General features: G+C 44.3%; 1 protein-coding gene across 4 annotated transcripts; it reads left to right on the plus strand.

Annotated features, from left to right (window-relative positions):
* Positions 1–6,408: 6,408 nt before the first annotated feature.
* Positions 6,409–57,498, plus strand: UBXN7 (UBX domain protein 7). 4 transcript variants are annotated; one of them, XR_004001879.1, is made up of 12 exons: positions 6,409–6,595; positions 14,147–14,294; positions 17,259–17,326; positions 21,367–21,432; positions 23,916–24,028; positions 30,223–30,369; positions 30,734–30,824; positions 31,337–31,464; positions 33,368–33,761; positions 34,639–34,718; positions 45,015–45,218; positions 55,565–55,650. XR_004001879.1 is itself a non-coding variant. In XM_030574441.1 (11 exons), exons 1-11 carry the CDS (start codon positions 6,457–6,459, stop codon positions 44,926–44,928), a joined length of 1,404 nt encoding a protein of 467 aa, XP_030430301.1. In that variant the 5' UTR covers positions 6,410–6,456; the 3' UTR covers positions 44,929–45,003. The 4 variants fall into 4 exon arrangements, 3 of the variants coding, with proteins under 3 accessions (XP_030430301.1, XP_030430300.1, XP_030430302.1); XM_030574441.1 differs by lacking the exons at positions 45,015–45,218; positions 55,565–55,650 and adding an exon at positions 44,899–45,003 and having other exon boundaries at positions 6,410–6,595; XM_030574440.1 differs by lacking the exon at positions 45,015–45,218 and having other exon boundaries at positions 6,412–6,595; positions 55,565–57,498.
* Positions 57,499–72,089: the final 14,591 nt, after the last annotated feature.

Here is a 72,089-nt window from a genome sequence, read left to right on the forward strand (position 1 = left end):
CTCTTAAAAATCTCCAATGATGGAGATTCCATAACCTCCCTAGGCAATTTATTCCAGTGCTTAACCACTCTGACAGGAAGTTTTTCCTAATGTCCAACCTAAACCCGTCCTTGCTGCAGTTTAAGCCAATTGCTTCTTGTCTATCCTCAGAGGTTAAGAACAGCAATTTTTCTCCCTCTTGTAACAACTTTTATGTACTTGAAAACTGGCATGTCCCCTCTCAGTTTTCTGTTCTCTGGACTAAACAAACCCAACTTTTTTCAATCTTCCCTCATAGGTCATTTTCTAGACCTTTAATAATTTTTGTTGCTCTTCTCTGGATTTTCTGCAGTTTGTCCTCATCTTTCCTGAAATGTGACACCCAGAACTGGACACAATACTCCAGCTGAGGCCTAATTAGTGCAGAGTAGAGTACAATAATTACTACTTGTGTCTCACTTCCAATACTCCTGCTAATACATCCCATAATGTTTGCTTTTTTTTTTTTTTTGCAACAGCGTTACGCTGTTGACTCATATTTAGCTTGTGATCCACTATGACGCCGACATCCCTTTCCGCAATACTCCTTCCTAGGCAGTCATTTCCCATTTTGTACGTATGCAATTGATTGTTCCTTCCTAAATGGAGTACTTTGCATTTGTCCTTATTGAATTTCATCCTATTTACTTCAGACAATTTCTCCAGTTTGTTCAGATCATTTTGAATTTTAATCCTATCCTCCAAAGCATTTGCATCCCATCCCAGTCTCAATGCATGGATGAGACGATGGTGTAGAGAGGAGGGATTTAGATTTATTAGGAACTGGGGAAACTTTTGGGATAGAGGGAGCCTATACAGAAAGGATGGGCTCCACCTAAACCAAAGTGGATCCAGACTGCTGGCACTTAACATTAAAAAGATTGCAGAGCAGTTTTTAAACTAAGAGATGGGGGAAGGCCGATTGCTGCAGAGGAGCACATGGATCAGACAGAGACTTCTCTTAGAGGAGTGTCTGTTGATAGAGAATTCTCTAGGTTTTAGTCAGGAGGAGAGGATAGAAGAGGATAAAGTATGGGCCAGATCAGACAAGAAACATTCACATAAACAAGAATCTGACACATCAGAAAAGGGCAGACAAACAGTGACAAGTTTTTAAAGTGCTTGTACATAAATGCTAGAAGTCTATATAATAAGATGGGTGAACTAGAGTGCCTCATGTTAAAGGAGGATATTGATATTATAGGCATCACAGAAACCTGGTGGAGTGGGGACAATCAATGGGAAACAATAATTCCGGTGTACAAAATATATCAGAAGGACAGAACAGGTCGTGCGGGTGTGGGAGGGATGATTGAGATACAAAAAAAGCACTTAAAGATGATCAAGTCATTGCAGAGAGACTAAATGAATTCTTTGCTTCAGGCTTCACGGCTGAGGATGTTAGGGAGATTACCAAACCTGAGCCATCCTTTGTGGGTGACAAATCTGAGGAATTGTCACAGATTGAAGTGTCACCAGAGGAGGTTTTGGAATTAATTGATAAACTTAACAGTAATAAGTCACCGGGACCAGATGGCATTCACCCAAGAGTGCTGAAAGAACTCAAATGTGAAACTATGGTTTGTAACCTGTCCTTTAAATCAGCTTCTGGACCCAATGACTGGAAGTTAGCTAATGTAACACCAAGATTTAAAAAGGGCTCTAGAGGTGATCCTGGCAATTACAGACCAGTAAGTTTAACATCAGTACCATGCAAATTAGTTGAAACAATAGTAAAGAATAAAGTTGTCAGACACCTAGAAGAACATAAATTATTGGGCAAAAGTCAACATGGTTTCTGTAAAGGGAAATCATGTCTTATTAATCTATTAGAGTTCTCTGAATGGGGTCAACAAACATGTGGACAAGGGGGATCCAGTGGACATAGTGTACTTAGATTTCCAGAAAGCCTTTGACAAAGTCCCTCACCAAAGGCTCTTACTTAAATTAAGCTGTCACGGGATAAGAGGGAAGATCCTTTTATAAATCTGAAAACTGGTTAAAAGACAGAGATCAAACGGTAGGAATAAATGGTAAATTTTCAGAATAGAGAGGGGTAACTAGTGGTGTTCCCCAAGGGTCAGTCCTAGGACCAATCCTATTCAACTTATCCATAAATGATCTGGAGAAAGGGGTAAATAGTGAGGTGGCAACGTTTGCAAATGATACTAACCTGCTCAAGATAGTTAAGACCAAAGCAGTCTTTGAAGAACTTCAAAAAGATCTCACAAAACTAAGTGATTGGGCAACAAAATGGCAAATGAAATTTAATGTGGATAAATGTAAAGGAATATACATTGGAAAAAATAACCCCAACTATACATACAATATGATGAGGGCTAATTTAGCTACAACTAATCAAGAAAGAGATCTTGGAGTCATCGTTCTCTGAAGACGTTCAAGCAGTGTGCAGCAGCAGTCAAAAAAGCAAACAGAATGTTAGGAATCATTAAAAAAGGGATAGAGAATAAGACGAATATGTTATTGCCTTTACATAAATCCATGGTACACCCATATCTTGAATACTGTGTACAGATGTGGTCTCATCTCAAAAAAGATACACTGGCATTGTAATAGGTTCAGAGAAGGACAACTAAAATGATTAGGGGTTTGGAACGGGTCCCATATGAGGAGAGATTAAAGAGAGTAGGCCTTTTCAGCTTGGAAAAGAGGAGACTAAGGAGGGATATGATAGAGGTATATAAAATCATGAGTGGTGTGGAGAAAGTGAATAAGGAAAAGTTATTTACTTGTTTCAATAATATAAGAACTAGGGGCCACCAAATGAAATTAATGGGCAGCAGGTTTAAAACAAAAGGAAGTCATCTTCACACAGCACACAGTCAACCTGTGGAACTCCTTGCCTGAGGAGGTTGTGAAGGCTAGGACTATAACAGGATTTAAGAGAGAACTAGATAAATTAATGGAGGTTAAGTCCATTAATGGCTGTTAGCCAGGATAGATAAGGAATGGTGACCCTAGCCTTTGTCAGAGGGTGGAGAGGGATGGCAGGAGAGAGATCACTTGAGCATTATCTGTTTGGTTCACTTCCTCTGGGACACCTGACATTGGTCACTGCTGGTAGACAGGATACTGGGCTGGATGGACCTTTGGTCTGACCCAGTATGGGTGTTCTTATGTGGGATAGTTTGCTCTTGTGCCCTTAATAATGTTTCTTCGAAAAACTGCCAACTGTCTTCAATTGTTTTTCCCCTTAGACTTGCTTCCCATGTGATTTTACCTACCAACTCCCTGAGTTTGCTAAAGTCTGCCTTCTTGAAATCCATTGTCTTTATTGCGCTGTTCTCTCTCCTACCATTTATTAGAATCATGAACTCTACCATTTCATAATCACTTTCACCCAAGTTGCCTTCCACTTTCAAATTCTCAACCAGTTCTTCCCTATTTCTCAAAATCAAATCTAGAATATCCCCTGACAATGAATTCCACAGGCTGACTGTGCATTGTGTGCAGAAGTACTTCCTTATGTTTGTTTTAAACCTGCTGCCTAGTAATTTCATAGGGTATCCTGGGGTTCTTGTGTTATGCAAAGGAATAGATAACACTCCTTTCTTCACTTTCTCCAACCCATTCATGATTTTATAGACCTCTTTCATATTCTCCCTTAATAATTTCATTTCGAAGATGATCAATCCTAGTCTTTTAAGTCTCTCTTCGTATGAAAGTTGTTCTAAATCCCTAATCATTTTGTTGCCTTCTGTACTTTTTCCAATTCTAATATCTTTTTTTGAGATGGGGCAAGCAGAACTGTGGGTGGTACTATGGATTTATATAGTGGCATTATATGTATCTGTTTCCTAATGGTTCTTAACATTATTAGCTTTTTTTTGACAGCCGCTGCACATTTTGAGTGGATGTTTTCAGAGAGCTATCCGTAATGACTCCAAGATCTTTTTCTTGAGTGTTAACAGCTAATTTTGATACCATCATTTTGCTCGAATATTGGGACTATGTTTTCAATATGCGTTACTTTGCATTTATCAACATTTAATTTCCTCTGCCATTTTTTTGCTTACTCACCCCATTTTGTGAGATCCCTTTGTAACTCATTGCAATCAGCTTTAGACTTTACTATCTTGAATATTTTTTATCATCTGCAAACTTTGCCACCTCAGTGCTTATTCCCTTTTCCTGATAATTTTTTAATATGTTGAACAGCACAGGTCCCACTACAAATCCCTGGGAAACCCCACTATTTACTTGTTCACTGTGTAAACTGACCATTTAATTCCTATCTTTTTGTTTCCTATCTTTTAACCAATTACTGATCATGAGGGGACCTTCCCTCTTATCCCATGACTACTTACTTTGCTTAAGAGCGTTTGGTGTGGGATCATGACAAAGGCTTTCTCAAAGTCTAAGTACACTATATCAACTGGATCACCTTTGTCTACATGCTTTTAGACCCCCTCAAAGAATTCTAATAGATTGGTGAGGTATAATTTCCCTTTACAACACCCATGTTGACTCTTCCTCATCAGTGCTAGGAAAATTGTGGAATCTCCATCCTTTGAAATTTTTAAGAACAAGTTAGACAAGCATCTGTCAGGGATGGTCTAGGTAAACTTTGTCCTTCCTCATCGCAGGGACATGTACTAGATGACCTCTTGAGGTCCCTTCCATCTGTCTCTATAATATTATGTTCATCTATGTGTCTGACAATTCTGTTCTTTACTATAGCTTAAACCAGTTTGCCTGGTACTGAATTCAGGTTTACTGGCCTGTCACTGCCAGGATTGCCTCTGGAGCCTTCTTTAAAAATCAGTGTTACGTTAGCTATCCTTGAGTCATCTGGTACAGAGGCTGATTTAAGCAATAGGTTACATACTATAGTGAGTAATTCTGCATTTCATTTTTGAGTTCCTTCAGAACTCTTGGGTGAATACTATGTGGTCCTGCTTTTTCTCAATTTGTTACAAAACCTCCTCTATTGACACCTCAATCTAAGACAGTTCCTCAGATTTGTCACCTAAAAAGAATGACTTAGGTGTGGGAATCTCCCTTACATCCTCTACAGTGAAGACTCATGCAAAGAATTCATTTAGCTTCTCTGCAACAATATTGTCTTCCTTGAGTAGTCCTTGAGTACCTTGATCATCCAGTGGACCCAGATTAGTTGGTAGGCTTCCCCACTTTTGATGTACTTATTATTTTATTTGTTGCTGTTTTTTAGTGTCTTTTGCTATTTGCTCTTCACATTCTTTTTTGATCTGCCTAATTACTCTTTTACACTTGCCAAAGTTTATGCTCCTTTCTAATTTCCACAGCAGGATTTGACTTCCAATTTTTAAAGGATGCCTGTTTGCCTTTAACCACCTCTTTAGTCTGCTGATTAGCCAGGGAGCAATTTTTTTGGTCCTTTTTTTTTTATTATTATTTGGAGTATACCATTAGGTTAAACCTCCACTGTGGCATCTAAGTCTGTTCCATGCAGCTTGCAGGCATTTCATTCTTGTGCCTGTTCCTTTTAATTTCCGTTTAACTTGCTTCCTCATTTTTGTGTAGTTCCTCTCTTTGAAGGTAAAAAATGCTACTGGTGTGGGTTTCTTTGGTATTTTTTTTCCCTCCAGCGATGCTAAAATTTAATCACAGTGCGGTCTCTGTGACATCTACTTGTAGCTACAAGAAGCATCTGAGAAGTCTGAATTACCCCATTCATCTGCCTGGTGTGTTGACAGAATGCTCACTGGCACTGAACTCTTGCCGCTGTCACTGCAGCTAGAGGGGAGGGAGAGGGTGATAGAAGCCTAACTGCTGCCTTCCTAGCAACAGACTCAACATGGGCATGGCGTGAGTGACCAGTTCACAGAAGGGTGATGATGGACTCCCCCATGGGTTGCTCTAGTGTTGCTGGCCAGCCTACAGCGACCATGCCACCACTTCTTATTAATATACAGTGTGGTGCATGATACATGCTGGTTTTCATAAAGGCCCAGCTCTTGGAGTCATGTGAATAGAAGAGGGGGAAAAAAAAGCATTTTCTAGCCTGCCTGGTTGCATGAAGAACATGCCTCCACCAGTTAGGGGCCCCTAGGGCATCAGCCCCTGTTGGCACACTTAAAGAACTAGATCTTATTTCTTTTAAAAAAACACCACCTGATTTTCTAGCTAATCTTACGAGGGCAGCAGCCTGACTCCTGAGTTTTCATTGCCTGGCCCAAGGAAGCACATGACAGCAGCAGGGGCTCTCAGTGCCTGGGCCTTGGGGGAGGGGGCGGGGCTAGGGCCCTCACTTTAGCCCTGAGCACCGCCCAGCGCTGAGGGGAGGGGACAGTAGCGTCCTGCCCTTGAGGGGGCGGGGAAGTGGGCGGAGCAGCAGCAGCGGCCCCCAATAAAGCTTGACATTGAAATTGAAAGCGCCTCCCTGGTGGCGAGCTAGGGGAAGGGGCGCTCGCGCGGGCGGCTGGCTGGCCGGCTATGCGCCTGCGCACAGCAGCCGGGCAGGTGGCTGGTGTGTTGTTGTTCGGTGGTGGCGGCGGGAAGATGGCGGCGCACGGGGGCTCTGCGGCCTCCTCGGCGCTCAAAGGGTTAATCCAGCAGTTCACCGCCATCACGGGTGAGACGCACGGAAGCCGGGGGTGTGGGCCGCCGGGGCCCCGCGGGGGGCTGTGCACATCCTGTAGCCCTAATATCGGGGGGCGGTACAGGGGCAGCACCGGTGGGCTGGGCCCCGCAGCTCTGGTCCAGCTCCGGGCAGAACCGGCCTGAGGCAGCGGCGGCTTCCGGCCGGGGGGCGCGCGCTGTGCCCGGCGGATCGGCGCGGCACAGAGGCTCCTAGCAGAGGGGATGTGGGGTTCTCCCTCCTCCCCAAGGCAGGCCAGGCCAGGGGCTGCCCCGTTTCTCTGTGACCTTCGGGGTGCGGCCCTGGCCCTGCTCACCCGGCAAAGTCCCGGGTCCAGGAAAGCGGGCTTAGGCAGCCGAGCAGCCGCCCGGCCTGTGTCTGCGGCACAGAGCCCCAGAGCCGGGTGGGCGGGCGGACATTCGTGAGGGGACAGGCTGCCGGGGAGCTGGGGGTCTGGCAGGGAATCACTGTCTGCTGTACGGGTGACACTCCAGTGCTGTCAGATGCTCTTCTCCTCTTTCCTTCATCGCCAGGACAGGTGCTCCTTGCACTCAACAGAGACCACAAGATGCATCAGTCTTCCTCCTCCTGCTTCCGCCAGTGTAACTGAAGTTCTGTTTGCTTGAGTAATTAGTGGGCAGATTTGGTGTAATATGATCTGTGGATGTAATCTATTAGTGCATTGAAATGATGATCAGGTTTGTCGGCATATATTTCCCCACCGTTCTTACAAATGGCCTTGGATTGCTCCCAATGAAAATTCTTTGTTTGGTTTATCATGAGCACGTGATACAACTTGTGCATAATCTGTTTCATTATAGCTTCCTCTATTTGTGTGTCTTCACACCACAACAGAGGAGGGAAGGGTTTTAAAAGATAGGAAAATATGGCTGTCAAACTACTAAAATTGACTTAATAGTTCCGTCTATTCCACTCACCAAGTTTCTTGTTATAGCTAATTAAATTCAAGCTTGTATCACTTCTAATAGTCAGGTGTGATTGGCTCAAAATCTGGGTTAACGATACTGGAGATGTTAAGTAGCTAGTAAACTGACAGGGATACAGGTTAGCCTGTACCCTGGGAAATTCTTAGTAGGTCAGTTCTTTGTGAATCACAAACAGTCCTTTTTAATCCTCTCAGAGAAAGTACAATATTTTATGGCTCTGCTGGACCCCACTGATGAAGAATGAGGAGAAAGTCATTTAGTATATTTCTGCTGTAGGAAACGGGACTGACTTTTTGTTGTTGCTCACCAAGAAACTGGAAAAAATACACGCAAGAGCTACAGTGAAACTAGATGAGTTTTGGTTCACATTTCAGGGTTTGCAGTGCTCATTTAAAAGCAGATGCAACCTTAAATATTTTGTAAAGAAAGTAAAGCTGGTTTTAGAGCATTTATTAATTGTAGAACATTAGTGCAGACACACTGGTTCTAGACCAGAGGTTCTCAGGACAAGTTTTTTGGTGGCATCAAAGTGCGGCCACCAACTCTTGCTGTTGGCCACTCTCACACTTTTTCTTAAAATACTTAACTATCTTTAGGAAAAACAAATAAATATGCACATATACAGGTCCAAATCATTGTAATTTATTTATTGCTAGCTAGTAAGTCTGCTGTGAAAAGTGATACTTGTATGTTTATTAACATCACTTTTCACAGCAGCCGTACTTAGCCCTCCTAAGCCTAGGGACAAATTAATCCCTGGATTGGGGATCGGGGGAGTCAGTGGGGGGCTGGAGCCCGAAGCCCCGTGGCCAGAGCCCGAAGCCCCGCATCCAGAGTCTCGGGCCTGCCGCCGCACAGCTGGAGCCTGCGGATGGAGCCTGAAGCCCCTTGGCTGGAGCCTGCTGCCCCGCCACCCCAGGGCTGAAGCCCAAAGCCTAAGCCCCATCGCCCCTGGGAAGGTGGGGAACTCACCGGCTGCCTGATCCTCCCACCTTGTTACCCAGGTGTCTCCAGAAGGGTGAGGACCCAACCCTGCTGGCAGCCGGCCCCCAGCAACCAACACCAAGGCGATGCATCCAGGAGCAACAAGGAGAGGGAAGGGGCTGCTACGTTGCCTCTTCCCCCCCTGATCACAGCCCAGGAGGCTGTGACCGCAAGAAAAGCCCCTGGTGGCCTTGTTCAGCTACGGTGGCCACATTTGAGAAATGCTGTTCTAGACAACTTTTGTCTTCTACATGTAGTGATAGATTTTGAATAGCAGAGACCTGAAAGTGGCAATGTCTTTGCACATAACTCTCTATGGGAGTTGTAGGGTGATGTGGTCATTTCGAAGTGTAAAAATGTTTGAGCATTGCTGATATAATGGCAATAAAATGTAATGGGCATTTTTATAACAAATTGTGATTACAGTTTAAAGAAATTAGATGTCATTTCCATGCTTTTACCTTGTTATCTCTGATATCTAGTTTGCTTTTGTATTTATTCACCATTTTAATTAAGGCCTCAAAATAGAGTTGACTTCTATCAAGATTGTTGCTACTTCTTTTGGCAAATTGTCTTTGGAAAGTTGCTCTGTCAGACAAGTTGACATTATCTGTGACTTAATGTAATAGCATAGGTCATTCAAAGTCACTTTATCCCAGTGGTTCTCAAACTTTTGTATTGATGACCCTTTCATACGGCAAACCTCTGAGTGCACCTCCTTTATAAATTTAAAACACTTTTAAAATACATTTAACACCATTATAAATATTAGAAGCAAAGCAGGGTTTGGGCTGGAAGCTGACAGCTCGTGACCTCCTGTGGAATAACCTCGTGGCCCCCTGAGGGGTCCCAAGCTCCAGTCTGAGAACCCCTGCTTTATCTAGACATTTTCCAGTCATTGAAGTGTTTCATTTGCTGACTGGGCTGTTCTGACTAGAACTTCCCAGGAAATCTAGTGTTGCCAAATACAGGTTGAGTGACTAAGATAACATGGGTTTAAGCCAAGGTGGCTTAATTTACTACAACTCTAACTTTATACAATATAATCTTGTTTTCTTCTTTGCTATGGTATTTGGACACTTAAACTAATGAAAATTAAACTTATCATGAGTACAAAAGCTGCCCCCAAGGCTAACTCCATTGAATTTCTGCCTCTGTAACTCACTAACTACCTTCACCTACTGTGACCTGAAGAAGAGCTCTGTGTAATCTTGAAAGCTTCTCTCTTTCACCAACAGAAGTTGGTCCAATAAAAGCTACTACCTCACTCAGTTTGTCTCTCTAATATCCTGGGACTAACATGACTATGACAACACAGTCCCTCTGTGGGATGGAGAACTCACACTTGTGCTCTGATAGGTAGACTGTTAGGGAAAATAAATTCCCCAGTTGAGAATGGCATGACTAACTTTGGGATACTGGTCCTGGAGGGGAAAGGTCTTTTGATGTAGAGAAGGAGGTGGTACTGCGAGTTAATGTTGTTACTCGTATCCATGAACAGTAATGGATACGGTAAGACACTGAGACTGGGAACTGTTTTAATAGATGGACATGTATCAACATGTAAACAAACCTTCCTTCTTTCTGCCAGTTATGCTCGTCTTCTCTGGAGTGAGCATCTGCTAGTTCTCTTTTGCTCACTCTGTATCTTGGTCAGATGATAAATAAAGTAGGGAACATAGTCTTTCTGCTATAAATATCCATCATACACTGGCTGAAACCGTTATACCCTGGGTGGATAAAAATCAATGATTTTTTCTTTTTAAATCCAAAAAAATCGAATTTTTTTGATAAAATGCTTTTTGAGGAAAAATCCAATCTAAAGATGGATACATTATAGCTAAAAAATATCTCATCATAGTATAGGGATTATAAATTCTAATTCTATAGTATGAGACAATAGATTCATGTAATGTTTAAGAAGTTTTGGAATTGATTTCCAATAGTTCATGGATTAGGGACCCAATCTTATGAGGTTCCAAGGGCTTCTGTATAGATTATTTAGGTTAATCTTTCTATCTACCCAATGGGACTCAGTGCTCAGTCTAGAAGATACCGTCAGAGATGCTTAGTTTTGTGGTTCTCAGACTGGATTTGTGTCTCCAGAGATAACATGCTTGTTAACAGCAAAAATATTTGAAAATAAATAAATAGAGGTGAGAAATAACAGACCTCGGCCCTATTGTCCCTCTACAAATTTGTGTACAGAGAGTTAATCCCTTACCGCTCTCTCTAAAAATGCAAAATTTCAAAAAGTTCAATGAATAGAAAATTATTAGGGGGCGGAATAGATCTGGACAAGGAGAAGAAGTCTGGAGATAAATGTGAGGAAGGAGGGACAGTCAGTAGAAACAAAAGTGAAACTGTCTGAGTAGCATATTCCAGAATTCTTGAGGTCTTTCTGAGCCTAGCCTTCATTGATTTGAGATCTACCATAACATTCTGTCACTAGAAGGGAAAACCCATAATGGCAGCAGGCTGTAAAAGAGACCCAGTTTGGGAATATTTTAATGAAGTTCCTGTACCTGTGGGTAAGTCAGGCATGCATGCAAAATGCAAACAGTGCAACAAAGAAATGCAAGGCCTGGTAGCCCGAGTGAAACAACATCACGAGAAGTGTTCCTTCCCAGGAGGAAGCTGCGTTGAAGATGATGAAAGGAACATGTCTGAACGTGCAGGATCTTCAGGTTGGTCAACTTTTTTATTTCATACTTTTTTCTTAATGACTACCTGTCTTCCTTCTGGACTATTCTTGAATTTTCATGTTTGAGCAAAAATATAGAGTAACAACTGTGGTACTATCATTTTAGATGCAGTTGTGATTAAAAAAATAAACAGCTGAAATAAACAGATCTTCCTTTTACAATTTCACCTTTAAAGTAGTACTAAGTGTCAGTGAATTCAATGAATAATACTAAATTAGCAGTATGGTAATAATTAACTTCATTGACTTATTTTCTTTAGGAGAATCCATCCTCAACATACAGGATTCTGAAGACTATCCACCTTCAAGATAACTCTGAAACTATAGAAAATAATGGTGATCTACCAATGATAGCATTTCAGTCCACACCATATATGTCACATAGTCATAGTATATCACCTGTAGCAAAGAAGAAATTTTTTTTTCCATCATCCAGAAACAACCATAGATAAGTTTGTGGTAAGAACCAGCAGATTACAAAAAAAGGTAATTGATTAAAACCTTGCCTGGTTTGTTTATGCAACAAACTCTCCTTTCCGTATGATTGAGAATCCACATTTCATTAACATGGTTCAGTCATTAAGACCAGGATAGAGTCCACCCAATGGAGCAGATGTTGCAGGCAAATTGCTGGATAAAGTGTACGAGGAAAAAATTGAGCAGTGTGCAAAAGGTCTAGAGGGTGAAATTGTTAGCCTGAGTCTTGGTGGGTGGAGCAATGTCCACGATGATCCTGTTATGTGTGCTTGTGTGACAACAGAAGAAGGGAATGTCTTCCTTACAGAAACTATTGATACATCAGGAAATACACACACAGAAGAATACTTACTAGAAGTAGCAGTAAAAGCTATAACTGTAGAAAAAAAATTCAAATGTCTAGTACGCAGCTTGGTCACGAACAATGCTGCAAATGTATCCAAGATGAGAAGAAATTATTTAGAAGAGAGTGAAGAGAGTCCCAAGCTAATAACATATGGTAGCAGTGCTCATTTGATGCATCTCCTAGCCAAAGACTTCAGTGTTCCAGAAATAAAGGCTAATGTTGAAATTGCAAAATACTTCTGTAACAACCACTTCGCAGCAGCTGCTCTGAAAAAGTGGGAGGAACCAAGTTAATTCTCCCACAAGATGTGGGATGGAACTCAGTAGTGGACTATTTTGAGCACTATATCAAGAACTGGCCTAATCTGATGACAGTTTGTGAACAAAATCATGAAAAGTTAGGTGACACAGTTGCAAACAAAGTTCTCAACATTGGCTTAAGAGAAATGTTGAACACATGCTGAGTACCCTGAAGCCTATTTCTGTAGCCTTCAACAAAATGCAGAGAAATAGCTGTTCCATTGCTGACGCTGTTGAAATTGGGAAAGAACTGAGTGAGATCTTGAAGAGAAATATGCAATGACAGAGTTAAATCACAAGCCTTAAAAAAATAAATGGGACAAGCACTATCTACAGCTCATTTTCTTGCAGATATTCTCAGTACTCGGTACCAGGGTCAAGCCTTAACTGTTGAAGAAGAGGAGTTGGCTATGACATGGCATTGTGGAGGGATGATTGTTGGATGTACAACTATAATAAACTTCAGAACTAAGGGTGAACCATTCAAGAAATATGTTTGCTGATGATGTGAACTGGTGGAATTCACTTAAGCACTTGGATTCAGAGACTGCTGAAGTGTTAATCTCACTTTTATCAGCATTAGCTGCTTCTGCTGGTGTAGGAGAATATTTTCTTCCTTTGAACTAATTCATTCCAAATTGATAAATCGTTGGGACCTGAAAAAGCAAGAAAGCTTGTTTTTCATTTCCAGATTATGAAGAAACAGGAAAATGAAGATGAAGATGACTGAGTTCGCTGCAGAAGCCAATATTTTAAGTTTCTCATGTTGAGGTGGCTGACATAGTTGATTTAATTTTTTTTTAAATTTCATTAACTATTTTAGTTAAAAACAATTTTAACAAAAACAAACCTGACTTTAAAAAACTTCAATGTTTAACTACATTCAAAAATTTATATGCTTGTTTTGTTAAAAATATTATATATTTGCTGTTGAAGAAAAAATCCAGAATACATAACTTTATTTTAGTTAAATAAAACAATGTAAATGTCTGCCTGGTGATGTTCTCCTAATACAGCATGCAAGAAAATCCTCCAAATATTAATGATTAACATGTTGAATTGGAGATAGTTCACCTCCCAATGACTTCATAAATGTCTGCTTCAGTTACCTTTGGTAAATGAAATAACCAAACAAGCGTTCATTTTCTGATATAACTGTAAAACTAATCTGAAAAGTTTTCAAAAGAAATCACTTTAAAAATGTGTAGTGTAGGTTTCATTTTTAGACGGTACACATCTATCTCTGAGTTGTGAAGAATATGTTTTAAGGTTATACCAACCAAAGAATGCACTTTTATATAGAAATCCATGATTAACGCAGGGTGGACTCGATTTATACTCATTGCTGATTTAATATTGAGTTTTTCATAGAGTGATGAGAAGTTGGTAGTTAGTTTTGTGTATAACCCAGCATCTTTCTGGATCATTGCATCTTCTTCATGTTTTGAATTTTGTGTTGGGCAAAAGTCTGAGACCTGTTTAAAAAAAAAAAAAAAATAAATAGCTACTGCTAAACTTTTTTCTTTTTTAAGGAAGGAGATAGGATTGAAGTAGAGCCACATTTCCATGTCCTTTTTCCCCTCTCCCAGGCAAGATGTGTATATTAGTGTTTCTTCTAATGGTTTCTAAACTATAAATGCAAAGCAAGTGACAGCCATATATGTTGTGCATTCTTACTAATTACTAATTCTCTGAAAGAACAATCTTGTCCGTCAGCTATTCCCAGGACCTCTTTGATCAGGGTCTTGATACTATTTTCTGAGACTTTTTTTGTCTTTTGCATTATAGGTGCCAGTGAAAGTGTGGGGAAACATATGCTTGAAGCATGCAACAATAATCTAGAGATGGCTGTCACTATGTTTCTGGATAGTGGAGGCATAGCAGAGGAGCCCAGCACCAGTTCAGCAGCGGTGTCGACTGTCCGACCGGATACAGAGTATGTGCCTGTATGAATGTATCCATATGAATGAATAATGTGTGTTGAATAATGGTAGGATGGAAAGGTGGGAAAGTTTTATGGTATCAAGGCATTTTGCTGTTGCATTGTTCATTTCTCTCAAACCTGCTGTCACTTCACTGTTACTATGTAGTCGTTTAATGATCTTGTCCACTTTTCCCTGCTCTGGTAGGGCCATTCTAGCAAAACTTTTATCTGGTAGTAATGGTCTTGTGGCTAAAACACAGGACTGAGTTTTAACATAAGAACGGCCGTACCAGGTCAGACTAAAGGTCCATCTAGCCCAATATCCTGTCTACCGACAGTGGCCAATGCCAGGTGCCCCAGAGGGAGTGAACCTAACAGGCAATGATCAAGTGCCTCTGCGCACTGTGTGGACATCTTCAGAGAACTATCCATGATGACTCCAAGATCTTTTTCCTGACTCGTTGTAGCTAAATTAGCCCTCATGTATAGTTGGGGTTATTTTTTCCAATGTGCATTCCTTTACATTTATCCACATTAAATTTCATTTGCCATTTTGTTGCCCAATCACTTAGTTTTGTGAGATCTTTTTGAAGTTCTTCACAGTCTGTTTTGGTCTTAACTATCTTGAGTAGTTTAGTATTATTGCAAACTTTTCCACCTCACTGTTTACCCCTTTCTCAAGATCATTTATGAATAAATTGAGTAGGATTGGTCCTAGGACTGACCCTTGGGGAACACCACTAGTTACACCTCTCCATTCTGAGATTTTCCATTAATTCCTACCCTTTGTTCCCTGTCTTTTAACCAGTTCTCAATCCATGACAGCTTAATTTATGTAAGAGCCTTTGGTCAGGGACCTTGTCAAAGGCTTTCTGGAAATCTAAGTACACTATGTCCACTGGATCCCCCTTGTCCACATGTTTGTTGACCCCTTCGAAGAACTCTAATAGATGAGTAAGACACGATTTCCCTTTACAGAAACCATGTTGACTATTGCTCAACAGTTTGTTTTTCTATGTGTCTGACAATTTTATTCTTAACTATTGTTTCGACTAATTTGCCCGGTACCGACGTTAGACTTACTGGTCTGTAATTGCCGAGATTACCTCTAGAGCCCTTTTTAAATATTGGCGTTGCATTAGCTAGCTTTCAGTCATTGGGTACGAAAGCCGATTTAAAGGACTGGTTACAAACCTTAGTTAATAGTTCCACAACTTCACATTTGAGTTCTTTCAGAACTCTTGGGTGAATGCCATCGGGTCCAGGTGACTTATTAATGTTGAGTTTATCAATTATTTCCAAAACCTCTTCTAGTGACACTTCAATCTGTGATAGTTCCTCAGATTTGTCACCTACAAAAGCCAGCTCAGGTTTAGTAATCTCCCTAACATCCTCAGCCGTGAAAACTGAAGCAAAGAATCCATTTAGTTTCTCCGCAATGACTTTATTGTCTTTAAGCGCTCCTTTTGTATTTCGATCATCAAGGGGCCCCACTGGTTGTTTAGCAGGCTACCTGCTTCTGATGTACTTTAAAAAACATTTTGTTATTACCCTTGGAGTTTTTGGCTAGCCGTTCTTCAAACTCCTCTTTGGCTTTTCTTATTACACTCTTGCACTTAAGTTTTAAGAGACTTGGGGTTTGTTTCTTGTTTTGACTTGGGAATATTACCTGTTCTCACTGCTGGTGTTAAAATAGTGCCTAGAGGCCAGCCCTTGTTTGTGTTGTACAAACATATAGCAAAGACATGGTCCCCTGGCCTGAAAATTGTACTATGACTCAATTTCGTCACCTGTACGTTTTGGATAAAATTTGCGTACTTAACAGGGATATTGGTTACAAACCATGCTAGCTAAATTCTGCTTTCAGGGGACACAGAAGCTACGTCTTGCATGGTAGATGTGTATGTGATGGTAATGACAGTTACTTTCACCTCCCTGTCACTGCTTTGAACTTGGTCTAAATTGAATTAGTTGTGGCTGAAAGGTAATTAAGTTTTTGGTCTTCAAGAGGTGGGTTTTGGTCTCTGTCCGGTTCCTAGGGGGCTTGTGTCCTACCATAAACTCCATAGCAACATTTGGCATTTATTGGCACCCATGTTGTGCATGAAAGGCCAGAGTGTGAATAATTATGAGGAGCATACTACCCGCTCATATGTAGAGTTGGTCACTGAAAGGCATGAGTGAGTTGCATTTGGGCATGTAGGGAAGTTTGCAGTTCTGCTTCCTTTGCTTTACCAGTTCTGTGGATAAATAGATAACTTTGACCCTGGAAACAGTCTTACTAAACTTTCTGTCTAAATTCAGGTTAATTATAGAGGTGAAAGTGCCAGAAAAGGATGTACTTGAGGTTAAAACAGCTGGAGTGGTGCCAACAGTCCTAGCTGATGCTAAATTCTGTACCTTTTTGCCATTTGCTTTTGACAGGTACTGAAGCTAAACATTTATATTTGTCAGTATGGAGGCCTTGTTTCTGTGCAGGTTCTTTGTGAATCAGTGACTTTTATACCACTATAAGTTAAACCCAATAAGTGTTTTATTGGAATAAATTTGATACCTTGGCTCCATTCAGGAGTCAGCAGTCCATCTCCTAAACTTCAGACACAGTGCCTAGAAGACTGTGAAGAAACTGGGTAAAACAAATAAGCATTTCTCTCTGCGTTATGTAGGGTTGTAGGCTCTAGTCTGTGACCCCTTCTGTACCACTCTTTATGCACGGAACCTGTATGAGTCAAAGAACCTCTCTCAATTCAGATCTTTTAAACATTCACTTCCTGCGTGGAGCCTTTGAGCCACCTGAAATGATGAAATAATTAAAAATTTGTACAACATCCTTACTTCACCTAGATATTATGCATCTGTACTTTTATCTATATCATTTAAACTGCAAGATCCTTGGGCAGGAACTGGTATTCTTTGTTTATAGAGTGCCCAGCACATCCCTCAGTAAATAACAAGTTATTTTCCTTACTCTGGTAGGGATGAAGTACGAGCACCAATTCCACAAAAGCAGGAAATTTTGGTAGAGCCGGAGCCCTTGTTTGGAGGTAAGATTTGTTTGTGTTTTTGTTTTATGTTGCTACTGGCCTGGGTGAATGACAAAAGAAAAATCGTAACTGACTGAGGGATTGTCTACACATACCTACATGGTGCAACTGCACCACTCTAGGTACTCCACCTACTCGAGAGGCAGTGGCTATGTTGATGTGAGAAGCTCTCCCCCCGACCCCCAGTCAGCACAGCGCCGTTTATATCAGGAGTTCGGTCAGTATAAATGCATTGCTCAGAGGATATGGATTTTCTATACCCCTGAGCGGTGTAGTTATACCAACATAAGTCTAGAGTTTAAACCAAGCCTGAGAAATTGATTCCCATCGCTACTACTTTCTGCTGTTCTCTGCAATAACTCTACAGCCATAGGATGTGATTGCACACCTTGAAATACCTCTGTGCAGTTGGAAGTACGGTTTTTCAAATGAGACTTAAGTAATAAATCATGCACCACTGGAAGTGCAGTTTGCTTCATGTGCCATTTAAAGTGGGTGCTGCCTCATAAGCTATGCCAAAATACTCCTGTTTTCTGGCTGAGTACAGTGGTCCAGGAACAGAACTGGAAGATACTTCTCCCACATTAGAGATGCTCAAAGTGCTGGTATTGCAGGACAGAGTGATTAGTGATGAAGAGAAGAATAGGTGAAGATTCAAGAGAGCTATAGCTACAAAGGAGTTAGGATTAGAAATGAAGTCAGAAGTATATGAAGGGTAAAGACAAACTATTAATGAAATGTTAAAGAAAAATATTTGATTATTTTAGTTCTGCTTTGTGTTGAATTTCTTGAATCATCTGAACCTACCTACCTGCTGAAGAAATATTATTGAGGAAGCTTAGAAAGTAGGAAGTTTCTGAGAACGGGGGTGGTTCCTGGGCGTTCTGCAGTCAATATGCAATGGGCATTGCTATGTAATACACTAAGGTCCTAGTAATTGGACACTTGGCACAGTGCAAAGGATACCGTGTGAATTTGTTTTAGATGGTAATAGTAGCTTTTCCCATTTGTTGTTGCAGTTTGTAGTTTACTCTCATTTTCTCCTTATGGAGAATAAACTGAAGTTTTGAAATGCACCTTGTAGTTTTTATTTACTGTTTGCTTTAAATATAAGATTGCTTTATTATCTTTTCGCTTTTGAAATGTTGCCTCCGCCCCCCCTTTATTTTGAAGTGAAGGGCTAATGAGAAGATGACTTTCCTGCTAGTTAAAATATTGATCTTCTTAGAAGTGGCTATTTATGATCATCCCTGGCAACCCCACTAAAGGTTCAGGGTCCCATTGTGCTAGGCACTGTACAGACATGTAAGAAAGGACAGTCTTTGCCCTAAAGAACTCAGTCTAGGTATACGGATATTTGGATTTGAATGTTGTCTAGTTGTGTTTTTGCATGGAACTGCCGTGAGAATGAGATACTTAAATTGTCTGAAACAGAAGATAACAGCAGTTCATAGCCAACTATTAAATTACATTCCAAAGAAACACTCAAATATAGGACAGTGTTTTCAGACTTGCATGCCTAATCTCAGGTTCCTAAAGCCATACATAAATACCTAATTACAGGCAGGTGATTTTCACAAATGCTGAGAACTTGTAGCACCTGTTAATTTGTGTGAGATTTATGGGTGCTCAGTACTTAACTCTGAAGCCTGAAAAAATTTTATTATAATGTACAAAGCAGATTACTTGGGGTAAAAAATATTATACCTTTTTTAATAGTTATTAGAGATGGAAATTACTCCTGGGGGAATTGTGCGCTACTGCATGTGTGCAGAATTCATGTCCCCCGCAGATTTCTTTGCTTCCCCGCAGAAAATGACGGGGAAGCAAAGGGAAGCCACACGAGCTGTCATGCGCCCCTTCCCAGCAGTGCGGGCACATCGTTTCGAGCGCCCGGAGCAGCCAGCAGAGAGGTAAATCACTGTGGAGGAGACTCCACAGCCAGTGGCTCTTACCCTGCGCCGGTCTTAGCTGCTCATCCCGGGTGGGTGTGGGGGAGGATGATGGGACCTCTTTCCTTGCTTGGAGTGGCCTGGTCCAGATCAGACCCACCCCTAGAAACCTCCCTGGCTCTAGGGAGCTCCGCACTCTCCCAGGCCCACCCTGCTTCCTCCTCCATTGCTGCTCAGCCACAGGGCGAGGGGGTCACTGTATGGGGAACTGCTCCTCCACACCTTTCCCAACCCCGTGCATCCAGATCTCCACCAAGCCCTTCTCCCCTGCACCCAGGCCACCCTCCACACCTGAACCCCACCCCATCATGCCTTTTCCCCCATTCATTCAGAGCCCCCAGCCACTTAGTCCCTCACCAAGGACCCCCACCCCATACTTAGACTAACCTCTACTGAGGCCCCTTTCACCTGGACCACCCCGAGAAGCCCCCGCACCTAGACCTCCACTCCACTGAGCCCCAGCCAGCTGCACCTGGACCTCCACCTCATCAAGCCCCCCAGCACCTAGCCCCCTCCGCCAAGCACCATCCCTCCCAAATCCAGACCCCCCTATGCCCCAGTTATCTGCACCTGAACCCCTTGCAGAGTCCCATTCCCTTGCAACTGGAACCCCCCAACTAGCCCCTGAGCATTCAAAATCTCACCTTCCTGTGCCCCCCACAATATACCTGCACCCAGATTGCCCAACACAGAACCATCTCACCCAACATGTGGATCCCCCCACACTAAGCACCTCTATTCTTGGATCCTGCTGGGCTGAGCCTGCTTACCCCACACCTAGACTGAGGGCTAGGGCTGGGTGTTTGAGACTCTGTCCCTTTCACTTACTGTCTTGGTGCACTGGGGTGAAAGGGTAGGGCCCCAGGGTGTTTCTGGGGCAGGCCTGGCCCTCATGGTGTGTCAGGGTCAGGTGCAGCTTCACCGCCAAGTTCTTGTTGGGGGGTGGGTAGAGCTGCAGGGTGATCTCGCACCTCCATGCAGCCAGTGGCCTGTGCTCCCCACTGCCGTGCTGGAACTGTCATGTTTGTTTATTGACAAAATATGCAGAATTTTGCAGAATTTTTAATTTTTTGGTGCAGAATTCCCTCAGGAGTAGGCAATGCCCATTAATTCAACCAGTCAGTCCCCTTGCAAATTGATTTTTTTAAAATCAGGTTTTATGGTGTATGGTGGCCTCTTTCCATGTACTTTGTGTATTGAACATCTCCTGTAACTGAATTACTTTGAAAATAATGTCTTAATTGTTTAAAAATGACCATTCCTAGGCAGACAAAGATTTTAATAAATTGCTCTATGGTGTCTTGTCTTACTGGCCCATCAGGAGTACTTTGGAGCTGTAGCTATAGATAGTAATGCCAGGTGACTTCAGCCCAGCCCTTTATCCTGGTATTACAGAAGTCTTTGTGAGTTAATTGCCTAGCAGAGAATTGGAACGATATCCCTTCCCCCTCCTTTTGTGCTCAGAGGCAACTGCATAGAGCTCCTTGAGGGGGGGTTTACTTGGGGATAGGGTAATAGCAAAATTCCTCCTTTTGAATCCAAGTATTGCCCACCCTGCCCAACAGCCAAGAAGATAATGTGAGCGAGAGGCCTGACAAAACTAAATTGGAGAACTCTGGGAGTAGCTGCCTTCCTAGAGGATTTTCCATTATTACTCCTCCAGGACATATAGTTATTTTCTAAAGTGAGTCCCTGTTTTATGTTTTGGGTTCAGTGTGGTAAGACTTATTTAATTTGAATACTGTATAGGACAGCATGGCAGAAAAGCAATCAGCATGGGTATGTACAAACATATCAGAAATGGGAGGCCCAGTATTTTACCTGCTTTCATCAGCAACCTGGATTTGCTTTGAGGAAAGACTTGTTCTTGGGGGGATATCCTAAAGTAAAATGTGGTGGTACTTGGATCTGTTGTTCTGATTTCCCCCCACCCTTACCCAGTGACCTTACTCCTCTTTATATGTATGCTTTGGGTCTTCAATCTTTTTGCATCACAACTTTATGGTATGCCATCATTTAAAAGCTATATTGTCAACGAATTACTTTTAAATTACATCTGAGATCTTTTTTATTTTAATATTTTTAAAGCTCCTAAACGACGCAGACCTGCCCGTTCAATATTTGATGGTTTTCGGGATTTTCAAACAGAAACCAGTAAGTATCTGTGGTTCATTATGGTAGGGTTTCTAGTTTGTTGTGTAACTTTGTGGTGTGGAATGAACAGAGTTATCTTTCCATGATCATTGGCTGCAGTCATCAAACAGTTTTTAATGTTAAATGAGATTGGAATTTCCTATGCAGTGGGCAATATTCTATTCTAAAACTACTTTATTAATCTTTAATTGTAGTGGTACCATTACTACTTTTATAATTAAAGATGTGTCTATTTATTAACTACAGCTGTCTCCCCACAGATACTAGTTTCACAGTGAGGACTGCTTTTATAATCATGGCAATTTTAAATAGCTGTGAGGTGATTATAATTAAAATGCCAAGTCATGGAAATATGAATCTTGGCAGATACTATTGGATCTTGTTGTGACCTTGATGCATACTTCCAATCTTATAAAACAAAATAAAACACACAAACTTGTGTGTGCTCTGTGGCAGTACTGGACACATGAGTAAAGTACTTGCCATACCGGAATGGACTTTGATAACCCAGTTTAATTCTTCAAAAGCATCTTTTTCCCTTGGTGGTGGGGGATGGAAAGGTGGGGAGAGAACTCAAGAATCCTGGAGAAATTAAAGCTCTCATTCACTAATCTGGTCTCTTGTGTGGCCACTGTTGCTGTGCGCGCACTCTTGTTAGTCTTCACATTAGTCCTGGGTTTTGCTCGGCAGCACAGAAAGTTCTCAGTGAATCTGTTTAGCCATTTACCATTACATCTGCCCACCTATGTGCAAAATCTACAAATGACAAAAGTAATAGAGAAACTCTTCTAAATCATAAAATTTCAAAAAATGACTCCTTTGGCAGGTGGGACAAATGCAGCCTTAATTTTTTTATTGTTAATCATTTGTATTACCATAGTGCCTAAGAGCCCTAGTCATGGACCAGGACCCTTTTGTGCAAGGCACTGTACAAAAACTGAGCAAAAGCTGACAGTCTTCTACTGGCATCACTCAGAGTCCCAGTCAGACTCTCCAGTAGTAATCAACCTATTTAAAGGTAGTGTCATTGGCTTCTCTGTGAATAACCTATACTTTACTGCACATTTTTTGACTCCAACGCATGGTCTCAGACAGCGTGCTTTAAATTATTTGAACAAAAGACATACAGACTGAGGAGTCTGTTAAAGTTTAGTAATGTACTGGGAAGTAGTAGATTTAAACAATACAATAGAATGTAGGGTTCCATTACTCTATTTACTCCGTTTCCACAAAGGAAGACGTTCCAGACTGTGTTTTGACACATCCTTATAATAATCCAAAGTGGAATGGCCCACGTTGGTGCATAAAAAGTGGACTCTACAGCTCCATGGTCACCAGCATGGGTCAGATAGATAGAACACGTGACCTTTTGTCTGTTACTATGGTGTGTGTTACTAAAAGTGATTAATACTGCGGGCATTGTTTTATTCTTTCATATCACTATACTAAATGTCTGACAATCTGGAAGCATTCCACCATGTCAGCTGTAGCTCTTGAAGGTATATGATCCAGTTACACATTCATCTTTCATCTAACTTAATAACATTCAATAAAAATATACAAATACACCAAAAGCTTTTTTCACCTAAATGAAAGCTGGAAACTTTATAGTTTAAGTCTGACACTAATCTGGCCTTTAATGTTTGCAGACATGTTTCCAGGGGCTGCAAAATAGTGATATTTACAGGTACAGGAGGCTTCTATATTCTGGTCCACTGCACACTTGCTTGTGTCCAGTGGAGAGTTGGCGGACCATATGGCCCTCGCTCCCCATTTCCAACTGCTAAACTGCATAAAAAAGCAAATGCAGAGAGTATTTTAGGTAAGCAATTGCTGTAATGCCCCCAAAGGTTTCCTATGATCACAGATGAGCATTCAAGGTGGCCTCATGGCCATGAATGGGAGAGGTGGTATCCGCAGGACACTGTTTTTCAAGGTGTGGTATAGACTGTAGAAAGAGTTTGAGAACTTCTGACCTATAAGAGGTTGCAATAACTAAGTCTATCTATGAAAAGGATGTGAAGAAATACCTGATTCTGTCAAAGGGGGCCTTTGATGTTTGTGAAGGTGAGGGAACAGGTGAAAGATCAAACTAGAAATATTTTTGGATGTAGGTCAGTATTTGAAAAACAGGAGCCTAAGTTTAGACTACTAAATCCATATTTGGGCACCAGAATAAGTTGCCTGATTTTTTTTTCACAATCAGATCCCACTAATGTGTACATTTTACAAATATATTTAAATGAGAGTTCAGTGTTCAGCACTTCAGAAAATCAGAGCACTTAGTTGCCTTGTTATGGATTTAGAACCTCGACTTTAGGATCTTGTCTTCAAAATAAATCATGGCCTGTGCACTTTGTAACCTTTGTAAAATGATTTCAGCCAGGTGAATTTGTATGTAGGGAATAGGGATGAAGACAGCATAATGCACTGTTGTGAGTATTTTGTCTAATTCAACTCCTGTTCCTCCCCGGGCTGTATAGTTCGACAGGAGCAGGAGCTGCGGAATGGAGGTGCAATAGATAAGAAACTCACTACTCTTGCAGACCTCTTCAGGCCTCCCATTGATCTGATGCACAAAGGCAGCTTTGAAACGGTAAGTTTCTGTCTTTCAGTAAGACTACCTATGTGTTCATTGGGCATAACTTGTAAGCCCTACATCAACATGCATGTCCAAATTGATTTGTAGCATGATCGTACAATACATTACAAGAAAACAAATAGCTGCCAATATTTAGAAGCAGACTAGCACTTGCATGGGGTAGTAATTTTATCCGTTGTATAGGACTGATCTTAGCAAATAGTGACTGATTTCTAAAAAGGGTATGCTTGTTATCCTCTGTTCTCTTCCCTGGCCCACTCTTTCCCTTTTTTTTTTCTTTTTCAAATGTGACCCTGATGAGCAATTGTCACTGGTGAAAGATTTCAGTGCATGAATGAAGCTAACTAGGATGGAAGAATCCTAGTTATTTAAATTCAGGAAAGGTGCTGTGGCTAAAGATTTTCTGTACAGGTGCTCTGAGTACAGGATTTCTGTGCAGAAGCACGATCTTTCTGCACAGAAACATGATGGTGATGGCAATACTATTCCACAGATCAAGTAGTATGATCATCATCATCAATATTGTCCTCGCTCTTCCCTCTCTGAGGAATTCCAGAGCATTGTAATTGCCTGGTTCTCTTGTCTCACAGATCACTATTTCATCACCAATGTTCCTCAGTGCTCTTCTCTTCTCCCTTGATGCACTGAACCCTTGAGAGGGGATGAGGTAGCACAAGGACAGGTCTCTAACTGCTTCCAAGTCTACACGTCCACTCATTTGTGACCTCTGCCTCTTTGTTCAGTTTTACAATTGTGACTGCATCTGGCATCTCCCCCTGATGTCCCAACAACTCAATTGTAATGTGGCAAAGACTAGATGGTAAGCTTATTGGGGCAGGGACCATCTTTTTTGTTCTGTTTGTACAGCTGATCCATGACTAGGGGCTCGCAGAGGAATTTATTTTTCCACCATCCCCAAAACACTCTCCTGTCCATCAGTTAACTGCTATCCTCATTCCATGTTCTTTTGTCATCTTTGCTCTTTTATGCTACTCCTATGCCTGGGACAACTTCCTTCCTCTTGTATACCTGGTAACCACACATTTTTCTAGACCATCCTCAAAATCACTTCTAGCTAACTACAGCTCAGGCTCAACTAGCTAACCCCCCTCTACGTACCTAACTAGATGATACATGTATGAAATTTAGTAAACCTAATGTGACTTTTAATGGTCATAAGCTAAAGTTTTTGCCTCCAGAAATATCGAAGAACAAATGTTTCATACTGCCTACCCCCTCAGATCTTGGTATTATCTTATTTAAATAAATATTTAGATCATTTGTTCCTGTATTAGATTCTGAATTCCTCAGGGGAGGGGCCACAGCTTATTTTATAGATAGGGCTACTCACATCTGTGATATTTAGATGGCAGGAGTGGCAGTATCCATTCTAGTTAAGGTTGCATGAGCATTTCTATTCAATCCCTTATTGTCAATCATTCAGATTTTTGTAGCTCATCTCTTTGGGCTGAAATTTTCTAGTTTTCATCTGCAACTTAAGTTAACTTACGCACTTGTTAATGTTTTGGGTTTTTTTTGAGGTTTTCTGTCATGACCAGTTGTCATTTTTAAATAGGGGTGAGGGGGGAGTAAGCTTTTCCAACTATTATAAATAAATAAATACAATTTAAAAAAATTGCAACTTTTTGCACCAGCTATTCCCCACCCTTGATCTAAACGGTTATGGATAGAAAATTCAATTTTGGCATTGGCAGTAGCTTTTGTTGAGGGGAAAAATGCCCTTGAATGTTTCAGTGAGTATTGATTTGTCTTTGGTCAAGTTATGACCCATTCTTCTTGTGATCAGTACGCTTTACGTAGGGTTTATTGCTATCTGCATGTGGCTAACTTGGCTGTATTGTGAAGGTGTACACAGGTTGAGGCAAGGATTCTGTAAGAGCCCTGATTTAGTCCTGTAGACCAATGGTTCTCAGTCAGTGGTATGCATACCTCTGGGGGTATGCAGAGGTCTTCCAGGGGGTAATTAACTCATCTAGATTTTTGTTTAATTTTACCACAGCCTATATAAAAAGCACTAGAGAAGTTAGTGCAAACTAAAATTTCATGCACACAATAACTTGTTCATACTGTTCTGTATACTATACATTAAAACATAAGTACAATATTTATATTCCAATTGATTTATTTTATAATTATATAAAAATGAGACGGTAAACAATTTTTCAGTAATAGTGTGCTATGACACTTTTGTATTTTAGTCTGCTTGTGTAAGGAAATCGTTTTAAAGTGAGGTGAAACTTGGGGTATGTAAGACCAGTCAGATTCCTGAAAAGTAGTCTGGAAAGATTGAGAACCATTGTTGTAGACAAAGTAATAGGGGGAGCTGCTGTACACTTACACCTAAAGGTTTGCAGGAGAGGGCTCTCTGCAACTCCTCATGTTTGTGGAAAAGAGCTCCTCAGTAAATGGGAGGGGAATTCATTCTTGCAGATCTCCAGAGGTCCGTGGCACAGAAGGTACTACTAACAACAATATGTTAGTCTTAAACAGCTTGAAACTACCCCCACCTTTCTTTTTAAATAACTAGGAAATTCCACACACACCATAAGCCTGTATTGAAATCATTAAGATTGCATGTTTAAACACTGAAGTGTCTTTGAAACTGTAGAAAGTGTGTTGTGTTTTGAGAAACAGTATGTGAGCAAGTAATTAGTCTGTCATTGCATGCCATATGCACAAGGAGGCAGAATTGATATTGCTCATACATTCTCACTGGCATTGGCTCATACATTCTCTACCATATTCAGCCTTGCAACTAATCATTTTCCTTAATGTAGACTTCAGTATGGAACAAAAAGTTAAAATGGAGTTGAGCCCATACACTAAACCATTGCGACACTAAATATTGTCTTTGTACACAGATCTGATTAGGGTAATAAAATAGAGGAGAGGTGAAATGAGGCACTTTATGATAGGAGTTACTGTAGAGTACTTGAAGATGAGGGAAATATGCATGAAGAGTGTGAAGATGGGAATTGGATGCGATTCAGGGTTGGAAATAATAAGAGGAGGGCTTAGTCATGGTTAAAAGGAATGTTCAGTTCTTGCTGGATAGCTCTTGAGAAGATCATAAGTGAACACTTGGTTTCATCCTACTCCCAAAAGAACACTTTTGTATGTCACAGGCCTGTCCTCTTCACCACGCCCACAAGCATTGTAGGTGTAATTAGCAGTATCTACTCGGTATACACATCAAGCTTGCATAGCATGGGATCTGGTAGTCAGGATTCAGGTCCATTCTTAGATGTTTGTAAGCAACTAGCCATGTGGCACCTGGTTCTAAACTTTTAACGAGTAAAACGTTTATTTGACCTTTAAAAAGCTTAATAAAAATTATGTTGTAGAGCTCAATGTTGTCTCTGTGTCCATATCAAATACTGTTACTTGGAAGACATCTTTTTAACCTGAAAACTATCAGTTTTGCTTTAAATCAAGTTTGGGCCTGTTTATCCTCACATGTAACAAAGGTTCTGATGGCCAAATTAGGCTGTCCTTTAATCTTGTACAATCCTATTAGTCAGTGAGTTTGTATTGGTGTAACTTAATTAGTAAAATACTTATGAATTTCTGTTTCTAACACCAAAAAATGCACAACTATAGGGCTGTGTGGTATAAATGGAACACCAAATATGACCAGCTGTTTGGACCAACCAGTTCAGACTCCTTCTGTTTTATTCTACCACATATGAGCAAGTGAACTCTGAGAAGATGCTATCTTTTAAAATGTGCAAAGTTTGTTTGGTTTGTGTGTCACATTTTCTCATATATTGGACACGCAGCGTGGTCCAGTAGATAGATCCCCAGACAGGGATCAGGAGACTGGGGATTCTATTTCTGGCTCTACCACTGACTTTCTGTGACCTTGGACAAGTCTGTGCCTCTATTTTCTTTCCCTTGTGTGTCTAAACTGCAAGCTCTTTGAAACAGTCTGTGTGTTTATATAGCACCTGGCACAGTGTGGGGTTCCAATAAATAAACTTGATATTAGTTCTAGTTAGTTCAGTAATACAAAAGGGGTCATTCAGAAATATTCATCATCTTATCAAAGTAAATTGTGACTGCTATTGAACCAAGTCACATTTTTGTAGAAAATTCAGGTACTGCAAGTCATTTCTGGGAGTCCAGTGCTTATCTAATGCTGTAAACTCAATTTTTATTATAAATAAAGGTAGTGGAAAGAGTCTTACTACTTGAAAGGACACAGTATGAAATCTGATCAGCTTTAAAAATGAGTTTAAAGTAATTCTGGCATTACACCTGCCCTGAAGCACTCCCCCTCTTCACCATCTACCCCCCAATCAATCTCTGTAGACTTGTTTTTGTCAATATATTGTATGGGTTTTTCTTGTTCACAAACTTTAAAGGGGTATGTGACTCTATTTGGGTGGGAAGGGAGCGAAACTGACTACACAAAATGCTGGCAAATACATATAAAAGTAGAAAAATTAGACTTTTTCCACTTTGTCTTTTTTTTAATAGTAATTTAGGCATCTGTAACATGAGTAGGAGAGAAACTGTGCAGACAGAATGGAATTCTTAGTCAGTGTCCCTGTAATCCAGTAGAGTTGCGGGGTCACAGCACAGGACTGGGACCAGGGCTCTTGGGTCTAAATATACATTCTGATATAGATTTCCTCCTGAGCCTTGGGCAAGTCATTATTCCAAAAATTAGACATCCAAATCTATATTTAGGTACTTAAGTAAAAGGCTTGTCTCCTTTGGAGCTGGTGAGCATATTGAAAAATCAGGCCACTTACTTGGATTCCCCTTCTGTTAAATAGGTGCCCAAGGAGTGTTGTAAGGATTAACTAATGAATGAGAAGCACTTTAAAGATAAGTACTGAAGTGCTGCTTATGTGAATATGCAAGAGTACTGGCATATCCTATGTGCACCTAATTCCTATATGATGTCCTTTCAAGTGAATGGAAAATTAGGCCACAATTGGTCTGTCATCTGGCCATGCAGAAATCTTATTACCTAGGTGTTTAATGTGAGGTCCTGTGTACAGTAAGTAAACTTGAACCAGCTTTCCTTAATACATACAGGCCCTAACTGAATTGCCAGTTAAATGAAGTATTGGCATTGGAATGGTAATATTGAGGTTTTAAACTTACAACTCACTGACACGAGTGGGTAGACAAGACAAGATTATCTTCATTCTAAAAGTTAAGCTTAAGTTCTGAAGAAAACAGTAAAATCTGATGAAATACCCTAAACCTTTGAATTTGCTGTTCCCCCCCACCCCTCGTGAGTAATGCAGTTAGTGCAAACTCATGTAAGTAAAATTTTTTTTTTTAATTTTTATATTTTTAGGAAAGTTCATCACTATTTCCAATCTATCCTGGAGATATGAGCATTCCTACTTTTGATAAAGCCCTCTTTTTTTCAACAGGTTTGACAATTCAGCGATCAGAATTACATTCTTGATCAAACTCCTACCATTAACTTGCAACCAACCAATCAGACAATGCCAGCTTTGTGACTCAAACCAGTAAGATCTCTTCCTGCAACTTCAAACCCTCCCGTTTCCCCACCCCCACCCCCCCCGCCACTTGCAGTCTGAATGAGCATCAGAAAATGACTCCTGATTTGGGAGTCACACCAAAATTAAGTTTAACAACATAAAATCTAGAAAAAATGAATAGTGGGGAAAAAAGGGCTGTTGTATAAATACAAGTCCCCAGTCAGTAACTTTAGTCTATTTACACAGAAAAAGGGTCCACAAGTTTTCCTTTTGAGTAACCAGGTCTTTCCTCTGCTATCATATGTGACTCACTTCACTCTGTTTTCTCTGAACAAATGGTTAATTGAGATTTTTTTCTTTCCCATTTTCAGTCTTTTGCTTCTCAGGTTGCTTCCTCTCCCTATCCTCCTGGGCTTGGCTTGCTGAACTCAGTTAACCAAAGTGTGATTTTTTTTTTTTTTTGAAATTTTTTTTTTTTTAAAATAATACATTTAGGCAACTTGAACTGCAGTTAAGTAGGTCTTCTAGCCCTGCTCTCTGTTTGTCAGGTGTTTGAGGATGACTTTTGCTAGTTCTGATCATCCTTTCTACTGTAAAGAGGTTTTGGTGAAGCCTGGTGCACAAGTTGAACCCATCATTGCTGGCGTTGTTTCTGTCTAGCTTTTTGTTTTTAAATAATGTATTCTTTCTGTCTGATTGTAGGCCAAAGAGTGTGGTCAGATGCAGAATAAATGGCTCATGATTAACATCCAGAATGTGCAGGACTTCGCATGTCAGTGTCTCAACCGGGACGTCTGGAGCAACGAGGCTGTGAAGAACATTATCCGGGAGCATTTCATTTTTTGGCAGGTGAGAGGCTAATAGAGATATGTTGAAGATAGAAATTGATGGGATTGGGGCAACAAAAACAAGCCTCTTGTAGTTTATAAACAAAACAAAACCCAGTGCTCTCTAAGAACTGCCAAAAAAGATTGAATTATGGATTTAATCTCAGATTACCGAAATGAGTGTGTATTAAAACAATTTTAAAAGACGTGTTCAAAACTAGCCTTTTTGGGTCTATGACCTTTTTACAGTAACAAAATCCACGTGCTAATGTTTGGATGAGTTAATGGGAATTGTGTACATACAAAGTGTAGAATGTATGGTAAAATAGACACATTTTGTTCAGTTTTGAGACATTAACTTTTTTTTCAAATGTGGTGTTCTGTAGGTATACCATGATAGTGAGGAAGGACAGAGATACATACAGTTTTATAAACTGGCAGATTTCCCTTATGTCTCCATTCTGGACCCCAGGACAGGTAAGATAAGGGATAATACATATGATCTTCAGACAGACTGCTGATTGTAATCTGGAATGTTTAGTTCTGCTTGTTTTTGGCAGTGCTAGTTAATATGGATTAAAACATGTAAATTACTTTGCAACATTCTAAATGTCTGTACACAAACTGCAACATTTTCTGAGAGGCTCTGAAGCCGTTAAAGATTATGTGGACTAAGAATCTAACAAAAGAACTAAATGAATAAAAATCCAAGTTCTGCAGAAATTTTTTGTAGTGATACTTGATTTCAGTTTAGCTTGCTAGCTTTATCTGTCCATTTGGAAAACAAAATTGGTAACAGTTTGTGGCCAAATCCACCCTTGCCTCCTCATCACCTCATCAGTTTTGCAGAATAAAAATGGACCTTTATAAAATCTAATAAGCATTATGTGCTTTAAGTTAAATTTGTTTTATGCTCCTAATGGCTAAGCAAAAATCTCTTGAGAGGGCCCTCAGTGAAATGAGATCCAATGTTCCTATGCGTTCCATAGGCCAGAAATTAGTGGAGTGGCACCAACTGGATGTAACTTCTTTTTTGGACCAAGTGACTGGTTTCCTGGGTGAACATGGTCAACTGGATGGACATTCTACCAGCCCTCCCCAAAAATGTTCCCGCTCTGTAAGTATAAGGCCTTGTGGGTAGAGGGAGGGAAAGAGGAAACTCGGCACATTTATGTCTGGTCCAGTAGAACCTCTCATCCCACTGCATGGGAAATACAAATAGACTTGTGTGAACTAACAAGTGTGTAAAAGCACAAAACATGCAGATAATGCATCCGAGAAAGTACTTTCTCTCCTTTTTGATCAATAGTTTTGTTTTTGCTACTACATAATCTATATAGTATTTGTTACAAATTTAATGGCTATAGTAATGTGAGCTTTCACTGCAGCACTTTGCTGTTAAAATTAATGGGTAGAAATGAGAGGTTTGTTGGATGTGAATTATGAGGTGTAAATATTAGGAAGGGTGCACTATAATTTAAATGTTTGGTTGGTTTATTGTCATGGGGGTGGGGAATTCTTCTCTGTAGTTGGGTTTTCAACCATCTGTGGTATCCCTAATCTCTTGACCCCCACACCTCCACATCAAATCAAATAAGAACTAAGTGGTAGGGTTGGTGTCTTGGAAGGACGGACTGAAAATAAAGGTGAGAGGAAAGTACAGGTACTTGGCACTAGTGCTTGTTCTCCCGCCACCTGGTTCACTTGTACAGGTTTCTAGAATACAATAATCCCTAAAAAGAAGCTGTTTAAAAATACTCATTGTGATTTTAATATCATGCAAAATGACTTTCAGTAAACTACTACAAATTTCAGTACTGGAGTTAATCCATGAAAAGTGTAGAATGCATAATTTCCTATCTAGATTAATCTCAATAGAATTGCCTCTTTCAAAACGATGACGCTTCTGTTGCTCTTTACACAATTGTTTTTCCTGTACCCCAGACCTGGATTCTTACAGTTTCCAGAGGTTTTTTTTTTTTTTTTGTGAGCAACTAAACTAAAACCCAAGCACCTTGCTATAACTTGTGCAGTAGCTTTGTATGTGTCTTTTGAGTGATTCTTCAATATAAACTAAGCTGTGATGAAATTTGCAAAAAAACAAATTTAAGGGGTTGCAAGCAGAGGACAGAACCAAATTACTGAATGATCTGGAAAGACTAGGTCATCAACTAAAGAAAATTTGGGACTAGAACTTTCAACTCCTGTGCCCTGGGAGAGGTTCATCCAGCAGCTGCACAGATCACATTAAAAGTGTGGTCCCCACACTGTGGGGCACAGCTCCTTACGGGGGTGCAGAGGAATGTTCATGGGAGGGGGCGCCTTAGGCCAGCCCCCACAGGAGCTGGGGAGGGAGCAATACCTGCCCCCTGGCTGCAGCCCTGTGTGCAACTGCAGACCCACCCTGGGCCACCAGCCACTGCTTGCCAGCCCAGCTGCAGTTCTGACCCCATCCTCGGCCCCCTTACTGCCACACCTCTTTCTCCTCTGGAGCCCTGGCCGCAGCTCCCGACTGTGCCTCCTGGGGGGTGGGAGGCAGCAGGGATAAGGGAGAGTGCTACATGAAAAGTTTGGAACCACCACATTAAAGGGAGCTTACTACAACTTGCCTCTTTATTATAGACCTTTTAGTACTTTTCCATGCAGGCAAATACTGTAGCTGCCATATGGAAATCAAGACTGGACAGTTGAAAGAGCGCAGGTGATTCTCCAAATTATAAAGGTTTGGGAATGATTGAAATAGACAGTGCTCCATGATCAGCATTGCTTCAGAGAGTGGAGGAGGGGGAGTTGTCAACTGTGGAGAATTTACGTATTTCTCCAAAAGAAGAAATACTTAATGGGCTTTAAAATTGTAGAACAGCTGGCGGCCACACCATTTAATCATTATACGCCTATCAGGTGTCACCTGAGAACCCTTTGTTAAAGTCCTCTAATACCTGTTTTAAATATTTTGCTTAGTGTTTTGTTGTTTTTTTTTATTTTTTTTGTCTTTTCTGTTTTATGGCTATATCACACAGGAAAGCCTCATTGATGCTAGTGAGGATAGTCAGATGGAAGCTGCCATCAGGGCCTCCCTGCAGGAGACACATTTTGATTCCTCCCAGGTCAAACAGGACAGCCGATCAGATGAGGAGTCTGAATCTGAGCTTTTCTCTGGAAGTGAGGAATTTATTTCTGTTTGTGGCTCTGATGATGATGATGACTCTGAGAATCCTGCCAAGTCTAGAAAGTCTCCACACAAGGACTTAGGGTGTAGGAAAGAGGAGAACCGTAGGCCTCCACCTGAGCCCCCCACAAGGACTGAGCCTGGAGTAACATCAAACCATCGAGTAGTGTCCTGCATTGATGCTGGGATATTGGAAGAATCAGCTGACAAGCCTGACAGTGCAATGGAGGGATTGGATGTGAATGGTGAGCTTTTCCCCTTTAATCATAACTTAATTTTTTTTAAAAAGCTTTGCAACAGCCTTTTTATATTATCAAGCATGTTTAAGTTCTAATTTTAAGAACACCTTTTCTGTCTTTATCCTTACTTAAAGTTTGCCATTTGGATACGTCCCTCTACTTTCAGCAGCATGAAATGACGTTGCAAACCCCAAGAACCTGTTAATCACTGAACTGTAATCTGAGTTTCTATTGTTCTGCGGGCCCATCTGTATTAGAGAAATTGGCATCCGGGTAATGTAGATGTGTGTAGTGAGGCTCGCACTAGTGAGGTATGCTGCACAAATGTAAGTCCATTTTGCAGTTATACAGCAAATCTGCACTCATGTGGTTGTATTGGTGCACATTTTCCTTGTGTAGATGGACCTCAAAAGTTCCTTCTCCCCCTTCCCCCCGCTCACCCCCAGCTTTCTCTGCTGGTTGGCAGTAGGAGTACAACAGTTTTCCATGAGACAGTGCAGCAGTGTACAAGTAGAGAGTGCACTAAAGAGAGGGGAATGGTATTAACATCAGTTTGGCATGCAAATAGCAATGATGTCAGCAGAGGGCTGCACCTTAATTCCCTTTGCTGTGGTTTCTCTGTGGAGATGGTGGGGAGGGGCAGTATCAGTCACTAGTTTTAACTTTTTTTAAAAAATGAAAACAAGGATTTTGATTAAAAAATACATGCAACAGAAGTTCATCTTCATGGACCAAGCTTTGCAGCTCACCTTTAAGACTTCTTTTTGTGTGTTAATTTCCACACTAATCCTCTTCTCCCATAGAGTGAAGTACACCATTTAAATGTACAAAAAAAGCTCGATTCAGATGCCCTGTTAACCTGTAGCAACTTACTTTACACTAGGACCAAAGGCACAGCTGATGCTAAGGTATCCAGATGGAAAGAGGGAACAAATTTCACTGCCTGAACAAGCTAAACTTCTGGTGAGTGCAGCTAATTGGAGATCCTTATTTGAATGGAAGAGAGCTGAAACTAGGTAATACTTTTTTGTGATGGCACTATGAAGTTAGATTTAACCAAATATGAAAGTAATTACTATACATATAGAATCATGGATTATTAGGGTTGGAAGGGACCTCAGGAGATCTAGTCCAACCCCCTGCTCAAAGCAGGACCAATCTCCAAATCCCTAAATGGGCCCCCTCAAGGACTGAACTCACAACCCTGGGTTTAGCAGGCCAATGCTCAAACCACTGAGCTATCCCCCCAAGAGATAGTGTGGCAATTGATACAAAAATATTAAATGTGAACATTAGACAGAAGCAAACTGAACATTTTAATAAAAACTGGACCCCTGTTCTATTAATTTGAAGTCTCTCCATTGTGACTTTTGTGTTTCATATACTCTAAGTATAGAAATCTTGCAAAAACCTTAGCTTTTGCATGTGTCAAATAGCTTCTATGTGTAGTCAATGCAGTTTTGTGATAATTAGTTTAGGAACTTTAAAGGTATTTTATTAGGCTGGATTTGTTCTGATGCTTCAAAATGTATTACCGTGCAGGGGCTTGTTCTGTCAGATTATGAGGCTTCTTGCTTGCTATATAACTATCTTCCCACATTACTCCTGAGGGCATTCTATGCCAAAAAAAATTATGTGCACGATATTTTAAAATTCTGCAGTTTTTTTAATCAAATAAATATGGTGGCTCCAGCATGGTATTGGGGAGCATAGGGCACTGGCAGTACAGAGGTGGGAGATCACTGTGCGCTCCCCTTGGGACATGGACTCAGCAGTGAGGCTGCACCCAACCCTGAGATAGTGTAAAGACTGGGCCTGCCCCAGAAACACCCCAGAGTCCTGCCCATCTGTGACAGGTTCACCAGGTGTGGGCAGGCAAGCTCAGCAAGAGAGGATCCAAATATGGAGGGGCTTGGTGGGGTGGGGGGATCCAGGTGTGGGTTGAGAGGGTTCGGTGTGGGGCAATCTGAGTGCAGGCAGCTCAGTGGGGGATTTGGGTGCAGGGGGCATCTGGATGCACAGGGGCTTGTTGAGGGATTCTTGGTGCAACAGTAATGGGGCTCTGCAGGGATGTCTAGGTGAAAGTGGTTGGGGCTCAGCGGGGGTCAGGGGGCATAGAGCTCAGCAGGGGGGTATGGGTGTGTGTGTGGGGGCTCAGTGGGGGGTCCAGATGCAGCTGGTTGGGGCTTGGTGGGGTGGGGATCTAGGTGAGGGTGGCTAGTCTGGGTGGTCCAGGTGCAGGGGGAATGGGGCTCATCGGGGATGGGGGAGTTCTGAGTGGATGGAGGGGTGAGTTTTGGCTGGAGGGTCTGCATATGAGGGCTACTGGATACACAGGGGTTGGGGAAGCAGCATCCTCTACAGGGATCCCTGCAGCAGAGGAGCAATGGTTGCAGGAAGAAAGGAGGCGGGGGAGTTTGCAGAGCTTCCTTCAGCTGGGGGATAAATCTGGGGGTGGGTCTGGCCTGTCCCCAGATGTCTTGCAAGGGATGAAGAAGTCCAGTCCTCCCCAGCCCAGCCGAGGTTAATAGTTGAGCCCGGCATAGGGTAGGAGCCATCAGCCGGGTCTTTCATAGTACCGCCTCTTGCCCCACAGTGACTTACCTCTCTGGCAGCTGGCCTGGGCCCCTTGAAACATACTGCAGGACCACTGTTGTGGCTTCCCTGTCAGTCATTTTTCTGCAGGGAAGCAAAGAAATCTCTGGGGGACATAAATTTTGCGCATGCACAATAGTGCAGAATCCCTCCAAAATACCACATGCGGACACTGCTGGTGGTTCTTCGTTCTCACTGCCACTTCCAGTCCCTATACAAGCTCCCCAGAGTCTTCCCTGGTCCTAATGCTGCTTGCTTCTTTTATACGATAACCCTTTCTAATTAAATACCTTTTCATCTTAGCAACTTAAGCATTTTACAAACTTTGTCTCATCTCACTCCAGCGTTTTAGGTATTCTTTATTTTATAGTGAGCAAAACTGAGAGAAGTTGAGAGAAATTAAGTGACTTGCCCTTTGTGATAGACAAGAATAAAATACAAAACTCCAATTCTTGGGTCCTCTTCTCTAATTTTGACTCCATATTTCCACAGCTCCCCTCTGGACATAGATAATAGAACTTTCCCTGTAGTGAGATCCCCCCTAACATGGGAATTTTTTGGCAACAGTTCCTGGTGCTTTTCTGCACTGTTCCTCTGAACTGTTTACTATAGTAGGAAGCGGTCATCTGGTAGCAATAACATAACTCTCCCAAGTTTGAAGGCTTACTATGTTAAAAGCACTATTATACTACTAGCAACCAGGCTTGTTCATGAAGTGGAGTATGACCAGCAGTGACCCTGCAAACTGAGTAGACATAAAAGCCCTTTCTGGAATTCTCTGATGTTCTTTTGTAAAAGTACAAAACTTCAGAGAGTGTTTGCTCAACTCTAGGAAGAATTGGAGGAAGATTGCTATTTATCGTGCATCATTTAGCTGGTACATTTTTTTTAGTATGGGAGCAAGGCATGGACCTTATACTTTCATCAGGAAAAGAGTCTCAACAGCTTTCATGTATGTTGTCTTCATTGAATTTTTGGAATTTCCTGGAGGGACAGAGTCACCAACATTGAAGTGCTCAGGTGGGCCAGTATACCCCCAGCCTGCAAACACTCCTCAAACAGAGACACCGTTGCTGGCTTGGGCATATGTGCCAAATGAATGATGGGTGCATTCCAAAGGATATTCTCTGCAGCAAACTGGCAGCTGGAAAAAGACCCAAAGGACGCCCAAAATTGCATTTCAACGATGTGTACAAGTGAAACCTCAAAAAAATGGACATGGCTGTGGATAACTGCGAAGATCACACTCGTGACTGCAACCTTTAGAAACAAGCTTAACAAAGGTCTCCAAAGTTATGAGAAAAAGCAGTTTGACTTAGCAGAGAAGAAGAGAGCTCGCGGAAAGCAGAGCCCAAAGGGGTGAAACAACATCTTTAAATGTGTCAGATGCAGCAAACATTCTCTCTTGATTGGGTCTCTTCAGCCACAAAAACCATTACTGAGGACAGTGGTGTTGGCACAGTCCATTTCCACACTGGCGACTTATCAGGCAGCAGTGGACTTGCTGTGCCTTTCTGTTCCTGACTCTTCCCTTACTTGGGAACAGTCAACTATGGTAGCTTCCTTTTCGGTGTCTTCAGCATCACCCAGACTGGCTGCAGACTTCTCATCATTGTCTGTACCGTTGTCCATACACCATCATATCCCAAAGGCAGAGTTTGGCTGCTTCCTTCTCAGGACAGAGAGGTTAACTGGCACCCATACTGCCTTTGGTACTGACAACAATTACAGTGCTGTCTATATCTGGAGGTCCGGTACCAGCTTCGACCTCAGCACCAACATCTGTTTATGCACTGAGTATGAGCAATCTCCCATCACTACTTGGAAGTGCCAGCTTATGTGCTGTTATTGGTTCCAGTGATGCCTGTATATTGGGCTTTGGATGTGACTGGTTCCACCTAGAATTACTCCTCCATTACCTTCAAACTACTTGGAAAGTTCTTCAAGATCAAATTTGGAGACATCTCCCTCTCCTTCACCTTTGTATTACTGCTCTCAAAGCTTGAGACATCCTGGGGTACCTCTCCTGCACTATGGATAAAGGCTCTTGGCCTAGTTTCTAATGGCCACCAATGCCATACCCCAATCCACAGTGGCCTCCTTGGAACCCTTGGGAGGTTCCTCAGTTTGTGAGGTCCTGATCCACAGCTCAATCCAGGACAGGGTTGCCTGTCCCCTGGTAATCTCCCTGTCTGAGCTGTTTGTGAAGCAGTCACAGACTGAGGGCTCCCTCTGAGTTGATTCAGCTTGAGCCCTTGTTACAGACACGTGCTGCCACAGAGATTTCACTGGTTCTGCTAGTGTCCTCTTGCTTGTTACCAGATGACATTGCAGTGCCAGATTCTTCATCTCCAGTGCCTGAGGATTTTAAATCCTATCAAGATCTATTGAGACAAATGGCTTTGACAGATATTCAGACTGAGTTTAAGGCGAAAATGCATAAGTCAGTGGATATTCATTCCTCAGCTCCAGGAAGAATGTTTCATTTATAGGAAGAGTCAGTCTTGGAACCTACAAAGTCTCTGTGGACGACCTCAGCATCCTTAACACCTACTGTGAAGTGTACTGGTAAAAGGCGGTATGTCCCCCAGGTAGGGTTTTGAGTGGTTTTTTTTCCTCATATCCAGCCCGTAATTCCATTGTTGTGATGGTGGTAAACGAAAGACTGCGTCAGAGGAAGTATAAATCCACACCAAACGATGACAGTCTAAAAGGTTAGATTTGATGGGGAGAAAAAATTTATTCAACTTCTTCATTACAAGATATGACTTAGAAAATTGCAACACTATGTCGAAGTTTACAGATGAGTTGCTAGAATCCTCCAAGGAAGAATTGAAGGCATTCATTGCCTAAGGCTGTTTGGTGGCAAAGACTTCTTTGCAGTTGGCACTGAATGTAGCAGACCCTTTGTCCAGACTTTGGCCTCAGCTGTAATGATACCTCATGGCTGCAAAATTATGGTATAGCTCCTGATGTCCAACACAGCATAGAGGTCCATTTTCTCAAAAAACTTATGAGACTTTACATTCATTTAAGGATTCTTGTGCTACTTTGCAGTCATTGGGAGATTTGTACCCTGGCCACAAAGAGATGTCATTATGGAAGTCACCAGCAATATCATTCATGGCAATGCCTCCAACAGTCATTCTACCCTGGTAGGCAGCAAGAGTTCCCCAGAAAGGGACATAAAAAGCAACAGTGTGTCCTCTGGCACCTTTAAGACTAACAAATGTATTGGAGCATAAGCTTTTGTGGGTGAATACCCACTTTGTCAGATGTGCGTCTGACAAAGTGGATATTCACCCACGAAAGCTTATGTTCCAGTACATCTGTTAGTCTTAAAGGTGCCACAGGACTTTCTGTTGCTTTTTACAGATCCAGACTAACACGGCTACCCCTCTGATACTTGACACCAGAAAGGGACATAAATCACAGAGGACAAAACCCGCTGGGTCCAATTTAATCAGTCAGCCCACTCTCTGCTAGTTTCAGGCAGGGAGCCTATTTGACTTGCATATCAAGAGTGGCATTCCAGTTATAACAGTCTCATTATATCCCTTGAATTCAGGGACAGGCTGTCTCACTTCTGCAGTCCTTGGGAAACTACTGAGTCCTACACACTGGGAGATTAGGTTATGCCATCCAATTTATGTTCATTTCCCATTCCTACCTCCCTACCCCATCCCTTTTCAGGGACATCACTCAAAGTCCAGACTTTGTGCGCTTTGGGAGCTATAGAGGAAGTTCCTCCTTCAGCATTGGTAGGAGGAATTCTATTTCCTGATCCTCAGATCCAAGGGAGGGGTGAGATCTATTCAATCTTCCAAGTCTCAACAAACTAATGAGATTCTGCATGGTAACCCAGGGAGGGGTGAGATTCCTACATTGAGAGCAATATACCAGGTAATTGGGATCCAATCTTCAGGCTGCCTACTTCTATATGGCAATTTTCCCAGCCCACAGGAAGTTTTGAGATTTGTACTGGCAGGTCGTCGTCATCATCAATTCACAGTGCTCCCTTTGAGGCTGTGAGGATAGGCCAACACATGACTCCTCTGCCATGTCCAGTTCACTCATCATCTTTTTGATCAGCTAGATCTGATTTTGAAGAAAGGGAAGTCAACATTAATGCCAGCACAAACAATAGAGTTTATTGAGGCCTTGCTTGACTGTACGAGTTTGAAGGCTTTCCTGATGATTGAGAGATTTCAGATAACTTGTCATCCATCTGTGCCTCCAGCCTCACCCTTCAGCTAGAGTCTGCGTATGCCTGAGATTGCTAGGATATATGGCAGTGTGCACTTTTATAGTTCAGCACATGAAATTGCATTGTCAGACTAATTTCAACCAGGCTTGAAAAGGATATCTCCCGAATTGTCAGTTGATAGCTTCGTTAAGGATGCTACCAAAGATCCTGGACTCCCTAGAATTGTGGAGAAATCAGATCAATGTTTGCCAGGGTGTTCCCTTTGCCCACCCTTCTCCAACCAGGACTGCAGTCACTGATGTATCCACAATGGGTTGGGGAGCACATCTAGGGACATTAAAAGTTTAGGGTTTGGGGCCCGAACAGGAAGCTTCTCTTCATATCAACATTTTGAAACTTTGAGCCATTTAAAGTGAATGCCAGGCCTTTCGGACTGAGATCACGTGCACAGTTGTTCACATACTTAATACATCGTGGTACTATTACTAGTATGTGAACAAGCAGGAGGAACTCACTTCAACCAGCTTTGCCAGGAAGTGAATTCTTTTAGGCACCTTTCATCAAGGAGGGAAAACTGAGGGGTCTGCTGTTTGCCAGGAGCTAGGATTCACGATGTGACAGAGAGACTGCCGAGACTCATCATGTCTTTGGAGCATTACCCTTTCTTGCTTTTCCATGTGGGCACCAATGATACTGCCAAGAATCACCTGGAGCGGATCACTGCAGACTACGTGGCTCTGGGAAGAAGGGTAGAGGAGTTTGAGGCCCAAGTGGTGGTTTCGTCCATCTTCCCTGTGCAAGGAAAAGGCCTGGGTAGAGACCGTCAAATCGTGAAAGTCAACGAATGGCTTCGCAGGTGGTGTTGGAGAGAAGGCTTTGGATTCTTTGACCATAGGATGGTGTTCCAAGAAGGAGTGCTAGGCAAAGATGGGCTCCACCTAACAAGGAGAGGGAAGAGCATCTTCGCAAGCAGGCTGGCTAACCTAGTGAGGAGGGCTTTAAACTAGGTTCACTGGGGAAGGAGACCAAAGCTCTGAGGTAGGTGGGGAAATGGAATGCCAGGAGGAAGCAGGAGCAGGAGAGCGCGAGAGTAGAGGACTCCTGTCTCATTGAAAATGCGGGATGATTAGCGAGTTATCTTAAGCCTGGGAAACAAGCAGGGAGAACTGGAAGGCCTAGCACAGTCAAGGAACTATGATGTGATTAGAATAACAGAGACCTGGTGGGATAACTCACATGACTGGAGTACTGTCATGGATGGATATAAACTGTTCAGGAAGGACAGGCAGGGCAGAAAAGGTGGGGGAGTTGCACTGTATGTAAGAGAGCAGTATGACTGTTCAGAGCTCTGATTATGAAACTGCAGACAAATGTGAGAGTCTCTGGATTAAGTTTAGAAGTGGTGAGCAACAATGGTGGTGATGTGGTGGGAGTCTCCTATAGACCATCAGACCAGGGGGATGAGGTGGACGAGACTTTCTTCCAGCAGCTAACAGAAGTTACTAGATTACAGGCCCTGGTTCTCATGGGAGACTTTAATCACCCTGATATCTGCTGGGAGAGGAATACAATGGTGCACAGACAATCCAGGAAGCTTTTGTTAAGTGTAGGGGACAATTTCCTGGTACAAGTGCTGGAGGAACCAATTAGGGGCAGAACTTTTCTTGACCTACTGCTCACAAACCATGAAGAATTAGTAGGGGAAGCAAAAGTGGATGAGAACCTGGGAGGCAGTGACTATGAGATGGTAGAGTTCAGGATCCTGACACAAGGAAGAAAGGAGAGCAGCAGAATACAGACCCTGGACTTCAGAAAAGCAGACTTTGACTCACTCAGGGAACTGATCAACAGGATTGCCTGGGGGAATAACATGAGGAGGAAAGGAGTCCAGGAGAGCTGGCTGTATTTCAAAGAATTCTTATTGAGGTTGCAAGAACAAGCCATCCTGATCTGTAGAAAGAATAGTAAATATGGCAGGCGACCAGCTTGGCTTAACAGTGAAATCCTTGCTGATCTTAAACACAAAAAAGAAGCTTACAAAAAGTGGAAGATTGGACAAATGACCAGGGAGCAGTATATAAAAATTGCTCAGGTGTGCAAGAGTGAAATCAGGAAGGCCAGATCACACTTGGAGTTGCAGCTAACAAAAGATGTTACGAGTAACAAGAAGGGTTTCTTCAGGTATGTTAGCAACAAGAAGAAAGTCAAGGGAAAAGTGGGTCCCTTACTGAATGAGGGAGGCAATCTAGTGACAGAGGATGTGGAAAAAGCTAATGTACTTAATGCTTTTTTTGTCTCTGTCTTCACGAACAAGGTCAGCTCCCAGACTACTGCACTGGGCAGCACAGCATGGGGAGGAGATGACCAGCCCTCTGTGGAGAAAGAAGTGGTTTGGGAGTATTTAGAAAAGCTGGATGAGCACAAATCCATGGGGCCGAATGTGCTGCATCCGAGGGCGCTAAAGGAGTTGGCAGCTGTCATCGCAGAGCCGTAGGCCACTATCTTTGAAAACTCATGGCTATTTGGGGAAGGTCCCAGATGACTGGAAAAAGGCTAATGGTAGTGCCCATCTTTTTAAAAAAGGGAAGGAGGAGGATCTAGGGAAATACAGGCCAGTGAGCCTCACCTCAGTCCCTGGAAAAATCATGGAGGAGGTCCAAAGGAATCAATTCTGAAGCATTTAAAGGAGAGGAAAGTGATCAGGAACAGTCAGCATGGATTCACCAAGGGCAAGTTATGCCTGACTGAGCTAATTGCCTTCTATGACGAGATGACTGGCTCTGAGGATGAGGGGAAAGCAGTGGATGTGTTAATCCTTGACTTTAGCAAAGCTTTTGATATGATCTCCCAGAGTATTCTTGCCGGCATGTTGAAGAAGCATGGGCTGGATGAATGGCTATAAGGTGGATAGAAAGCTGGCTAGATCATCAGGCTCAACGGGTAGTGATCAATGGCTCTGTGTCTAATTGGCAGCCGGTATCAAGCGGAGTGCCCCAAGGGTCAGGCCTGGGGCAGGTGTTGTTCAATATCTTCATTAATGATCTAGAAGATGGCGTGAACTGCACTCTCAGCAAGTTCGCAGATGACATTAAACTGGGAGGAGTGGTAGATACACTGGAGGGTAGGAATAGGATACAGAGCAACCTGGACAAATTAGAGGATTAGGCCAAAAGAAACCTGATGAGGTTCAACAAGGACAAGTGGAGAGTCCTGCACTTAGGGCGGAAGAATCCCATTCACTGCTACAGGCTAGGGACCGAATGGCTAGGCAGCAGTTCTGTAGAAAAGGACCTAGGGGTTACAGTAGACAAGAAGCTGGATATGAGTTGACAGTGTGCCCTTGTTGCCAAGAAGGCTAACAGCATTTTGGGCTGTATAAGTAGGGGCATTGCCAGCAGATCGAGGGACGTGATCATTCCCCTCCATTCAACGCTGGTGAGGTCTCATCTGGAGTACTGTGTCCAGCTTTGGGCCCTACACTTCAAGAAAGATGTGGAAAAATTGGAAAGAGTCCAGCAGAGGGCAACAAAAATGACTGGGGGGCTGGAGCACATGACTTATGAGGAGAGGCCGAGGGAACTGGGATTGTTTAGTGTGCAGAAGAGAAGAATGAGGGGAGATTTGTAGCTGCTTTCAACTACCTGAAAGGGGGTTCCAAAGAGGATGGTTCTAGACTGTTCTCAGTGGTTCCAGATGACAGAACAAGGAGTAATGGTCTCAAGATGCAGTAGGGGAGGTTTAGGTTGGATATTAGGAAAAACTTTTTCACTAGAAGGGTGATGAAGCACTGGAATGGGTTACCTAGGGAAGTGGTGGAATCTCCTTCCTTAGAGGTTTTTAATGTCAGGCTTGACAAAGCCCTGGCTGGGATGAGGATTGGCTGGAGATTTGGTCCTGCTTTGAGCAGGGGGTTGGACGTGATGACCTCCTGAGGTCCCTTCCAACCCTGATATTCTATGATTAGCCCCACAGTGGCACACTTCCCATGTTCAGAATCAGTTAACCAACGACCTCAGCAGAATTTTCTTCGAGAATCATGAATGGTCTCTGAAGAACAGGGTGTTCAGAGATCGTGGTATTTCGCAATTGACCTGTTTTGCAACAAAAGACAAAAAGAAATGCAGTCAGTTTTGGTCTGGAGCAGGGCTCAGTCTGAGCTCTTTAACCAATGCCTTCCATGTGGGTTGGGGACTGAAGATGATGTATGCTTTCCCCCTCTTCCTGCTAATTCCCCAGTTTATCTTCAGACTGAAGTTGGATTATGTCACATTGATACTGTCTTAGCCAAACTGGTGTGATGAGTGTTGGTTCTTGGACCTTTGTTTCTGTTCAACCTTCCAGACTTTTTCACCTCCTCCCCAAACCTTCTAACACAATATCACAGTCAGACAGATTTGGCATCCAATGCTGATCAGTCTGCATCTCTTGGCATGTATGCTGCATGTGTGATGTCCCAGATCTTGAACCAAGATGACTGCTGCATCCTGGCCTCCACCCAATGTTTGTCAAAACCTGGTGGTCCGAGAAGCTAGTAGGACTATAGCCTCAGACAAGACACTACCCACGGGAGCCCTAATTGGAGGATCACCCAGCTCCACCAGTTGGTCCAACCACACTATTTCAGGCCAAAGGAGGCACAGGAAGTCTGTCTGAGCAATAAGGTGATTTCCTGTTATGGCTGTGTTGGACCCTGCTTGTGCCTGTCTCTTTCACCTAACCCTGTTCCTGATTCCTGCTCTGCACCTGGCTCCTGGCTCCTACCTCTCTCTTCAAATCTGTTCCCACCATGCTCCTGTTCTGTGCTTGATCCTTGTGTCTTCTCTAGTTCCTGCCTCGCCTCCAGTCAGTTACCAGTCCTTGCTCCAACCTCAGTCTCTGACTTGTGACATTGACTCTGGCTTACCCCTTGGCTCTGGTTATTGGAAGTTGACTCTGGTGCTGACTCTTGGCTTCATTCCCCACCCTGGACATCTGCTCCGCCACTAACCATGACTCCTGCTATGACTACTAGGCTGGACCACCTACATCCCATTCCATAACACATAGATGAGGAGGAAGAATAATGCTCAAAAGCAGCGCAGTAGAAAGCTCTCTGCTATGAGTACATACTTGGCCAAGTAGAAGGGTTTTTCAATTTGGTCTCTAGCTCAAGGAATCTGGCCAAGGCCAGCACTCATTCATGACTTCTTGGATTATCTGTTGCATTTTAAGTCCTCAGGTGTGTCTAAATTCGTTCAGGGGTCCACTTAGTGGCTATCTCGGTGTTCCACCTGACAAGACAAAATTGATTTCCTTTGGATAACGCCTTGTGGCTAGATTTAAAAAAAAAATAATTTTTTTTTAAAGGTGGTGGTGGTGGTGATCTCTTCCTTCTTGATAAACAGCACTATTGTGAGACCCTAATTTTGGTGCTGGCTGCCCTCACAGAACGTCCATCTGAGCCCTTGGCAACCTGTTCTCTGTCCATTCTTTGACAAAAGACAGGTTTTCTCATGTCAGGACCTCTGTACATACAGTTTTTCAAGAATAAGTTGGCCCTAAGGACATGTAAGAAATGTTTGTCTAAAGTGATTTCAATTTCACCGTAACAAACTATGTACTCGCCTATAGTCTTTCCTAAATAGCTCTTGAATACAGAGGAACAGCACCTTGATACATTGGATGTGAGATTGTTTGGCATTCTATTTGGAAAGAAGTAAACCATTTCATTGTTCACCTTTGCTCTTTATGTCTTATGCGGATTGGGTGAAGGGTCAGGTGGTTTCTTTGCAGACAATCTGCAGATGGATTACTTCTTACATTACGGCAGCATATGGAGTAGCTCAGTCTATTCCTCCACAAAAACTGGTAGCTCATTTGACAAGGGCCCAAGTGGCTTCAGTCACATTCCTCAGCATTTCTACATTTGGCATGTGCAGAGCAGGTACCTGGTCTTCAGTGCAGCTGTTATGACTGCGTCTAGATCAGATGCAAACTTTGGAAAGGCAGCCCTGTTGTCATTGTTTAGGTAGATGCTGAGCCCCAGCTCCTTCAGTTACTGCTTGTAAATCACCTGAGTGGAATACACATTTGCAACCATTCAAAGAAATAAAAAACAGCTACTTACCTGTTCTGTAACTGTTGTTTGTTGAGATGTGAGTACAGATGTGTATTCCACAACCTACTCTCCATCCTTTCTGCATTGGAGTCTTTAGCCTTGGATTCCAGTGGGAGAGATCTGATGAGGGCAAGGTTGGTGCCACCCTTATATAGGCATAGGAAGGTGACTGGGCCAAAAGGTGTGGAATATATGTCTGCATCCACATCTCAAAGGACAGTTACAGTACAAGTAAGGAACCTTCTTTTGCATGTACTGCCTTAAATATACTTTTTGTGCATATGAATTCTGGTAGTCTGTGATTAATAACTTTCCCTGATTAGAATAAAATATACAGTTACAAAACAAATTCTACCACCTTGGCTAAGGTCCTTTGAACCTTCTGAAGGCTATTGTCACTTACACCTGTGGCGCGTTCCCCCTCCAACTGAGGTACTACTGAGCCCCCCTGACCCACCAGCCTGGGCTTCCTATCACAGTGTGCTGCTGTGATAAGTTGCCACGCTCTCCAAGCTTGCTCTTTCACCAGCATATACATAGGTAGGGACACACGCAGCTGCAGTACTTGCAGGCTGCTGTGATCAACTCTGCATGGGGAGGTCACAGCTAAGGAACTGCCCAGCTGCTCAAAAGCACACCACCCTTTGGAATGTAAACCCAAAATTATACTGCCTTGCACTGGCCAGAGATCTGTACAGCATAAGCTCATGAAAGTCGCCTGCTCCCTAAGTGTAGAGAGGAAATGTACAACAGCTTTCTGCTCCAGGGTATAACTCCCACATAGTTTTTGTTTTATCACAAACCACATTTGTTAACTGCAGAAAGAGAGATTTTAAGTGATTATATGGGATAGCAAACAGATCAAAGCAGATTACCTTGCAAATAAACAAAAACACAATCTAAGCTTAGTGTACTAAAGAAGTAGTGAATTCTTACCCTAAATTAATATTTTAAGTCAGCTGCAGGCTCTTAAGGGGCAAGCTGCACTTGCTTGAAGCTTATTGCTTTCATAAGCTTTCATAAGCTAGAAATTGCTTTCATAAGCTAGAAATTCCTCTAGCCTGAGTCCAGCACTTCCCCCCCCACCCTCCCTCTCCCTTTCAGTACGTTTTACTATACAGTTAGCTGTGCGCATGGGCAGCCTTATGTAGTGGCACACTTAATGTGTACTGCAAAATGTGCTGATCCTTATGCAGTTGTCAAGCGCTTTCAGTCAAATCAGAGCCAAGTTCCAAAGACAGTTCTCCAGGATGGCTATTTCCATGCTGAATTGTTTTTTACCCTCCGTGGTTTGTTAGTGTTGTCCAAAACAGTCATAAGAATTGTTTGAGGAAGAATTGCATTTTGAAGTTAAAATGGAGACCGTAATTAATGGCAGTTGCCATTACACTAACATAGAATGTATTGAAAACTCAGACTATTCAGCCTTTAATTTTTCACCAGTCTGGATATTGCTTCATTGCACACCATTGTTCACAGAATATGCTTGCACTCTTAGTACTGCCCTCTTCCCTAGATAGGTTGGGTAGGGCAGGGGGGGATGGACCAGAAGCATATGTTGTGTTGGCTCCACGTAAAGGATTGACTTATACTTGTCTTCTCATTTGCCATGTCTTTCCTTCTTCCACTCTTTTGGGTTCAAACAGGCAAAGAAAAGTGTTAACATTGTTTCATAGTAGCATTTCCTGTGGATGCCTGTTTTGAGGGCAGTAATGTACAATAAATAGCTCAGTTTCACACCCTGCAGGTAACATTGTTCTATGCAGGAACACAGCACTGCTTTTCATCTATGGTTGTCAGATCTAGAAAAAGACGGTTACTCACCTTTGTAACTGTTGTTCTTCGAGATGTGTTGCTCACATCCATTCCAGTTAGGTGTGCGCGCCGTGCGTGCACGTTCGTCGGAAACTTTTTACCCTAGCAACTCCAGCGGGCCAGCAGCTCGCCCCCTGGAGTGGCGCCGCCATGGCGCCCAATATATATCCCTGCCGGCCCGCCCGCTCCTCAGTTCCTTCTTGCCGGTGACTCCGACAGTGGGGAAGGAGGGCGGGTGTGGAATGGATGTGAGCAACACATCTCGAAGAACAACAGTTACAAAGGTGAGTAACCGTCTTTTCTTCTTCGAGTGATTGCTCACATCCATTCCAGTTAGGTGAATCCCAAGCCATACCTAGGCGGTGGGGTCGGAGTGAGAAGTCGCGGCATGGAGCACTGCAGTTCCGAAGGCTGCATCCTCTCTCAACTGCTGGACCAGGGCGTAGTGGGAAGCAAAGGTGTGGACCGATGACCAGGTCGCTGCCCGACAGATTTCCTGGATGGGCACACGGGCGAGGAAAGCCAGCGACGACGCCTGCGCCCTGGTAGAATGCGCAGTCACACGGCCCGTAGGGATATGGGCCAAGTCATAACAGGTCCTGATGCAGGACGTTACCCAAGAGGATAACCTCTGGGAGGAGATAGGAAGCCCTTTCATGCGGTCCGCTACTGCTACGAAAAGCTGGGGGGATTTGCGGAAGGGCTTAGTCCTCTCCACGTAGAACGCGAGAGCCCTACGGACATCAAGCGAGTGGAGCTGCTGCTCCCTGCCAGAGGAGTGAGGTTTCGGGAAAAAAAACGGGAGGAATATCTCTTGGTTGACGTGGAAGGCCGAGACCACCTTGGGGAGAAAGGCAGGGTGTGGTCTCAGCTGCACCTTGTCCTTGTGGAAGACCGTATATGGGGGGTCCACCACAAGAGCCCGGAGTTCCGACACCCGTCTAGCTGAGGTGATAGCTACTAGAAAGGCAGTCTTCCAAGAGAGGTAAAGCAGGGAGCAAGTAGCTAACGGCTCAAAGGGGGGCCCCATGAGCCGGGACAACACCAGGTTAAGATCCCAGGTTGGAGCAGGGGGACGGACGTTAGGGAATAAACGTTCCAGCCCCTTAAGGAATCTAGACACCGTTGGGTGAGAAAAAACGGAGCAACCATCCGCACCCGGGTGAAAGGTGGAGATAGCTGCTAGGTGGACTCGCAATGACGATATGGCCAGACCTTGCCCTTTGAGGGACCAAATGTAGTCTAAGATGTCGGTTACCGAAACTTCCATAGGGCGGAGATTTCTCTCCACGCACCAACAGGAGAAGCGCTTCCACTTGGCCGAATATGTCGCTCTTGTGGACGGTTTCCTACTGCTCAAGAGCACCTCCCTCACCGGCGTGGAGCAGCGCAGCTCAGAGCCCGTCAGCCACGCAGGAGCCACGCCACTAGGTGCAGCGACTGCAGGTCTGGGTGACAGAGGGTCCCGTGTTCCTGGGTAATCAGGTCCGGATGAAGGGGCAGGGGAACTGGGTCGGCTACGGACAGGTCCAGCAGCATGATGTACCAGTGCTGCCTGGGCCATGCCGGGGCCACCATGATCACGTGAGCCCTGTCCCTGCGCACCTTCAGCAGGACCCTGTGGACCAGAGGGAACGGGGGAAACGCATAGTACAGGTGGGTCGACCACTGGATGAGGAAGGCATCCGCTATCGACCCGGGCTCCCTGCCCTGAAAGGAGCAGAACGCTTGGCACTTCCTGTTCCCCTTGGACGCGAAGAGGTCCACCCGGGGATAACCCCACCTCCGGAAAATGGAGAGGGCGACGTCCGGGCGAAGGGACCACTCGTGTGACAGGAAGGATCTGCTCAATCGATCCGCCAGCGTGTTCCGTACTCCGGGGAGGAAGGAAGCTCTGAGGTGAATGGAGTGGGCTACGCAAAAGTCCCAGAGTCGTATCGCCTCGTGGCACAGGGAGGAGGATCTGGTGCCGCCCTGCTTGTTGATATAGTACATGGTCGTCGTGTTGTCGGTGAACACGGCGACACAGCGACCCTGAAGCTGATGACAGAACGTTTGACAAGCAAGGCAGACCGCTCTCAACTCCCGCATGTTGATGTGTAGCCCCACCTCCTCCTGGGACCACAGGCCCTGCGTCCTCAGGGTGCCTAGGTGGGCCCCCCAGCCTAGATCTGAGGCATCCGTTGTTAGGGACACCGAGGGCTGAGGGGGGTGGAAAGGGAGACCCGCACATAACACGGACTGGTCTAGCCACCAGCCGAGAGAATCTAATACCCTCTGGGGGATTGTGACTAACATGTCTAGCTGCTGCCTTGTCAGCCTGTAATGATTGATGAGCCACAACTGGAGGGGCCTCATGCGGAGCCGCGCGTAATCGGTCACAAAGGTGCAAGCCGCCATGTGGCCTAACAGGGTTAGACATGTCCGCACTGACGTCAATGGGGCTGTCCGCAAATGTTGAACGATCGCCGACATGGTCTGGAACCGCTGCAGAGGCAGCAAGGCCCTGCCTACAGTGGCGTCCAGTACGGCCCCGATGAATTCCACCCTCTGTGTGGGAATCAGGGTGGACTTGTCTGCGTTTACCAAGAGGCCCAGACTTGCGAACATGCCGGTGATCACGCGGACATGGCTGTAGACTTGTTGTTCCGACGTGCCCCGAATCAACCAATCGTCCAGATAAGGAAACACGTGGACACGATTGCGCCGAAGATGCGCCACAACAACTGCCATGCATTTTGTAAACACTCTCGGGGCCGTGGACAGGCCAAATGGGAGGACTGCAAATTGATAATGAAGAGGCCCCACAACGAAGCGGAGGAAACGTCTGTGGCGTGGTCAAATGGCAATGTGAAAATACGCGTCCTGCATGTCGAGGGGCGGCGTACCAGTCTCCCGGATCCAGGGATGGGATAATGGTCCCCAGGGATACCATGCGGAACTTCAACTTCACCAGGTATTTGTTGAGCTCTCGCAGGTCGAGGATAGGCCTGAGGCCTCCCTTGGCCTTGGGGATCAGAAAGTAGCGGGAATAAAACCCCTTGCCTTTCTCGTTTTCCGGAACCGCCTCTATAGCTCCTTTGCTGAGGAGCGTCTGCACCTCCTGCCGAAGGAATTGCTTGTGAGAGGGGTCCCTGAAGAGGGACGAGGAAGGGGGGCGGGAAGGAGGAAATGAAACAAACTGCAGGCGGTATCCCGTCTGCACCATGCTTAAGACCCAGCGGTCCGATGTTATTTGGGACCACGCCGGGAAGAAAAACGAAAGGCGGTTGGAAAACGGGGGGGGAAGGATCCATTAGGGAAACTGTTACTGCGCCCTCGGGCGCACCTTCAAAATGAAGGCTTAGGTCCAGGCGGGGGCTTAGAGGAGCCTTGGTTCTGCCCCCCTTGGTTCCCCGAATGCCTGCGCCTTCCATTCCTGCCGCGGCGCCTGTTAAGGTCCTGCCGCTGGCGGAACTGGGAATACGGCCTGCGCTGTTGTTGTTGCTGTGACCGGAAGGGTCTACGCTGCGTCACGGGAGTGTGCGTCCCGAGGGACCGCATAATGACTCGGTTATCTTTCAGACTCTTGAGTCTGGGGTCTGTCTTTTCAGAGAACAAGCCCTGGCCTTCGAAAGGAAGGTCCTGTATAGTATGCTGGAGCTCCGGCGGAAGGCCGGAAACCTGCAGCCAGGAGATGCGACGCATCGTTACTCCCGACGCGAGGGTATGGGCAGCCGAGTCTGCAGTGTCCAAAGAGGCTTGCAAGGACGTGCGTGCGACCTTCTTGCCTTCATCCAAGATGGCCGCAAACTCTTGGCGAGCATCTTGTGGCAGCAGCTCCTTAAATTTGTCTGCTGCCACCCAGGAATTGAAGGCGTATCTGCTCAGCAGGGCTTGCTGGTTGGAGACCCTGAGCTGCAGCGCCCCAGCCGAGTACACCTTACGGCCGAGGAGGTCCATCCGCCTGGCTTCTCTGGATTTGGGGGCTGGAGCCTCCTGGCCATGACGCTCCTTATCGTTCACTGATTGAACCACCAGGGAACACGGAGTCGGGTGCACATGGAGATATTCGTAGCCCCTAGAAGGGGCCATGTACTTCCTCTCGACGCCCTTGGCAGTAGGAGGAATGGAGGCCGGAGACTGCCAGATGGTGTTGGCGTTGGCCTGGATGGTTCGTATGAAGGGCAGGGCGACCCTGGTGGGAGCGTCAGATGAGAGGATGGTGACAATTGGATCCTCTATCTCCGAGACCTCCTCGGCTTGCAGACTCAGATTTTGAGCTAATCGCCTGAGGAGGTCTCGGTGCTCCCTGAGATCCAGCGGGGGGGGGGGGGGGGGGCTGTTGGAGGAGGTACCAGCCACCGCTTCATCCGGGGAAGAGGATGAGGAGACCCCAGGCAAGAGAGTGTCTAACTGTGGGTCTTCCTCAGCCCTCGCCTCTGCCTCAGGAGCCAAAGCGGAGTCTTGTTGCTTGGACCCTTCCTCCCCATCCGGGGAGGGAGGGGGGCGAGACAAAGAGGCTTCAGGAGCCCTACGCTCCGCAGTCGCCGGCCTAGCAGGGAGCTGTTGGGGGCCCTGGGCCTGCTGGTATGCCCAGGGTGTCCAGAATCCCCATTGTTGCGGGCCTTGGTCCTGCTGCGGCGGATCACTGAACAGCGCCGCCTGCCGGTCGGTGCCCAGCGCATACCCGCTGTCCATTTGTGAGGATACGGACGGCTGTCTAGAGGGCCAAGGTGGGGCCGACCCTGGATGGTAAGGGTCTGTGCGGGTCGGCACGGAGGATCGTCTCGGTGCCGGGGACCGGTGCCGGGAGTCATATCGGTGCCGAGATCGGGATCTGGACCGGGTTCTGTCACGGTGCCGGGATCCGGATCGGTACCGGGCGCCGCTTCGGTGCCGGGATCGGGACCTGCCACCAGCTCGGTGCCGGGAGGTCGACCGGGACCGGGACCTGCCACCAGCTCGGTGCCGGGAGGTCGACCGGTGCGGCGAGTAACGTCGGGACCTGCTCCTGGAATCGCAGTGCCGGTATCGGCGGCTGGAGCCTGACCGCGATCGTCTTGATGTCGACCGGCGCCGCGAGTGCGACCGGTACCGCTGAGGGGAGCGGTGCCGGGACTGCGAGCGGCGGCGGGATCTGGAGCGACCATGACGTCAGGACCTGGATCGTGAACGAGAGTCCCGAGACGGTGCCGACATCATGGGCTTGCCTCTGGACACGACCTGCACCGGAGGTACCGGGGGTGGCAGCCGAGTGGGCTCAGTCAGGGCTATGAGGTCCCGAGCCGAGGCGAAGGTCTCCGGTGTGGATGGGACCACCATCTCAACCCCAGATCTCATGGGGGAGCTCGGCGGCACCGGACTCGACGGACCCGCCGGGCCCGGAGTCGACAGTGCCGGTGGCGCCGCGGCCGATGTCGAGGCCGGGCGCTCTAGCCGGGTCTGCCTGGCCGGAGTAGCGGACTTCGACGGCCTTGGCTCTGTCTCCGGTGCCGGAGAAGGTCGGTGCCGGGGAGTCTTCTCTGTGCCGGTGCGATCCGGTGCCGGCGCCGAGATCATGGCCTGCGAAGCCGTCGGGTCAAGTGCCGCCTCCATAAGGAGAGTTCGGAGTCTTTGATCCCTCTCCTTCTTTGTCCTTGGCTTAAAAGCCTTGCAGATGCGGCACTTGTCGGATCTGTGCGATTCCCCCAGGCACTTCAGGCACGCTTCGTGGGGATCGCTGGTAGGCATGGGCTTCTTGCAGGCCGCACACTGCTTGAAGCCCGGCGAAACAGGCATGAGCCTGGCGCCGGGTGCCAGGAAGGGCTAAGCCCCCCGCGAAGAACTATTTACAAACTACTTAACTTAACTACTACTTAACAATCTAATTAACAACTACAATAGTACTAGAGATAAACGATAGATAACTAGGAGAGCTAGGGACGTGGAGGACAGCTATGCCACACTCCACAGTTCCAACGACCGACACGGCGGTAAGAAGGAACTGAGGAGCGGGCGGGCCGGCAGGGATATATATTGGGCTCCATGGCGGTGCCACTCCAGGGGGCGACCTGCCGGCCCGCTGGAGTTGCTAGGGTAAAAAGTTTCCGACGAACGTGCACGCGCGGCGCGCACACCTAACTGGAATGGATGTGAGCAATCACTCGAAGAAGAAATGTCTGTTGCTTACCAAGTGGCTTGAGGTGTACAGACAGGGCTGGCCTTAAAATGTTCAGGGAGATGTTAGCAGCAAACAACTGATTTTTAAATAAAAGAGGGTGTAGAAGAATTTCCCTTTTTCTCTTCTGTTCTTGAAAAGTGGCATTTTCTTTCCTATTATCCTTTCCCTCTGCCCCTTTTCTGTTTGCTATGTTGTTGCTTCCCTCTTGCACCCCTTTTAACTATCCCCTGTATTCCTTTCTCTCCACAGTCCACTTTTCTACACAGTGGTTCTACACACAGTGTTCCCTTTCCCCTCCTCTCCTGACATGGGCATTCATCCACCCTTCCTGACACATTGTTGCTGTTTGACTGGTTGAGCTGGATATCTCTTCCTCACACATTTTTCCCCCTCTTTTCCTCCTCAAAAAAAACAAACAAACCAATGTTGCCATTCTAGGGAGAGAAGCAAAGGAGCTAATGAGGGCAGTTTACAAAGAAATATATATTTTGAGAGGAAGAAAAAGAGTAAATTGTAGGTAAAATATGATGAACTCAGTATGGTGCTATTCAAGTAACATAGAAAAGTCACTTGTTTCACAGGATCATTTAACTCTTTCTAGTATTGACTACCAATAAACAACTAAGGGGCTTCTACCTTTGTATATTTTAAGATTCTCTTGCAGGTGCCATTTTGTCTTAACGTGTAGTCCAAAATTCAGCTTGCTTGCATTAATATGCTAATATCTATTTCTCTTCTGTTAAAGTGTTCACTAGCTAGGGACCGTTTGGTTTAATAATGTCCAGTATTGCAGTCATGGGAGCTATAGAAATGTGTACATAATACAACTCCTTTATTACCTAACTTCTCACTCGATACCCTTTCGTCCATGATCTCAAACTTTTAATATTTCAAAGAAAATGTTGTCTCTGTACTTGATGCAAATCAATACTTTTTTCTGCCTTTTTCTTCAGGCTCTTGTGAAGCATGTCCAGTCAAAAGGATACCCTAATGAACGTTTTGAACTTCTCACCAACTTCCCTCGAAGGAAGCTTTCTCACCTGGACTATGACATCACATTGCAGGAGGCTGGCCTGTGCCCTCAAGAGACTGTCTTTGTGCAGGAAAGGAATTAGCACCATGGCCTGAGCTCTCCCAGCCTCCCTCCCCTCCCCTCTTTGCCTGTGATACCAACGTACTAAGTATGCAGCTGGGCTCATGGGATCACCGAGCTGAAATCAGGCAGGCAGGCATTTGCCACATCTCCCTCTTCCTCCTTTCTCCTAGTCTTGTGACCAAATGAAAATGCTAAGATGTGAGCTTTCCCAGCCTTGGGCTTGGAAAAATCATGCTCTAATTGTGGAGGAACATGCCTCCTACAACTGCACATCCCTTTCTAAAAATAAAAGGGTTGTGTGTGCATCCAACGTGCTGGGGTTAGGGATGGCCATAACAAACAGATATTTCTCACTGCTACCCCTAAAAAAATCTATTTTGTTAATATATTTTATTTTTATTGAGAAATACCATGTGGCTAGGCACTGAGTTGTCTCCCTACACAGAGAAATTGTAATTTGCAGTAGAGTTTTTCTTGGTTTTGGTTTTCTACACAAAAGGTCTCCATTAACCTTACAGCCTTGTGAGGATCCCTTGTCGTGTCCTTTGCAGAATACTGAAATGCTGGAAGGATATGGTGTGAGCTATGTTTAGCAATTCAGGCTGGGGAAGCTTGATAGATTACACATGCATATTTTTCCCTCTTTTCCTGCTGATGAGGTGACCTCTTGTTTTAAGTGAGGGTTGACCTGCCAGGGGATTTGGCACATATTTAACATGCCTGATATGGGAATTGGATGCTTGGTGTGGAGCTGAAACCTCCTGTTTTCATAGTTAGAACTTACTCCTCCAGAATCTATTCTCCTATTCCAAAATATGGCCTCTTTGTTGTCAGGACTTTATTGGTGGTGGGATATTGTAAGAATCTCAAACTTTCTGTAAAACTTTTGCCATCATACAACTTAAAAACTAATTTGATTCTTTGTTTCCTAGGTATTTCACTTTCTTGGGGCAATAGGGCTTTCACAAAGCAGTCAGGCTATAAGATAAGAAAGGTAGGTTCTAGTGCAGAGATTCCTTTTATTATAAATTATATATAAAAAACCTGTCATTGATGGACATTCCACTAAGTTAGAATGGTCATTTTATTGGCTCACATCATCAGGGTGACTTGAAGTCTCTGTATCTGTAACAAAAGTTTTATGTGTTGTGTAAAGCAATGGTAACTAACTTGTGTCAATATGATTTGGGCTTTATATATCTCAAAGCTATAAAAACTGTCAGTGTAAGCCATACATACATTATGACTAAGGAATCAGTTAACCAAACATACAATGCAACGTACAGTGCAGCCAAGTAGCTTCTTGCACCATGTACTCTCCTGTGTATCGAGATACTTTACCCTGAATCTGAGCACAACCATTTTCAAGATTTACAGAAGACTGCAGTGAGACAAAAGCATTTAATTGCTAACTCATCCTTTTACAGACACTAGTACTGATTCAGGATGTTCTTTTGTAACTGATAGTTTGTTAGCATATTCTGCATTTATGGAGGAAAACAAGTTGCTTCACGTTGGACATAAAAATACAGAGTTAACTTCAGAATCTGACAAAACTGGCAGTTTGTATAGCGTGAAAGATTAGTGCCCCCCCGCCCAATGTCAATGGGCTTCATTGTGTTAGGAAATCTTATCTCCTGGCATCAGTGTCAAAGAAAGGAATTAATGCTGGCAATAACTATTTCCAAGTGGATGGCTAAGAATATAATATAGGATAAAACTTTTCAAGATACTTTGCCTTTAATTTCACTCCAGGCTGCATTACTACATTAAAGGATGTTACATGGGAAATCATGGCAATGACCCAGTTTATTCCTTATGGGTCTTTGCAAGCTAACTGTCCTTTGCCCTTAAAACTGAGAGTTCTTATACAATTGTATAAATATTTATAAGTATATTTATATAATGCTTTATAAACGGATGATTTGACTAAAAGCACTCAGTGCTACCACTTTTTGAGTTCTGCTCTCCATTCCCTGTCCAGTAGTTGAGTCACATCAGAGGTGACATGTTGAGACTCTAAATGATAACTGATCATTGCCACATTGTTCTCAAAGGGGACTATTCCTCCACTATACTGACTTCAGAAAGAGAACTGCAACAATCAGAGAGAAAGGGAGTGCACTGGTGCTTGTGGGTGAAAGGAAAATGGTGCTTCTAAAATGAAGAATCTTCTGAACCACAAAATACACAATTCAGATGTGGCTGTGTAGGGAGAGGTGTAGCAGTAGTCTGTATCATTTAGTTCTAAATGCTTTCCTGGGCTTCCAAGGGCTAATTGAAATGATTAACTCTGATACTTGTGTGCATGAATCTATTTGCACCTTCCCAACTGGTGAATGTCTGAAGAATTTGAGGTTTAAGAACACCAAGACTTAGTATCTAGCATTTGTCCATAGGCTATTCCTTGTCCACTAAATTGATTAAGGCTGCAAGTTTCTGTGGCTCTCCCCTGATGTCCCTTTATGTACATGGGAATGGGGGCCTTGGCAGTTCCACTAACTCTTGTGTGAAATTGTTTGTTTGGTTGGCGGAGGTGGGGGGATGCTGATTGTTCAGAGCCATTTTCTGATTGGGTAGTTGGTCCTTTTTGACATCTTCACTCTGTTATGATTTCCCTAAATAATTCTGTACACACTTTACATTGAATGGATGGAGGGAAACTTCTGTTTCCAAACCCCATTCTTAATTAAATTTTGACTTTAGATGCAAGGCAGCCAAAAGCCATAAAAGCGCCTTTTTACTTTCTCTTCCTGCTCAGTTGCAAGGAGCGGGACTCTCTCTTATACTGGCCATCTTGCATTAAAAATCTGAATTTGGAGTCCTGAACCAGCTTTTAATTCAGCTTTGTTATATTAAAAGCTGCCCACCCACCTCTCAAGCAGTCTGGTCTGGCAGGGAAGCAACAATTCTACTTTAAAAAGAAGCCATTCATACTTTTTTTAGTGGTGGAGGTATGAAAAGAAAATCTGCCTCTTATCCAGTCTGGCAATGGTGCTCTGCACTAGATTTTTAGCATAATGTAAGCTGAATTGGGAGCCTGCAGCTTGCTCCCAGTTCATTTTTAGGCAAATAACAATTTTAAAAAGAGCCCAGCTGTTGGACAGGGAGAGAGGTGAGGGATCTCAGTTGTCAGCTGCCTTTTCTTTCTACTCCATCCAGTGGCCCAACTGTACTTACCTACTGGGTGATTAATTTCTAATACACTTGCATATTCCTCCAGTGATCAGTAAACTGCCATTTAATCTCCCAAATTTATTTTCATGATTTTAAGCAAGTTGAAAGTAGCCATTGGCCAGAAACTGATGAAGAAAGGTAGCTGAGCTCACTGAGCTGGAGATCTGAAGAGACAAGCTGTCAAAACTCCAGGGAACCTTAAATGAAGGAGAATATAATAAAAAATATATCCATAACATACTACTTTCTCTTGTGCTGTGAACTATAGTAGAAAGGTATTTGGTGGATTAAACCCATTCCTCAGAGAAACTGGCTTCTAATGTTTTTTGGTTTGGGTTTTTTTGAGGACGCTCACAGTGGCATGGGTCCTTAATTTTAAGTATCAGTAGCTGAGGTGGTGATCACTTATTGTACCAGTGCACACCCATTGAGAATTTTTCATCTTAGAAAAGCGAGCTAGCTGCCTGACTTAGATACACAGAAGGTTCAAAGATATAAAATACTTCCTGCACTATGGCTATTTTCAGTTACTTCATTTAACACTGTGAGTAGGTTCTGACAATTGTGGACTGAATAGCTGACAGGTCATGGTCTAAAACATGATCTTTGTGCCAGGCCCTTGTAGCTTGTCTCTTCCCAAGAAGCAGTTAGTGCTTGTTCTGGTTGGGTCCTTTATCTTTCAGTTCTTTGCATCTCTGCCAAAGTCCCAAGTTCCCCCATATACACATCTGACTTAAGACCCACATTGCAAACATTAACTACATAGTATGGCTAAAGCATTGTAGTTTGGACTCCCAAGAGTCAGTCATAACTGTAATTGGCCAGAGAGGCTCCTGTTAAGAGAGATCTTCTCTCCTCATTTAGAACCTTAATGCATTGCCTCTGACAGTCCTAGTCTTTGAAGGCTGGAGGAGTGAGACTGGGAATCTAACCTGGGATCTACATAGAACAGAGCATTGACTGGCAGGAATGTAAGCTAGCCTGGTCAGAGGTTTTTTTTTTTTGTATTGCCACAGAAGGTGCCATGTAAACAAAACTTTGTCAAATTGTTTCATGACACTGAGGCTGAGATGCACATTACTTTGGAGTGGGCTGGGGAAAGGTCTCCCATTACTTTGGAGTGGGCTGGGGAAAGGTCTCATGCAAGAGAAGGTGGTGATCTAAGGGGCTAGCAAAACAAATGTTTGGAAGTGGACTTGATGTGTAGCTTCAGGCAGGACTCTTAACCTAAATGACTGGGTTGTTTGGTCTCACTCATAGACTCATAGACTCATAGGTCAGAAGGGACCAATCTGATCATCTAGTCTGACCTCCTGCACAAGGCAGGCCACAGAACCCCACCCATCCAATTTTATAACAACCCCTATCCCAGGATAGAGTTATTGAAATCTTCAAAATTGGTTTGAAGACCTCAAGCTGCAGAGAAACCACCAGCAAGTGACCCGTGCCCCATGCTGCAGGGGAAGGCGAAAAACCTCCAGGGCCACTGCCAATTTGCCCTGGAGGAAAATTCCTTCCCGACCCCAAATATGGCGATCAGCTAAACCCTGAGCATGTGGGCAAGACTCACCAGCCAGCACCCAAGAAGGAATTCTCTGCAGTAACTCAGTTCCCATGCCATCCAACAACTCCCCGCAGATCATTGAGCAGACCTATCTGGTGGTAATCCAAGATCAATTGCCCAAATTACAATCCTATCATAACATCCCCTCCATATACTTATCAAGCTTTGTCTTAAAGCCAGGAAAGTCTTCTGCCCCCACTACTTCCCTCGGAAGGCTGTTCCAGAACTTCACTCCCCTAATGGTTAGAAACCTTCGTCTAATTTCAAGTCTAAACTTCCTAATATCCAGTTTATACCCATTCGTCCTCGTGCCTACATTAGTACTAAACTTAAATAATTCCTCTCCCTCCCTAACGTTAACCCCCCTGATATATTTATATAGAGTAAGCATATCCCCCCGCAGCCTTCTTTTGGCCAGGCTAAACAAGCCAAGCTCTTTGAGTCTCCTTTCATAAGGCAGTTTTTCCATTCCTCGGATCATCCTCGTAGCCCGTCTCTGAACCTGTTCCAGTTTGAATTCATCCTTCTTGAACATGGGACACCAGAACTGCACACAGTATTCCAGATGGGGTCTCACCAACGCCTTGTATAACGGTACTAACACCTCCTTATCCTTGCAGGAAATACCCCGCCTGATGCATCCCAAAATCGCATTTGCTTTTTTAACAGCCGTATCACATTGGCGACTCATAGTCATCCTGCTATCAACCAGCACCCCAAGGTCCTTCTCCTCCTCCGTCGCTTCCAACTGATGCTCCCCCAACGTATATCCAAAATTCTTATTATTAATTCCTAAATGCATAACCTTGCACTTTTCACTATTGTATTTCATCCTATTTCTATTACTCCAGTTTATAAGGTGGTTCAGATCTTCCTGAATAGTATCCCTGTCCTTCTCCGTATTAGCAATACCTCCCAGCTTCGTGTCATCCGCAAACTTAATTAGCACATTCCCGCTCTTTGTGCCAAGGTCAGTAATAAAAAGGTTAAATAAGATCGGTCCCAAAACCGATCCTTGAGGGACTCCACTAGTGACCTCCTTCCAGCCTGACAGTTCACCCTTCAATACGACCCTCTGGAGTCTCCCCTTTAACCAGTTCCTTATCCAACTTACAACTTTCGTATTCATTCCCATCTTTTCCAATTTGACTAACAGTTCCCCGTGCGGAACCGTGTCGAACGCCTTACTAAAATCTAGGTAAATTATATCTACCGCATTTCCTTTATCTAAGTAATCCGTCACCTTCTCAAAGAAGGAGATCAGATTGGTTTGGCACGATCTACCTTTACTAAATCCGTGTTGCAATTCGTCCCAATTGCCATTGACTTCTATGTCCTTGACTACTTTCTCCCTTAAGATTTTTTCCAAGACCTTGCATACTACAGACGTCAAGCTAACAGGCCTATAATTACCCGGATCACTTTTATTCCCTTTCTTAAAAATAGGAACTACATTAGCAATCCTCCAATCATACGGCACAACCCCCGAGTTTACCGATTGCTTAAAAATTTCCGCTAACGGGCTCGCAATTTCACGCGCCAGTTCCTTTAATATCCTCGGATGGAGATTGTCCGGGCCCTCCGACTTCGTCCCATCGAGCTGTTCAAGTACGGCCTCTACCTCAGTTGCGGTAATATCCATTTCCATATCCACATTCCCGTTTATCATCCCTCCATCATCCCAAGGTTCACTAGTCTTATTAAAAACTGAAGCAAAGTACTTGTTTAGATGTTGGGCCATGCCTAGGTTATCCTTAATCTCCATTCCATCCTCTGTGTATAGCGGCCCCACTTCTTCTTTCTTTGTTTTCTTCTTATTTATGTGGCTGTAGAACCTTTTACTATTGGTTTTGATTCCCTTTGCAAGGTCCAGTTCAATGCGGCTTTTAGCCTTCCTCACTTTATCCCTACATGTTCTGACCTCACCAAGGTAGCTTTCCTTACTGATCCTGCCTTTCTTCCACTCTCTGTAAGCTGTCTGCTTTTGTCTAATCCCCTCTCTGAGTTGTTTGCTCATCCAGTTTGGCCTACGACTCCTGCCCATGTTTTTTTTCCCCTTTCTCGGGATGCAGGCTTCCGACAGTCTCCGCAGCTGTGACTTAAAGTAATTCCAGGCCTCCTCCGCATCCAAATCCACTAATTCCTCCGTCCAATCCACTTCCCTAACTAATTTCCTTAACTCTTTAAAATTAGCCCTCGAGAAGTCAAAAACCCTAATCCCAGATCTACATTTGTTTACCCTTCCATCTAGTTTGAACTGAATCAGCTCATGATCACTCGAACCAAGGTTATCCCCCACCACCATTTCTTCTACGAGGTCCTCACTGCTCACCAACACCAAATCTAAAATGGCATCTCCTCTCGTAGGTACTTCAACTACTTGATGAAGAAATCCATCCGCTATCACATCCAGAAAAATCTGACCCCTATTATTCTTGCAAGTACTCGTCCTCCAGTCTATATCCGGGAAGTTGAAGTCCCCCATAATCACACATTTCCCCTTTGTGTTTACTTCATTAAAGACATTAAAGAGGTCTCTATCCATATCCCAATCAGATCCCGGCGGTCTGTAGCACACGCCAAGCACTATCTCAGGGGAAGCTCTAGTTGCTTTTTTACCCAATGTGATTTTCGCCCAGACAGACTCTGTCTTATCCATTCCATCGCTTCTTATTTCGCTACAGTTAATGTCATCATTGATGTACAAGGCTACTCCACCACCTTTGCCTTTCTTTCTGTCTTTCCTAAACAGCACATAGCCTTCAATGCCCGTGCTCCAGTCATGAGTGCTATTCCACCAGGTTTCAGTTATCCCTATAATATCCGGTTTTACTTCCTGCACCAGTAACTCCAGTTCCTCCATCTTGTTACCTAGACTCCTCACTAATGAGTGTTGCTTTGATTGATCTGTCATGAGGAGTACTAGAGAGTAGAGGTGTGTTTATAGAATGGGAGTCCATATCCTTGGCAGATACGGGAGGAAATAGCTATCTCCATCCTCTCAGGTTAATGATATTTCAAACTCTTACGTTTTGAGTCGTAGTTCCTTTTTTTTAAAGGAGCAATTTGTCCCATATGTTCCATTTGTCTTGTTTTGCTCTCCAAATCTGTTCATTCCTTGAAAATTAATCATGAGTATTGCAGTTAATCATGACTAGGAGTTGATGTGTACAGTAGCTTTATAAACATCAGATTAAGAGAGCATCAGTTAAAGGATGATGATGATATGGGTTCATCGCTACCGAGGAGGAATTTGAGATGAGTGACTCCCAGGATCCTGGGAACCGTGGTCCTCTTATAGTCATCTCCTCCACTCCCATGTAGAGCGAGCAATCGCCTCTGTGCTAGGTTTCCAGACACATTATACAGTATAGCAAGCTGACCGAAAGCTTCAACCTTGCAACACACTCTGCCCAGAGAAGCCAGTGAGGGCCTGAGCATAAGCAACTGGGAGTCTTTCCACTGACTTCAGTGAGCTTTGAATTAGGACCTAAAAGATTGGTATTGTACACTCACATCCTAAGCTTTGCTTCTGGATGCACATTGCACCCCCTGGCAAATCACCAAACGTGCTCATGCTCTTTCTTTTTGAAATTGTCTAATAGCCTTGTAATTACAGGCTTTTACAGTCTTATTTTTAAAGTGTTATTAAATTATGGTGACACAGTATAGTATTACAAAGAGTGTCAGAGTTATCAGGAGTTGTTTAAACAGCATTTCCTTAGCTGTGCTACATCAAAGCTTTTCGAAAAGAGCCAAATCTGCTAGTGTCTTAGTACAGTAGAGTGAAAAACTTTGGGGGGCGGGGGATGCATTCCATTGCTAACTAGTGTGGATAGTTGAATAGAAATTTAGGTGCCTGTAGTTTGTTAGTATTAGTGTTGTAAATACTCAGTTGCATATAATTCTGCATTTTTCATCTGAGATGCATACAAACCTCTACTTCTGCTATCATGGTTTATGCTGTTGCTAGAAACCATTTGATGAAATACAGCCTTGCCTCAGACACTGGTGCACAATCTTAAAAACTAGCAGATGTAACAAAACCCTTTCTGTCTTTCTGTTTCGGTAAACTTACCCACATAGTTGTGCAGACTGCAGTTAAAATGAGATTTATAGACTTAAAGGAACAGCTCATTTCAATGTTCCATATTCTTCTTGATACTTCCCCATAATATTTGTGCATTTTACAGAAGTTTGAATGAGCTAAATAACTGACAGCACTAAGTACTCAGTCTGCTCAGAATACAGCTTTGTTTTAAGAGTATAATTGACGTCCTGAAATCTTAAAATTTTTTTAAAAAACCCAGCTTGCCCTTCAGTAGCAATATTGGCCAAACAGATTAAATATACCAACAGTTGGGTGCTAGTACAGTATAACTACCTTTCACCATTTCTGTTCTGAGTGTTTGGTCTGTGGAGCTCAAACAGAATTGCATATGTAGCTATGTGGTACAGCCCAGTAGATTCTCAGTTGAGTGATATATGACCTTCAACATCAGTACTGTACATGACTAATTAGTGACAGTGATGATTAGAATTTAACTTTTGGGGTAAGAAGTCTGTTTCTCCATTTGTTGCGTTTGCTCTTCCCAACTGGAGTGCTGGGTCCACTAGCACTGAAGGACCATAAAAATTCAATCTACAAATCATCATTTCTCTAGGAGGGAAATAAGGAACCACGTGAGAGAACTGATTGGTCTTCTATCCTTATTCCAAATGCCAAACCATGTAAAGATGAATACAGATAGACGAGTGATTAATGCTATTCATGTATTGAGGTTGGCTGAAAATTTGTTACAGAGACTCTTCTGGGTGAAACTGGATGTATCCTTTGAGATGTCCCTTTAACAGTTATCCTTGTAGTGGCTTTGTGGACTAGATACTAGCTGTTTTTCCCCCACTCTTCTTGCCTAATTCAGCAGTTCTGCTGAATCAATTTACAGTCATGTTTTAGGTTTTTGGGTTTTTTTTCCTTCACCCTTTCTTTTACCAAGCTAGTAGTTAACAGTGATGCAGTCCAGACATGGAGGTCTATGGACATGGTTTTGCTATAATAAGTATAAATACTGAGCCTTCAGTCACGTGAAGGATAGGTAGGCATGCCTTTGTCATGCTGTGTTAACATTTCCGGTTATGCTATTTTTTAAAAAGCAATCTTCCCCTGTTATGCAAAGGCTGGAATGTTCTTTTTAATCAAATAACTCAAAATTGGGAAAAGTATTGACCCATATAAATGTGCCAGACACCTACTTGGTTGAAATTTTCATTAATTTCCAGATTCGAACTAGTTCCTCTGCAAATTAATCAGAACAGATTTCGACAACTGCTGTTGAAATCTGTGTACATTACTGCTACAGGCATTCTAAAAGAATTATTTTACAAGGATTTTCCCTTGTATGCCAGAAAAGTGCTCGATTTTATTCCAGCTCAGTTATGATCTGCTGTTTACTTTTTGAACCTGTGAGGTTAATAGACGCAGCCTTGTGTCATACAGGAGAATTTTATTCGAATCTCTTAATAGTTAGCTGTGAGATCATTTACAGTGTCTATCCAGTCCCAGTAAAAATGGCCATACTGGCATTTTATTGAAGAATGCAACACTTAGTGTCACTGCCTTATGCCTTAAATTGCCTCAGTTTTGTCATCTACCATTATGCAAAAATTCATTACTAATAATTATAGAAATTCTGGACTCGGTCACTGTCAGTTGTCATTATTTCTACCAGTACACCTTCAGTACAGAAGAGAGTAATAATCCCATATCTTATAATTGTTTAAAGATATAGGAACTTTTGAGTCATAAGAGGATGTAGTATAAACCTAGATGGAGGGGGATGTGGTGCTATTTTATAGAACAGCTTTAATTGACAAAAATGTGAATCAAACTCAACTGAGTCTGAGAAGTGTGGTGTCTAACCAGGCACATCGTGCACTCTGCTACAAGATGTCTGTTTATGGGATTGGCTCCTCCAGTTGGTAAACGTAGTTTTTAACTGTGCAAAATTGTGACTTTGCCTGTCATTTTGTACAGCAGCAATTTTCTTTAATTATGATGCAACTAAGTGGGGGGAGGAGGAGAAGTCTTTGGAAGATTTCAGCTCACTGTGCTGGGAGGGACCAAACTCAAGGAAACCTCTCTAATCTATATAAACAACTGCTGCATTTTTTATAAATATATGTAAATGTCCTATTGTAATATTTGATCCTGGAAATAAAACAAACTGTTTTCAGTAGCTTCATCTTTTTTTTTTTAGTGGGAATGGTCATGACCCTAGGCCATGTGTGGAGCTCCTGCATTTTCATCAGTTGACAGAATTTTATCTCGTTGGGTATATGTACACAGCAATAAAAGACTTTCAGCATCAAGTCTTGAAGCCTGGGTCAGATGACATGGGCTTGCAGGGCTTGGGCTGCAGGGCTAAAAGAGGCAGTGTAGACTTTCAGGCTTGGGCTGGAGCCTGGGGAAAGCTCTCAGAACCTGGCCTCCAGCCCAAGCCCAATTATCTACACTAGTGGTTCTCAACCTGTGGGCTGCTTGCAGCCCTGTCAGCACACAGCTGTGGCCACATGTGACATCCTCACAGCCATAAAGGTAGTATATATATTGTGTGGATGTGGCTCACATAACACACACACACAGTTACATATCCAACCCACAGTGGTACACAGGTTGAGAACCACGGTCTACATTGTGACATTTTAGCCTTACAGTCCAAGCCCCATGCACCCAAGTCAGCTGACGCAGGCCTTGGGACTCCCTGCTGTGGGTTTTTTATGGCTGTGTAGATGTACCCACTGAGAGTCAATTTCTTGTTCATGTGTGATCTTACAAGGTGGTGGAATTGCCAGAGCTTATATGGGGAGTTAGTCCCTATGTTCAGTCTTTCTTTTGCTAATTGCTTCTGAGTGTTAGATGACTTAGCAGAATAATTCAAAGGTGTGATAGCTAAATTCCTGCCCCTTTGGGTTATTTACTGTATATAATCAAAAGCTAAATTCATTTACTATACAAGATGCTATATTAAAAGAGGGCACTTTTTTCTGCAACAGGAGTAATACTGTTGCCCTTTAAAGACAGAATGTGGTAGCTTTAATACCAGGTTCTATGTGCATTTGTTCACAAGGATCCCATTCTTGAGTACACATGCCCCATGCATCCGAGAATGGATTATTTTGGCTAACATTGTCCACTGTAACCACACCAAGGCCCCAGATGTCCTTGCAATCCCCCATCTGAGGGCATAAGGGCAGAATGGACTCAACAACCCCTCAGCAGTTGCAGTAGTTTTAGTGATTAGTTAGTATAGTTAATTTGCTTGTTGACCTAAACCGAGGGAATTTTTTTACTGCTTTTTCATAGATTGTTGCCCCATCCACATACCGGGACTCTAAGCTGTTATAGATGAAGCTAAATCTGAGGTTTAAGACATGCCCCTCCAATGATCTTGCCACTCAGTAATGGGCATTCCAAGGGCATGTCTGCACTACAGCAGCACAGCGATGGCACCATAGCTATGCTGCTGTAGCACTGTAGTATAGTCGCTTTGTACAGTGGCAGAAGGGGGTTTTCCATTGCTATGAGAACTCCATCTCTATGAGTGACAGTAGCTAGGTAGATGAAAGTATTCATCCATCAGCCTAGCTGCATCTATGTTGAACGTTAGGTTGGCATAGCTATGGTGCTCAGATGGGTTTTTTTGTTTTTGTTTTCCTAATGTCTCCCTGGCCACTGCTCTTTCAGCCACTCTTTTCCCAAGTGCACTCACCACCCACTTTCCTCCCTTCTACTTTGGAGTTCAATTTCTGACCTCTACGGTAGAGAAGGAAGTGAGGGGATTGGGTCGTGTGTGCTAGATGAGGTGCTAATGGTGCAATGAGACGGGGGCCAGGCATAGGCAACCTGGACAGGCACTTCTGCTGAAATTTTCCAATCAGAAGCGCAGGGATGCACCAACACTTGAAGTGGAGCACCTGCAGGGACGCACATCTTGAAGAACCTCAGGTACTTCAGACTGAACAAACTTCTCTCAATCCTCTCTCCATTCTGTGTTGGCTAGGGCCCCAGCCAGCCATGTTTCTGCACTGAACTCCACAGCTCCAGAGCTGTCAACTTTGATCCACTTGTTGACCCCTTCCAGAAGAAATAGGCAGGAGCATCGCTCCACAGAAGAGACATGTATCCCCTCTCCAGAACCCTCAGACCTGAGCTACACGAGGCCACACATGTCTCAAGCTCTGCAGCCAATGGCCTAAGATGGGCCCTAGGCACCTCAGTGCCAGTTATTAGAAGACTGCCTGCAGTACCAGCTCAGCCCACTTTTCCTCCAGCACTCTGCTGCAGTACCTAGCACTTCTGATGTCTCTTTCGATGCTTAGAGCCCATATGGCACCAAGAGGCCTAGGTGTGGGCCTGATACAACAGTGCTAACCCCTATGAATAAAAATTGATGACATTTGTGAAGGGAAAAAATGAAACTTATAATTTAAATTTAAATATTTTTTATTTCTAAAATAAAACTTTTTAAAATTAAATCTGAATTTAACACAAAATATTAAGGCCTAAATTTATCATCTCTTAGAACATTTAAGTAAAAAATAAGTCTGCTCTACTCAGGAGCCTCTCTCAGAAACTTTTGAGTTTAAAGACTGCTTTTCTATATAAGACTTTTCCCCTTGATTCTATCTTTCAAGGTCAAACTTTATCAGCATCCCGCAATAGGTCATGTGCTATATTAAGCGCTTGTATTGTTTAATAAGAAAGAAATTGTATATGTGATTTTGCATGTTTAATTAAATTCCTGTTGTTATCCTAATGCAGCTTGACACAAAGCATGAGCAAAAAGTCAATAGAAAATTAGCATATTCACTATTAAAAAAATAACATTCTTCTTCGAGTGATTGCTCACATCCATTCCAGTTAGGTGTGTGCGCCGCGCGTGCACGTTCGTCGGAAACTTTTTACACTAGCAACTCCAGTGGGCCGGCAGGTCGCCCCCTGGAGTGGCGCCGCCATGGCGCCCAATATATATCCCTGCCGGCCCGCCCGCTCCTCAGTTCCTTCTTACCGCCGTGTCGGTCGTTGGAACTGTGGAGCGCGGCATAGCTGTCCTCCACGTCCCTAGCTCTCCTAGTTATCTATCGTTTATCTATCGTTCATCTCTAGTTCCATTATAGTTGTTAATTAGTTTTTTTAAGTAGATAGTTAAGTTAAATAGTTGTTAAGTAGTTCTTCGCCGGGGGCTTAGCCCTTCCCGGCACCCGGCGCCAGGCTCATGCCTGTTTCGCCGGGCTTCAAGCAGTGTGCGGCCTGCAAGAAGCCCATGCCTACCAGCGATCCCCACGAAGCGTGCCTGAAGTGCCTCGGGGAATCGCACAGATCCGACAAGTGCCGCATCTGTAAGGCTTTTAAGCCGAGGACAAAGAAGGAGAGGGATCAAAGGCTCCGAACTCTCCTAATGGAGGCGGCACTTGACCCGACGGCTTCGCAGGCCGTGGTATCGGCACCGGCACCGGATCGCTCCGGCACCGAGAAGACTCCTCGGCACCGACCCTCTCCGGCACTGGAGTCAGAGCCAAGGCCGTCAAAGTCTGATACTCCGGCCAGGCAGACCCAGCTAGAGCGCCCGGCCTCGACATCGGCTGTGGCGCCGCCGGCACCGTCAGCACCGTTGACTCCGGGCCCGGCGGGTCCGTTGAGTCCGGTACCGCCGAGCTCCCCTATGAGATCTGGGGTTGAGATAGTGGTCCCGTCCACACCGGAGACCTTCGCCTCGGCTCGGGACCTTATTGCCCTGACTGAGCCCACTCGGCTGCCACCCCCGGTACCTCCGGTGCGGGTCGTGTCCAGAGACAAGCCCATGATATCGGCACCGCCCAGAGACAGTCGTTCACGATCCAGGTCCCGACGTCTTGGGCGCTCCAGATCCCGACGCCGCTCGCAGTCCCGGCACCGCTCCCCTCAGCGGTACCGGTCGCACTCGCGGCACCGGTCGGCATCGAGACGGTCGCGGTCAGGCTCCAGTCGTCGACACCGGCACCGCGATTCCAGGAGCAGGTCCCGACGCTACTCGCCGCACCGGTCGACCTCCCGGCACCGAGCTGGTGGCAGGTCCCGGTCTCGGTCGACCTCCCGGCACCGAGCTGGTGGCAGGTCCCGGCACCGAAGCGGCGCCCGGTACCGATCAGGATCCCGGCACCGTGACAGATCCCGGTCCCGATCCCGATCCCGGCACCGATATGACTCCCGGCACCGGTCCCCGGCACCGAGACGATCCTCCGTGCCGGCCCGCGCAGACCCTTACCATCCAGGGTCGGCCCCACCATGGCCCTCGAGACAGCCGTCCGTATCTTCCCAGACGGACAGCGGGTATGCACTGGGCACCGACAGGCAGGCGGCGCTGTTCGGTGATCCGCCGCTGCAGGACCAAGGCCCACAACAGTGGGGATTCTGGACACCCTGGGCATACCATCAGGCCCAGGGCCCCCAGCAGCTCCCTGCTAGACCGGCGACTGCGGAGCGTAGGGCCCCTGAAGCCTCGTTGTCTCGCCCCCCTCCCTCCCCGGAAGGGGAGGAAGGGTCCAAGCAGCAGGACTCCGCTGCGGCTCCGGAGGCAGAGGCGAGGGCTGAGGAAGACCCTCAGTTAGACACTCTCGTGCCTGGGGTCTCATCTTCCTCCTCCCCGGATGAGGCGGTGGCGGGTACCTCCTCCAACAGTCCCCCCCCGCTGGATCTCAGGGCGCACCAAGACCTCCTCAGGCGATTGGCTCAAAATCTGAGTCTGCAGGCAGAGGAGGTCTCGGAGATAGAGGATCCAATTGTAACCATCCTCTCTTCTGATGCTCCCACCAGGGTCGCCCTGCCCTTCATACGGACCATCCAGGCCAACGCCAATACCATCTGGCAGTCCCCGGCCTCCATCCCTCCGACAGCGAAAGGAGTCGAGAGGAAGTACATGGCCCCTTCTAGGGGATACGAATATCTCCATGTACACCCGACTCCGGGTTCACTGGTGGTGCAGTCAGTGAACGATAGGGAGCGTCACGGCCAGGAGGCTCCAGCCCCCAAATCCAGAGAAGCCAGGCGGATGGACCTCCTTGGCCGTAAGGTGTATTCGGCTGGGGCGCTGCAGCTCAGGGTCTCCAACCAGCAGGCCCTGCTGAGCAGATATGCCTTTAATTCCTGGGTGGCAGTGGACAAATTTAAGGAGCTGCTGCCACAGGATGCTCGCCAAGAGTTTACGGCCATCTTGGACGAAGGCAAGAAGGTCGCACGCACGGCCTTACAAGCCTCCTTGGACGCTGCGGACTCGGCTGCCCGTACCCTCGCGTCCGGAGTTATGATGCGTCGCATCTCTTGGCTGCAGGTTTCCGGCCTTCCGCCGGAGCTCCAGCATACCATACAGGACCTTCCTTTCGAAGGCCAGGGCCTGTTTTCTGATAAGACAGACCCCAGACTCAAGAGTCTAAAAGACAACCGGGTTATTATGCGGTCCCTCGGGATGCACACCCCCGTGACGCAGCGTAGACCCTTTAGGTCGCAACAACAGCAGCAACGTAGGCCGTTTTCCCAGTTCCGCCAGCGGCAGGACCTTTACAGGCGCCGCGGCAGGAACGGAAGGCGCAGGCAGTCGGGGAACCA

Source organism: Gopherus evgoodei, chromosome 9, assembly GCF_007399415.2.
Source record: "Gopherus evgoodei ecotype Sinaloan lineage chromosome 9, rGopEvg1_v1.p, whole genome shotgun sequence".
NCBI classification, from domain to species: Eukaryota; Metazoa; Chordata; order Testudines; family Testudinidae; genus Gopherus; species Gopherus evgoodei.

What these genes read in the sequence shown, in the direction of transcription:
- UBXN7 (XM_030574440.1), top strand. Translation starts at nt 6,457, where the DNA reads ATGCGCCTGCGCACAGCAGCCGGGCAGGTGGCTGGTGTGTTGTTGTTC. An exon ending in AGCATTTCATTTTTTGGCAG is followed by an intron (nt 30,370 to 30,733) that starts GTGAGAGGCTAA and finishes GGTGTTCTGTAG; the next exon opens with GTATACCATGATAGTGAGGA. An exon ending in CATTCTGGACCCCAGGACAG is followed by an intron (nt 30,825 to 31,336) that starts GTAAGATAAGGG and finishes TGCGTTCCATAG; the next exon opens with GCCAGAAATTAGTGGAGTGG.